This window comes from Apium graveolens, chromosome 6 (assembly GCF_009905375.1).
Source record: "Apium graveolens cultivar Ventura chromosome 6, ASM990537v1, whole genome shotgun sequence".
Classification (NCBI taxonomy): Eukaryota; Viridiplantae; Streptophyta; class Magnoliopsida; order Apiales; family Apiaceae; genus Apium; species Apium graveolens.
The window spans coordinates 290,021,655-290,084,337 of record NC_133652.1 but is presented as its reverse complement, the minus strand read 5'-3'; the positions used below and the strand labels follow the sequence as shown (position 1 = coordinate 290,084,337).

General features: G+C 35.4%; 3 protein-coding genes across 3 annotated transcripts; all 3 read left to right on the top strand.

Moving 5' to 3' along the window:
• The first annotated feature begins 5,621 nt into the window (after positions 1 to 5,621).
• LOC141668171 (peptide methionine sulfoxide reductase B5-like) lies at positions 5,622 to 7,138 on the top strand. Its single transcript, XM_074474897.1, has 3 exons — positions 5,622 to 5,938; positions 6,631 to 6,787; positions 6,891 to 7,138. The coding sequence occupies exons 1-3, from the start codon at positions 5,661 to 5,663 to the stop codon at positions 7,038 to 7,040; spliced, it is 585 nt and encodes a 194-aa protein (XP_074330998.1). The 5' UTR covers positions 5,622 to 5,660; the 3' UTR covers positions 7,041 to 7,138.
• Positions 7,139 to 9,505: 2,367 nt separating this feature from the next.
• On the top strand, positions 9,506 to 9,997 carry LOC141666200 (F-box protein At3g07870-like). The gene has a single exon (XM_074472192.1). The coding sequence runs from the start codon at positions 9,506 to 9,508 to the stop codon at positions 9,995 to 9,997; it is 492 nt and encodes a 163-aa protein (XP_074328293.1).
• A 15,557-nt stretch (positions 9,998 to 25,554) lies between these two features.
• LOC141666199 (F-box protein At3g07870-like) lies at positions 25,555 to 26,819 on the top strand. Its single transcript, XM_074472191.1, has one exon. It carries the CDS (start codon positions 25,555 to 25,557, stop codon positions 26,599 to 26,601), a length of 1,047 nt encoding a protein of 348 aa, XP_074328292.1. The 3' UTR covers positions 26,602 to 26,819.
• Positions 26,820 to 62,683: the final 35,864 nt, after the last annotated feature.

The following is a 62,683-nucleotide window of genomic DNA, read 5'->3' as shown; positions in this document are numbered from 1 at the left end:
TAAAAACAGATTGTTCTCTTTAATCCTACTATTTTCTTTAGCAAGAGATTTAAGAGACATACGCAAATGATACAATTCAGTAGACATGTCATTAAAAGCATCATTGCACTCTTCTTTAGTAAGCTGTGTTAAATCAGTAGTGATTACCTGGTTGCTTGATGAACTAACTTCATTTTCCTCAGAATCAGCCATGAGAGCCAAGTTGACATATTCCACATCTTCATCCTCTTCTTCTCCATCAGCTGCCCAGTCTTTTTCTTGAGCAATGAAATCCCTCTCCTTTTGCTTGAGCAGATCAAAATATTTCTTTTTGTAATCTACTTGGTCAAATTTCTTCTTTTCAGAAGTTGGCTTTCTGCACTCACTTGCAAAGTGTCCACTTATACCACAATTGAAACACTTGAACTTGGATTTGTCCACCATGTTCTTATGAGGTTTAGTGGCTCTAGTGTTTTTCCTAAATTTCATCTTTGCAAATCTCCTGGACAGAAATGCAAGATGCTCATCAATACCATCAGAGTCATCTTGGCTGGAGTTGTCTTCATTCTCAGCAACTTGCTCCTTACCCTTGCTTGATTCTGATTTGCTTATGCCATCTTTGGAGTTTGATGTAGATCTCACAGTTTCTTGTCTGCATTCTTTCTCATTTTCAGCTACCAAGGCAACTGAACCTCCTTTCTTTCTTCCCTTCTCCAATATCTCATCCTGTTCCAGCTCTAGTTCATAAGTCTTCAAGATTCCATATAATCTTTCAAGAGTGAAGTCCTTATAATCTTGAGAGTTTCTCAAGGAGACAGTCATGGGTTTCCATTCCTTTGGCAAGGATCTTAAAAATTTAAGATTTGAATCCTTCACCTGGTACACTCTACCATACAGCTTCAGTCCATTCAACAGCTTTTGGAATCTATTGAATGTGTCATTTAAAAATTCATTTTCTTCAAAATGAAAATACTCATACTGTTGAATGAGAAGCTGCATTTTGTTTTCTTTTACTTGTTCTGTACCTTCACACAGTAGCTGAACTGTGTCCCAAACCTCTTTGGCAGTTATGCAATTTATCACATTATCAAACATATCCTTGTCAAGACCATTAAACAAAATGTTCATAGCCTTCTTATCCTTGTGGACTTCTTCTGTGTCTTCCATTGTCCATTCTGCTCTAGGTTTTGGAATGGATTGACCAACAGCAATTGTAGACGTAGCAACTGTGGCTACTTTGTGGGGAATGTGAGGACCATTCTCAATGCAGTTTACATAACCTTCATCTTGGGAGAGTAGATGAAGGTGCATTTTCACCTTCCAATGGTGATAACTATCTTTGTCAAAAACTGGGATTTTTACTCTAATATCCTTCTTACTCATCTTTGTTAGTTTCCAAGATCTTTAAACTCTTTGTGTGTCAAGAGCTCGCTCTGATACCAATTGTTATTCCTAGTGGACTAACAATGAGATTTACAGAAGGGGGGTTGAATGTAAATCTCAAAACTTTTTCAAGTTTTGAGCAGTTTTAAAGGCTTTGTGTTCAAGATAAACAAGTGTGTGAATTGCTTTAAGCTAATACGGACAGATATATATTCAAGCACTAATGTAAAGAACACAACAGACCTTAAAAACTTTTCTGGTGGATTGTTGTTCCACCAGAGATGGTATTTCAGAAAATCTGTGATTCAAGATGTTGATCGCAGCTGCATCCTAGTACAAACTAGATAATTTTTCTCTCAAGATTTTTCTAAACAGCACTGGAAAAATTCTTATCTAATTACTAGCTGCTACTTGGTTTATATATATCACCAAGTGTACAAGTGAAGACAAAGATAAAAATACAATAATAAAATAAGTTCTCCACTTGTTTCTTCTCCATATCACTCAAGTACTTTGTTGACTATTGCCTCTTTGTACTAGAGTAGAACGGCTGCTTTTTCTGATGTTCCTGAAATTAGGCTTCCACATTTCAGTTATCTCTATCAACCCATGTGCCTCTGTCTGCTGTCACAGCTACCACTTATCAACTGCTATTTAACAGAACATCCGTTGAAGCCTTCATTCGTTGATGGCTTTATCCGTTGATGTGTTAGCAGTTGAAGCTCTATCCGTTGAAGCTTTAGAGACATCCGTTGAAGCTTTGTTTCTCATCCGTTGAAGGTCTTTAAGACATCCGTTGATACCACTTCATTTATACAAAATTACAAGGCATGAAATATTTACAATTGGCCTTCCTATTTGCATATCTTCTAGTAGTCAACATGACTTATATTTTCTCTCAACTTCTAAGAATTATATCTTAAATACAGAGACTGAAATGTGCTACAACACTAGACTTATTTCTAAGTAAAGCTGCACCATCAACGGATAGCCAAAGTGGTCTTATCCGTTGAGGCTGCAAACACTAAACTTCTACTTAAGTGTTTTGTTAAACATATCATCAAACTAATGCACATATATTCCTAACACTTCTCTCTTCATAACTTGCGCCTAGGGTGCATAAGGAAGCTCAGAAAATTAATCTAAGGGACCACTTATTCACACAAAGGACCATAAGCTTCCAACTTGCGACTCTACTAATTAGAAGGGAAATTTTGCCTTAGGAACTCCAAGTTGCGACTAGAATCCTTTTTGTAATCTTTACTTACAACCTCTAGTAAGTCTAGGGATTTCCTGCTTTAAAAAATAGCATGAGTTGTGCCACCTAGTATACTTGGTATGCCACTTGTGACTACTGCTCCCTTGGGGAATGAATTACCTTAGAAACCACCCCAAGTTGCGATCAAGGAAGACTAAAATAGCTTACTTGCGACCTAGGTACTCTAGTAGCATTCTTTTACTTAGAATAAATCCTAAGTTGCGACCCCTTGTCCCCTCGTGGAGTTTACTTGCGTTTGCAAGACCCTAGAAAGGTGCCTTGTCACAACTTGGTTCCTTAGAATTATTTTAGAGTTAGAAATAAACCTAAGTTGTGACCAAGGATCTATCCACGCACATTTGGAGATAGTTTCTGTCCTAGTTTCTTCCTAGATGCTCCTGCTAGATCAAGACCAATTCCTTTACTTAGATATTGAGCTGTACTTCAAGGTTATTACTTCTGATAAGAAATAGAGTGGCCATGTTGACAACTACTACAAGGTTGTGATCACTCTGACTTAGTTTCTGTAGAGTATTAGTCCTTAAGTTGTTTTGTCTTCAAGTTTTCTCTTAGAGTCTTCGTATAAACCATATAACTTGCATATCCACATACAAATCCTCACTTAACAATCTTCCTATTGATAGTATTTAGTTTTCTTTCACGAATCACTGATGCCTAGTGCAATGGTCTGGTTCACAAACGACTAGTTCCGCTCTCAGGCCTTTGTATTGTAATCTTCTCAAATAATTGTCAAGTCTTCTACAAGAGACAATCAACTTCACATAGAATTCTTGAGATCTTCACACTAATCCTAATAACTGTTTCAAATGACTTCAACATAATTGAAGGAACATATAATTATAATATTATATAAATAATTTGAATAACCTTAATTCATATTTCATAAATTGATCATTAAATCAATAACAAATGGCATATAAAAAATATTTTATTCTTGTCTTAGAAATAATTAAAAGTAGAATTTTAGTCGATACTTCTTCCTCATATCATTTCATCGTTACGTCATAAAATTTTGCTCAATGTATCAATTAAAACCGAAAAAACATACTTGTTTCTGAGAAGAAAGCGTACAGTCTTGATTGTAACTTTATTTCATAAACCAAGCCCTGTGTTCACTCTTATGTTCATAAGAAACATATCAAGTATACCACATTATCAACTTCGATTAATCTTGATGTTGTCGAAAATAAGTCACTCAAAAATGTTCGTTTTTTTATAGTGTCAGTAATTATAAAAGTTCATTTCCCTACAAGGTTAGCAAATGTCCCAAACCCAACTACATGTAACAACTCCTTTTGCGGCCTCCGAAACTTCCAATCTCACATATTCACATTACCACAAAAGCACTCCAACTCAATTCTACCCTCGGCATCCCACACATCCTCGATAAAAATGATATCGATTATCCCAAATTATATTAGCTTTATGAGGACCCGGCAACATAGCAATAAAATCATCAAAAAAATTTTATCCCACATAATTTCAAATTGAAATTTAAAATTCAATATCCTCACGTTACGGGCTTTCAAATTTTATATTTATAAACTGTTTGTAAAAATACAACAATTAATCCTAATTTTCTACTAATTTAATCATATTTCATTAGTATATTGAGTATAAGCACTTATTAAAACCACAAGAATCGATTTCAACAAAGACCTAACACTAAATGAGTACACACAAATATACGTAGAAATTAATAGAGGCAAGGTGATTTTTACCCCGAAAATATCAAGAAATCGGGGTGAGGGAGGTTCCGTTCGCCAATTTGAAGCTCGAATCGGTATTCACCCTCTCATATGTTTCTCCACCTCTGGGCTTGGATATGTCGATTTCGGGATCGAAGAAAAAACTATGGCCTCGTTTGTTTCGATGTAACCCGACTACGTAACTTATAGTTCCTTGAATTCGAAATGAGTTACAGTGTTTTGTTTGATGTATTTTAAATTGGATAAGGAAACTTCAAGTTCCATAATTTTTGTAGTTACCACAATATAGGAGAAATTAATTACCAAGCTCAACCATGATCACCACAAGTTACGTAGCTATTAAATATAAAAACATTAATTACTTACCAAAATTAACTACGTAACCTTTAGTTACATATTGATAAACCAAACAAGTATATTTTAATTATTTTAGAACTTAGTTACCGGAAAATTCAAGTTACTATGTAACTATAAAAGTTAACTAAACAAACGAGCGCCATGTATTACGGTATCAGGTGTACCGCATCAGAGAAGACTACATTATTATGCTGCAACAATACAGTTAAATCTGTTTTAATGCCGGGTGTTAAATCTTTCATCCAACAACTATTAAACAGTTTGCTGCGAAATTATTCTTCGCCAGTATGGAATACTAATATTACTAGTATAAATCTCCTGCGATGCATAGGTTCCCATTAATATTTTAAAATTTTATTTATCTAGTTATATTATATTTTTAAAATATTTATATAAATATATAATGATTATAAATTTATAATAAAAATAATAGAATAACATGTGGTCGTAATTTAGTAGAATAAATAGATTATTTCTAATAGTTTAACAATTTAGTAGTTTAGTAGATATATAACATTATTATTTATATCTTTTAATAATAGGATACGTTATATTCGTAATTTAGTAGAATAAGTATATTATATTTAGTAGTAGTTTAATGATTTAGTAGTTTATTAGATATATAACAATATTTATATATTTTTGTAATAATCAAAATTAGAAAATTATCATTAAACCATACCGTTGAACCAAATTATCACAATTCCGGCTATTATAGTATATATTATAGATGCCAACGAAATGAAGATTAAGATAACACAAACTTTATGATCCGAGTGATGGAGTCACTCGTGACGTGCTACCCATCTCATTCACAAAAAATAACGAACCAATCCTATCTTGTTGGCACCAAACGAACCAAGAAAATAATCATAAATTTATTACCATCGAACGGGACTCTTTTATTACAATAATAAAATACACTTTTAAACTACACATACAAAAAGCACCACATGGGCTCTCAACTTCTAAATATCTCACCTTTCTCACTTTCAAGAACCCTAATTACCAAATCTTCTCCCACCCCTCTTTTTCTTTCTACCAATTCATCCAAAACCCATTTCAAATTTTCAAATTTATCATCTGGGTTTTCGGGTCGGGTCAAAAGAAGAAGCTTTAGAAGTGGGATTGTAGCCATGGCTGGACCCGGGTCGGTTCAGAAATCAGAAGATGAGTGGCGTGCTGTTCTCTCTCCTGAACAGTTTCGGATTCTTAGACAGAAAGGCACTGAGTATGTTTCGTTATTTATTTTTTATTTTTTTAATTGATTAATTTCTTGGTTATATTTTTGTTGTGTAATGTTTATTGTGTAGACAAGGACTGTGTTTATATTGATGGAATTGGGTTTGTTTTTATGTTGGATTTTAGAATTTAATTGAAGTTTCGGGTAGTTCGATATGGATAGGATTAAATTGCTCGAGAATTTGACAAGATGTTTGGATGTCATGTAGTTTACTATTTAAGTTAGAAGTTGGATAAAGGGATAGTGCGGGAGTGTAATAAGTAAAAATATGGTAAATGATAAATGGAGGCTTGTTTTAAGTTATAATTAGATGCGATTTCTTTTGTTGATTGTAAGGACCATTTACATTTGATTGAGAGTACAGCTAGGGAGCATGTTTTGGATTTGGAATTAATGTTACGTGGTTATTAAGACAGGATAAGCTTTGCTTTTAGGGTCTTCTCTTCGAGTATAACAATTTTAGTTACATTTTGTTCTTTTACAAGCCAGTTTCTTGTGATATATTCTGAGACGAAAATTGGGATGTTAATATTGTTGGCAGCGGGCTATGGTTAGGGAAAATGTTGCCTAAAAGCGTAATTCCGGACCAGTATGGTTGGAGTAATGAATACAGCTACTCCTTTATTATGTTATGGATCTTATCACTTGAAAGCCGCTGACACGTTTATGCTAATGTACAGGTATCCTGGCACTGGGGAATATGACAAGTTCTTTAACGAGGGAGTCTACACATGTGCTGGTTGTGAAACCGCTCTCTACAAGTCAACAACTAAGTTTAACTCTGGGTGTGGTTGGCCAGCTTTCTTTGAGGGTCTTCCTGGAGCTATAAACCGTCATGTTAGTTTTCCGCTCTTTTTTCTCGCAACTCGTTTTTTAGCTCATTTCACTGAGTACTTATAGGCATAAGACTAATTTATGATTGTCTCTTTTTTGTTCTCAGACGGACGCAGATGGAAGGAGGATTGAAATAACTTGTGCTGCATGTGGTGGGCATCTAGGTCATGTGTTTAAAGGTGAAGGGTTCGGAACACCAACGGATGAGCGTCATTGTGTCAATAGTGTTTCACTGAAGTTCACTCCCGAAAAATAATCGATATATATAAAGTCTGTATGTTTTTTCTTTTCTTGTTCCTGAAATTGAATGATTATGGTGAGATTTAAATAAAGACCAAACCTGGGCTTCTGTTAGGCCTGCGTACTGCTCTGTTCCAGTGTAACATTGTTGTTTATTATTCTACTTTGCATCTTAATCATCTGACCTAAAATAGCTCACCACCTCCGCACAACTACAAATATGTATTAATGATAAGATTTAAGTGGTTTATACAATTATGTGAACGGGGTGATTCCTGCAGGTACTCTGTATGATCTAGTGATTTTGCTATTTTTTATTTAGTGCGTCTTTCATATGCATTTGCAGCATTTCATGGTTATGTAAACAGATCTAGCCTATTAGAAAAAAAAAGATATGAACCTCAATATAATTCTGAGAGATAAAAACACTAGTACAGCTTCTAGTAAATCAAGGCATTAAGGATATAGATACTGTTTATTCAATGAGAGGTCCCTGATTAACCCAGAAAGATGAAGTACACAATTTTTGTCTTCCCTTTCACCCTTTCAAACTGTATTACCAACGCCATGATGGTACAGTCCTAACTCCTACATAGATTTCTACAATACAAAGGCTGCAATGATTTTGCTATGTCACATGATGCAGGTTGCCTAGTAAATAGAACTCTGGACATTATACAATGTCTAAGCTCCGCGGTGCTTGGAGTTCAATTTCGTGGAACTGTTGATTAACAATTGCTCCAGGGTTGTAATGTAGCATACTGCACTAGATAGAGAAAAAAATTTACTGCAATATTATTTTTTGGACATGAATTACTGCAATATTTGATACAGAGGTTTTGATAGAAAACCCCTAGTCAAGATTTGGAGGTATGAATTTATCAGTACTGTTAACTATGTTTACGACCATTAACTTTTAGGTGTTTACTTTCACACTTTACATACGGGGGACATGCCTTCCTCTCGCTCTGGCTGGGGATGAGTGTTTCTTACTGGTTCTACAACTGGAGCTGAAGTTACTATGATTTTCCATGGTTACTTGCGTTCCTTCAAGAACCTTCTAATCTGTCATGTACCTATTCAGTTCTAAATATAAGCTTTGTATGTTTTCAAGTTGCACAAATTAATGTCTGCTATCTCTTTCATTCAAGACCATTTGTCATCAATTTTTGGTTTGCTTTGCTCCTATATTAACTGAGATCGATAACTTCATGGTGGCGCATTGCACACTCTTTTCAATTTTTTTGTTATACTACCATTTTACTTATCTGTGCTAGGACTAGCACATAACTTTCTTAACTTCACATTTATGAATATGATCTTATAATTTCACACTGCCATGCTCTAGTAGAATCAATAGAGCGACAGTTTCATACTAAAACTAAATATGTTGACAGAATAATTTCCACTGTTTGAGATGTTCGCAATATTTCATTTTTATAGCTCAATCTCTTGGAATACTAAAACTTAATATGGTGACATAATAATTTCCACTGTTTGAGATGTTCACAATATTTCATTTTTATAGCTCAATCTCTTTTTTTTAATACTAAATGTATCATTTTCCTTTAATTTGATAATTAAAGCTTCTAATATCCAAGCACTTGTACACATTCATAATCATAGTTTTCATAAAAATACTAAATAACTTTTTAAGATTTCTTGAAGGAAAGTGTCCGTAAATAAGAGTTCTTTGCTGTATTTTTTCTTCGTTGTGGCAAATATTGCTAAAATCTGAACATCCATTTGTGGCTTCGATGCATTGATATCTTTAGGTTTTTGTCGATGTAAATTTCCGTCTGTTTTTTCTTGGTTTCATTGGGTTCAGTTGTTTTATCTAGTTGAATTGTTATGGTTAATCTGTTGCTGTTGAGCCTCTAGTATGCTTTCTCTATAGGCCACACTTTCATGTCCTTTTGCTATGATGAAGGATATATTACTTGTTTATTCAGCCGGCCTACTAGAGAATATAGACATATGCCACATCTGTGTTTGCTCGTTTCTGCGTCTTCCTTTTAAGTGACAAATATAATGCACTCACATACCATGCATTTCTCAGCCAGATTATATTGTTTTCTTCGCCTTGAAGATCTATATAACTATCCTCGAATACTCTAATGCGGAGATGATGCGATCATGTCTACAGAAGACAATTGATTAGAGTAGTTTAGATAGACCTGGATCACAAAATACAACTAGGATGACTAAAAAGTATTCCTATAATCGAAAATACATGAGAACATTTTCCGAACTTCCAAAAGAAATAACCTTGGAAGTTTTTTCCAGGCTTCCGATACCATCACTCTTGATATGCAAACTCGTATGTAAACGATGGAATACTGCAATTGCGGAACCAGTGCTAGCAACCATGCAGTAAGCTAATGCAGCTGATCAAAGTCTTTGCTTGGTGCTACATTCTGAATTTCCCAAATTCGTTCTGTACAATGTCTTTGTCAATGACTTGGGTAGCCCCTACAAGGAATGGAAGATATTATCTCATTTGATCTATCAGCTGAAGAATTTCAAGAATTAGCAAGACTAGATTTTGAGAGCCTCAGGAAGCACACATGCCATCTAGTGACTTTAAATGGCATACTTTCTGCTGTTATTAGCTATGATGATGGAACACATGAAATTTGGAAGATGAAAGATTATAATGTTAAAGAGTCTTGGAGTAGAGAATTTGTTATCGGAAAGTATATTCCGAAAATTTTCCTTACATTCGGTCGGTTCTGTAGTTACCCAGGAAGAGGGAGGATTGATGGATACAGAAAACATAAGTTTCAAGTCATATGCATATTGAGTAATGCAGAGGTATTGTTGCTATATGAGAACCAAGCTTTGGTTTCCTACAATGTCGAGACTGGAAAATTCAAAGATTTAATAATCAAGGGGCAGAGGTTCGAGTATCTTTCTACTCTTCACACAGGAAGCATACTATCTGTTAGTGCAGCTTTCAACATGCATGGCTAAAGGTCCTGTTGTGCAGAATGTGCCTTCTCAGCTCTTAACGTTACACAGTCTGAGGTAAAGGGTTTAAGTCTCGGCAAAGATATGTACGCGAGTTTATTAACTTCGCTTCTTGATTTTAACAGTTCTAATAATAATAGGTCTCCCACTTTTGGGTAAGTGGTCAAATGTCGGGTAACGAGAAGCAATTTCTTGTCTGCAAAAGTTGATTGTACTTAGATTTCTTAAACACCTGGGGGAACTGCAATAAAAACATCTACAAGCTCTCAACTGACAGGAGAGACAACATCATTTTACATTTTTGCAAACCTTGCCTATTTGGAAGCATCAGCTTATGTGCTGAGCTATCATATTAATCACGCGGCTACAGGAGCTTAAACTTCTATTCTTATAGATTAATTAATTAAAGGTCTGAGCTTCTATCCAAATTTCTGGATTAAATATTTTAGTAATATTGTTTCTCTATATCTAGTGCACTATGCTACATTGTAACCCTGGAGCAATTGTCAATCAATGGTTGCACGCAATTGAATGCATTTCCTCAGTACTGCAGAGCTTAACCATTGCATTATGTCTAGAGGTCTATTTACTTAGGCAACCTGCATCGTGTGACTGTCACACTGTGACATGACCAAATTATTGCAGCATTTTTATTGTAGAACTCCATCATGTTTAGGCTTGTACCATCATGGTGTTGGTAATTCAATTTGAAAGGGAAGACATCTCATACTTCCGAATTCTGAGTTAATCAGCCGGCTGAATTATAATCCTACGCTTAAAGTATGACATGTTGTACCCATTAACCCTTAAAAAAGTTGTATATTTTTTCCCCTTAATTATAAGCTCTGTACAGTTGAACCCTTTTTCTAGAATTTTTCCGCGGTTAACATGTCATTGCAAATTGCTAGAAATTGTCACCGGTGTGAGAAATACCATCTATGCCTTAGAAAAAAGGTCCAAAGAAATGGAAACTTCCATGTGATGGAAAAAATGTCCACCCTTATACATCTGATTTTTACTACACAACCAGATTTGAAAGATGTGAATCAGTGCTTGGTGGAAGTTTTCGGAGCATGACAGACTTGTTTGCAAACACATATCTGAGGTTGATTTACTATTGTGTTATACATGGAGAACAAAACTATGAACATAAATGACACGGGAATATGATATTCAGTGGCAATAAGTTTTGTGTGTAATCATTTATGTAGCAAGTGTTGTATTCAATACGATTTTCACAGCATTTTTCTGGGAACATTTTACAGGGAAATATTTTTCTTTGGGGCCTGTTGCTGTGAAAATATTTTATGGTTTTCTCGTTCTTTCTGCAATTATGAATCTTTTTGTATTTGCTACTTAAGAACATATTTAAAATGTAAACATAGCTCTTAAACTCTTTTTCCTTATAATAATAACCTAAATGATTGATTTTGTGCGTGTTTAATGGTGGGAATTTTGAATTGTTTCTCGATTACATACCATTTGTCAGGATTTGGAGGTATGAAAGTAGCCGTACTGTTAAATATGTTTACTGCCAATCGGCTATTATCCGTGTCTACCTTCACAATTTACAGATAGGGGACAAGCCTTCCTCACCCCTGGCCCGGGATTTGTATTTCTTACAGGTCTACAACTTGAGGTGAAGTTACTATTTTTATGGTTCCTTGTCGTTGCTTTCAGAACCTGCAATCTGTCATTAACTCATTCACTACTATTCAGCTCTAAATATAAGCTTTTGTATGTTTTCTAGTGCACATATTATTGTGAATACAATCTGCGATTAATACATATAATCAAACAAATGTGTGCGTGAGTAAACGAAATCAAACGGAGGAAGAAAAGATATAAACAGAAGAGAGATCCTCGAGTCCAGTTGAAACTGTCTCCTTAAAGCTATTTCGCCTCTCACCGTATGTGCGAGTCGATAGCCTCCCAGGATAAAATGAGGTAGCGGCGGCGTTACGGATAACGAGCACCTTCAGCGAGCTTGAACGGGTACGAAACTATCACCGAGAGAGAGAGAGTTTTGTGTTTAAAGGCGAATATGTTTTTGGTGTGTCTAACTCTAACGTCTTAGAGGTGTTTATATAGGTGTAGATAGACTTGTGCGCTACTCTATCCATAATTAAATATCATTAATTATGGAATCGGTGTAATACTTGCAAGCTACTCTATTCCATAAATAATCTGAAACAGAATCAGATTAAATATATCAAGACATACACCATATCAATTAATCTGAAACAAAATCAAATTAATTTATGCCATAATATTTGAGCCAAATTCTAATGGAAAATAATAATTTCCATTATTAAGAGAATATCATCATATCTCACACATTTTTTAGTCATAATGCTCAAAATATGACTTACCAATATGGGACTTATACCCATATTTTCCAACAATGCTCCACATGGGTGAGATTGGTGATCTTAGTAGCACACACCAGACAGACAGACAGACACAGAGTTTGACTTGGTGATAGTTTCTTCGATCAGATATAGCATACGATAGGTAGAGAATGCTCCTTGAACCTTCGCTCGAGTAAGCATACCGACTTTACTGGTAGACAGTAGACGTGCTTTTCCTTGAACTGTTCGACCGTTTGTGTAAACGATGATATACTTATCACTATATCGTTTCTGACTCGTTCAACTCTCATGAGTATGTCCATTTTGGCCATGGAACTTCGTCCTGGTTCTGCAGAAGTTTCTAAAGAATTGTGCCTCGCAATTCTCCTTTGAAGCGGCCCCACTTCTCTCCCACATAGGTGATCTTTATCTTATAGAGTAACTCGCGTTTACTCAACTGAATTCCATGCGTTCACTCCTGAGCTCCATGTATTCATCAAAGATCATTAAAAGCTCAAAGCTTAACCTCATACCTTACGGGTCTCACTGTTTCCTCATCATAGGAACAGGCCAGGGGTTACCCCCACAGTGATTTGGTCATCATGATTTAGTTGTCCCATTGAACCAAGTTCTTGGGATCTCCAGTCAGCAATGGTTGGGTGTCCACCATGATGCCGTTAAGCAATAGGCTTAAGGCCCATCCCTCTCGATGATTTCTCAACCACTTCTCTTGATAACCCTTTGGTTAGTGGATCCGCGATATTATCTTTTGACGGTATATAGTCAATAGTGATAATTTCGGTTCAGATCAATTGTCTAATGGAACTGTGTCGTCGTCGTATATGACGAGACTTTCCATTATACATCGTGCTCTGCGCTCTGCCAATAGCGTATTGACTATCACAATGAATCCCTATTGCAGTTACAGGCTTTGGCCATCTTGGAATATCCTCCAGAAACTGACGTAGATATTCAGCCTCTTCGGCGCATTTATCTAGTGCCACAAACTCAGCTTCCATCGTGGAATGAGTTATCACCGTTTGTTTTGAGGATTTCCATGATATTGCCGCTCCAGCTAATGTAAACACATAGCCACTCGTAGACTTAAGTGCTTTCTTTCTAGATATCCAATTTGCGTCAGTATATCCTTCTAATACTGCTGGGTATCTGCCATAGTGCAGTCCATAGTCTCGAGTTCCCCTCAAGTACCTTAGTACCCTTATGATTGCTTTCCAGTGATCAGCTCCCGGATTACTCGTAAACCTACTCAACTTGCTAATTGAGTATGCAATGTCTGGTCTTGTACAACTCATGAGGTACATCAGACTACCAATTATCCTCGAGTATTCCAATTGGGAAACAGCTACACCTTTGTTCTTGGATAGGTGCAAAGTCATATCCACAGGTGTCCTAGCTTTCTCAAAGTCATCCTTAAGAAACTTCTCAAGGATCTTGTCAACATAATGTGGTTGACTTAATGCGAGACCCTCTGATGTTCTAGAAATTTGAATTCCCAGAATTACATTTGCTAGTCCCATGTCTTTCATGTCGAATCTTGATTTCAACATGTCCTTGGTAGATTTGATCACTTTATCATTGCTTCCGGCAATAAGTAGATCATCTACATATAGCGTCATCATGACATAGCCATTGTCATTCTCCTTGACATAGCTGTTCTCGTTATCCTTGTAATAGGCACAGCTATCACATTCATTGATTTTGAAGCCATTGGCCAGCACGACCTCATCAAATTTTTCATGCCATTTCATAGGCGCTTGTTTCAAACCATACAATGATTTCACCAATCTACAAACTTTCCTTTCTTGTCCTGGGACAACAAACCCTTCGGGTTGTTCCATATAGATTTCCTTATCTATGTCCCCATTTAGAAAGGCTGTTTTCACATCCATTTGATGTACAGTTAGATTACGCATTGCAGCAATAGCAAACATCATCCTTATGGACGTTATTCTCGTTACAGGAGAATATGTATCAAAATAATCAAGGCCTTTTTGTTGCTTGTATCCTTTAATCACAAGTCTGGCCTTATACTTGTCAATAGTGCCATCAGTTTTCAACTTCTTCTTGAAAACCCACTTGCTACCTAATGGTTTGCAACCAGTTGGCAAGTCCACTAATTCCCAAGTATGATTTTTCATAATTGAATCAACTTCATTCTTGATGGCCTCTTTCCACATAGGCCCATCAGGTGAGGTAACCGCCTCCTTATAAGTTTTTGGGTCACCTTCTTCGAGCAAATAGGTCATAAAATCAGACTCATAGGATTTCTCCGTTCGTTGTCTTTTGCTCCTTCTCACTACCCCACATTTTCGTCTTCACTTTCGTCACTCTCATTATCGTCATCTACAGACTCATGAGATCGTTTAGACGTCGTAGGTTGTTGGTTTCCTGGATTATAGGGAAAATCGTCTCAAAGAATGAGGCATTCCTTGATTCCATAATGGTATTCTTTTGAATATCAGGAATCTTGGATTCATGAACAAGAAACCGATATGCAGTGCTGTGTGGAGGATATCCGATGAAGATACAATTCACAGTCTTAGGACCTATTTTCACCTTCTTCGGTGTAGGGATCAGTACCTTTGCAAGGCACCCCCACACTTTCAGGTGTTGGTAACTTAGTTTCTTTTTCTTCCACATTTCATAAGGACTTACATCCTTATTCTTGCGCTTCGTAATATTTAAAATATTATTTGTGCTTAGGATGGCTTCTCCCCACATCGATTGTGGAAGCCCAGAGCTTAACAACATCGCATTCATCATTTCTTTCAGAGTGCGATTCTTCCTTTCAGCCACACCATTTGACTGAGGGGAGTATGGTGCAGTGACCTCATGGATTATACCATGTTGTGAACAGAATTCTCCAAATGGTTCAACATATTCACCTCCACGATCACTTCGTATCGCTTTGATTTTCTCAGTATGTTGTGTCTCAACTTCTTCCTTATAGATTTTAAATTTATCTATAGCTTCGTCTTGGCTTTTCAACAAATATACATAGCAGTATTTTGTACAATCATCAATGAATGTAATAAAATACTTGTTTCCTCCTCTTGTTGGAGCGAATTTTAAATCACATATGTCGCTATGTATTAGGTCTAGCACTTTGGTGTTCCTTTCCACACGTTTAAATGATGATCTCGTTAATTTTGCCTCAACACAAGTCTCACACTTATGTTTAGAATCGATAGTAACTTTAGGTATGTATTCTTTTGCACTTAAACGTCGTAAAGTGTCATAATTTACATGTCCTAATCTAGCATGCCATAAATTAGGAGACTCAAGCAAGTAAGCAGAAGAATTCTTCATTTCATTATCGTCCTTAACGGACATTACATTGAGCTTAAAAACCCCATCGGTTAAATAACCCTTGCCTACAAACATACCACTCTTAGACAAAATTACTTTATCTGACTCTATTATAATGCGAAAGCCATGCTTACTCAACAGAGAACCAGACACAAGGTTCTTGCGAATATCAGGCACATAAAGTACATTCTTCAAAGTCAGATTCTTCCCAGAGGTCATCTTCAGGATCACCGTGCCTTCACCCTCAATGGTAGAAGTTGCTGAATTCCCCATGTAGAGCTTCTCACCAGCATCAGAAGCTTTGAGGCTAGAGAAAATCGCCTTGTCTGAGCAAACATGCCTAGTAGCACCAGTATCAATCCACCATTCACGTGAATTAGAACCGACCAGGTTCACTTCAGAGACCGTAGCACAGAGGTCTATATCACCCATATCCTTGGAGATATTCTCTACCATGTTTGCTTCTTTCTTCTTGTTGGGCTTCTTGGGCTTCTTGCAGTCAGAAGACCTATGACCAACTTTATCACAGTTGTAGCACTTCCCCTGAAATTTCGACTTCGAAATCCCTCCTTTGGGTGCCAGCTTTGCCCCTTTACTAGAATTAGTCTTCTTGGGCTTGGAGCTTTGAGCATGCTCCACCATGTTTGCCTTCTCAGTGACAACATTAACTTTCTTCTCGGACCCTCTGTTGTCTTCTTCAATATGAAGTCTAACAATAAGATCCTCCATAGACATCTCCTTTCGCTTGTGCTTAAGGTAGTTCTTGAAATCTTTCCATCCAGGTGGAAGCTTTTCAATAACAGCAGCAACTTGGAAAGACTCACTTATGACCATTCCCTCAGCATGAATGTCATGAATGATCACCTGCAGTTCCTGCACCTGACTAACCACAGTCTTAGAGTCTGCCATCTTATAATCAAGAAAGCGGCCAACAATCCACTTCTTTGCCCCAGCGTCCTCGGTTTTATACTTATGGTCAAGTGACTCCCATAAGACCTTAGCTGTTGGCTTAGCGCTGTATACGTTATACAACGAGTCATACAAACAATTTAACACATAGTTCCGACAGATGTAGTCGGAGTGCTTCCAAGCATCAGCAGCATACACAATCTGCATGTTACTCTCAGCAGTGAGCAACGGTAGTTCTTCCTTAAGGAAGCGATCCATATGCAACGTGGTCAGATAAAAGTGCATCTTTTGTTGCCAACGTTTGAAGTTCGTTCCGTTGAATTTCTCAGGTTTTTCAGCATGTGCAGCAGGCACATTTTGCATAACAGGTACAGCAGGCACCACAGGTGGAACAGATGGTACGTGCGTCTGTACTACATGTGTATGCACACCAGTAGGCACCGCAGGTATGATCGGAGGAGTGAATCTTGACGATATCTGTCCAAGAGGAACACTAAACTGTCCAATGACAGTGTGTCCCACAGGCACATGTCCCGAAGGCACATGTCCAACAGGCGTTTGACCCCCATCAGATCGTACGAACCGTGCATTAGGGTTAATCGGCTGCTGGTGAACCCCATCAGATCCAGTGATCTGTGCGTTGGGATCAACCGTCATGTTCATCGGATCATTTACAGTTTGGTTCTCCATCGATCTGTTACTCAATCAAAATAAGTAGATACAGATGTATCAGTCACAGATGTATAAAATAAATAGTTTTAAGATTGTGTATACAATCTGCGATTAATACATATAATCAAACAAATGTGTGCGTGAGTAAACGAAATCAAACGGAGGAAGAAAAGATATAAACAGAAAAGAGATCCTCGAGTCCAGTTGAAACTGTCTCCTTAAAGCTATTTCGCCTCTCACCGTATGTGCGAGTCGATAGCCTCCCAGGATAAAACGAGGTAGCGGCGGCGTTACGGATAACGAGCACCTTCAGCGAGCTTGAACGGGTACGAAACTATCACCGAGAGAGAGAGAGTTTTGTGTTTAAAGGTGAATATGTTTTTGGTGTGTCTAACCCTAATGCCTTAGAGGTGTTTATATAGGTGTAGATAGACTTGTGCGCTACTCTTTTCCATAATTAAATATCATTAATTATGGAATCGGTGTAATACTTGCAAGCTACTCTATTCCATAAATAATCTGAAACAGAATCAGATTAAATATATCAAGACATACACCATATCAATTAATCTGAAACAAAATCAAATTAATTTATGTCATAATATTTGAGCCAAATAATAATTTCCATTATTAAGAGAATATCATCATATCTCACACATTTTTTAGTTATAATGCTCAAAATATGACTTACCAATATGGGACTTATACCCATATTTTCCAACAATTATATCTGCTACATCCTTCATTTAAGTTAGTTCAAATGTCATCAGTTTTTGGTTTTCTTTGATCCTTTATGAAGTGAGATTGAGAAGTTCATGGTGATGCAGTGCACATTCTGTGCAACTTTTTGTTATACAGTTTGACTTATTTGTCCAGTCTTTGCAGACTGGCACATAACCTTCATAGCTTCATATTTATTATTTAGTAAGCTTCTTTGGTATTCTACAGAGAACCAGAAAGTTATTCTGGAACTGATTTATAATTTTTTTTTATTTTACCCTCCCCATACTCTACTTCCAACTTGTGAGTACGACGTAATTATACTTTAAGAAGTTGTTGCCCTTAACATGGTTCTCCGCATACAATGCTGGTGCCCCGTTATCATTTGAAGCACCTGTGTCCTTACATACATTGCAGAATTATCTTACTGAGTGGAGGAAAATGTACTCTGATCATAACATTCATTTTTCTTTAAATTTGGCATGTGCAATCTTGTTTACAGGTAGTTCTGCATATAGTTTATTCTGTTCTACATTTTTCCTATGAAACTAGATAGTCATTTTTCATCGTTCAAAGTTGAAGATACGTAACCATAAATTTAGAACTGAGTAATAAGTTCAAAAGAATAGACGTTGCTATTATGTTTGTGAGATAATTTTTTCCCAGGAACTTAAAAGTAACATTTGAGATGGACAAATAACACACCAAATTAGTGTAACAACAGAAAACATAATTTTTCTTAATCCCTACTGCTTGACTCTTTAGTCAAGTTATGAGGTATATGGCGATTACTTTGTTGGTCTCGATGCTCTCGTAACATTAGCAGGAAATCTCCGTTGCAGCTTGTACAGGTTTAACAGCTTGTACATTAGCAGGAAGAAGTCTCGAGTTTTGACCCTTTTTGTTTTTTCTTGGTGTCATTTGGTTCGATTGTGGTTTCTGGTTGGATTGTTATGGTTGTGCACCTGTAATAGTATTTATATAATATAGAGATACGTAGGCAACTTGAGGGGATCCCCAAATCCGACACACAACATTCTAGAGTCTCTCTTAGCATAAACTCTAAACCCAAGTCTAAGACGGAAGGACAGATTACTTGTTTATTTAGCCGGCCTACTACAGAACATAGACATATGCCACATCTGTTTTTGCTCGTTCCTTTGGCGTCCATTCGTCCTGCTAAGTGACAAATGTATATGGACTCACAATACAATTCATTTCTAGCCAGTCTGTATTGTTTTCTTCACCTTGAAGATCTATATTTACCTCCTCGAATACTCTTATATGGAGATCATGGGATCATGTCTACAGAAGACAACTGATCACAGAAGTTTAGATATACCTGGATCACAAATTTCAACTGTGATGACTAAAAAGTCTTCTTATAATCGAAAAAACAAGAGAAAATTATCCGAACTTCCAAAAGAATTAACCTTGGAAATTTTTTCCAGTCTTCCCATACCATCACTCTTGATATCAAACTCGTATGTAAACGATGGAATACTGTGTTAGCAATCTTGTACGATAAAGACATTGTTATATATATATATATATATTGAATATATAACTACTTCACAAAAACATTGTTAATTCTTAAATCACATAAGCATATGAGAATTAACAATTAAATTAGGAGAAGGGTTTGAGAAAACAAACAGAGATTGGATTTAATCTCGAGTCCAGAAAACTGTCTCCTTAAAGCAGTTTCGCCCCGCACCATCCGTGTTTAGCGACCTGCTTCCCAGGATAAAACGAGATACTAGTATAATCGATAGATCGAATATACTCTCAGCGAACTTGAACTGAGCCCGAGAACTATCACCGGAATATTGGAAAAATTTAATACTAAAGAGACCGAGAATAAAAGAGATGACTCTTATTTCCTCGACTTAATAAAACTGGTGCCCTAAGACTCTATTTATAAAGAGAGGCTTGAAAGGACTTGTTTTTTCTTTTCGATGTGGTACATGGTATTTATAAGAAAAACTAAGGAATAAGTTTGTGCTACTCTCGATGTGGTACAAAACCACTTTTCATATTAAAAGGTAAAACTTTGGAACATCAGTTCTCATTCACCTTTTACTCATTTTGAGCGTGTTAATATGCGTTGGAATCCCCTCGAAGAGAAGAATATGTTCCAATAAATACACACCACTAACACATAATGTGTCTCACTCTATAGAGTCTCAAAATGATTCACAACTTAGTCTAAAATACTAAGTTTGTCCAACAATCCCCCACAAATGAGATTGATGGTCCAGTAGCACGCACCACATAGACACCACATAGACAGACAGACGCGGAGCTTGACTTGGTGATAGTTCCGGCGGTCGGATATAGCATACGATAGGTAGAGAATGCTCCTTGAACCTTCGCTCGAATAAGTATATCGACTTTACTGGTAGACAGTATGACGCGATGTCCTTGAACTGTTCGACCGTTTGTGTAAACGATGACATACTCATCACTATATCTTTCCTGACTCATTCAGTTCTCATGATTATGTCCATTTTGGCCCTGGAACATCGTCCTGGTTCTGCAAGAGTTTCTAAAGAATTGTGCCTCGCAATTCTCCTTTGAAGCGGCCATATTTCTCTCTTACATAGGTGATCTTTATCTTATAGAGTAACCCGCGTTTACTTAACCGAATATTATGTATTCAAACTTGAAATCCCTGTATTCGTCAAAGATCATTAAAAGCATAAAGCTTAACCTCGTACCTTACGGGTCTCACTGTTTCATCATCATAGAAATAGGCCAGGGGTTACCCCCACAGTGATTTGGTCATCATGATTTAGTTGTCCCATTGAACCAAGTTCTTGGGATCTCCAGTCAGCAAGGTTGGGTGTCCACCATGACGCCGTTAAGCAATAGGCAAGGCCCATTCCTCTCGATGATTTGACAACTATCTCTCAGTCTAACTAGATTCCCTTGGCTTAAACAGATTCGCTCAGTTTAACCATCTGGTTAGTGGATCCAAACATTATCATTTAACTTTACATAGTCAATCATGATAATTCTCGTTGAGAATAGTTGTTTAATGGTATTATGTCCTCATCATAGATGTGAGACATACCATTTCATACACAATAATGCGATCTCCCAATTTGCATATTGATTACACGATATATGCATATTGAAGACACATTTTCCTTGTCATTTAGGAATATCCTTACAAAGTGGCTACTCGGCCTTTTAACTGCATTTATTTTATGCACCAGACTCGTATTCCATCATGAATCGAGCTAAGTTTAGGATTTCCATGACACGACTGCTAAGTGTGAAATGTATTCTCGAATGACTTTTAAGTTCTTAAAGTCAAATATCTAATTTACATACTATATTCACATAGTACAATTAGATATCTTTCGTATTGAAGTCCAAGCTCACGAGCACATATCATACACCTTAAATCTCATTGCAATCACTTCCAAGTGACCAATTTCCATTGTACTCGTGCATCTACCCAGTTTACCAACTGTGTAGCCTATGTCTAATTTTGTACAATTTTAAAAAAGTACAACAGACTTGCAATCCTTCTTGAGAGATCCTTGTTCATCTACGCTTGGATATATATAAATCCATTCCAGCTATGACAACTTTAGCTTCGTTGACCTCTTCAAAATTCACATCACCAACATGTGACATGTATCATCTAAACCTTTTAAAGTCACGAAGATTGTAATCTTCAAATCAAAACTTTTCAATCTCATCAAGATTTTCAGAGATGATCCTCTTGTCATTACTTCTCGTAATGATCAGATCACTCACATGCAATCAATTATGACTTGCATATCATGTGTAAATAACACATGCACACTTGTCAATTCTCTGATTTTGAATCAGTTTGACATCTCATATTGACATATTTCATATTTATGAAATAACTTTACTAGTTATTACTTAAGGCTTCACTTGTTATTGATATTACCAGCTTTTAGCGTCCCAAAAAACCAGCAATTTCAGTTTGCATCATTACCGAGTTTAAGCGTCCTTAAACTGGCAATCCTTATTCACATAGCAACCAATATTGAGCGTCCTCAAAATGGCAACCATGTCATTTATTTGAAGCCATTGCTTATCATAGCAATATCAAATTTAATATGCCATTATTTCGTGTCAATGTTGTTTCACTCAACATGATCACCGAAAATACAGATTTTCTACTCTTGCTTTATCTAGAGCAACCCTCGGGTTCATGTAAATAGATATTTCTCCAAATATCTATTTAGAAAGACCATCTCAATGTTCATTGATGCACTTTTAAATTTCACAATACGATAATTTTAGTATCATCTTAATGAACCTTATTCTCAAAACTCGAGAATATTTCATAAATTATATAAGGTCATCACTTTCGACTGTAATATTTTTTGTATCAGTCTGACCTTATACTTCCTTCAGACCCAGATATATTTTCCCAATTTAAAAATTCATCTGGGTCCTAATGCTTCTATCTCGTAAGAAGATCTATATATTTTTTTTAAACAAGATTCTGTCAAACAGAACCACTCTCTCTATTTCTTAACATCCTTTCCCCCACAAAGGACATAGAGAGAACATGCACAATCCATTTTCTAGTACACGTGCTAGAAAATCTTGATTTATTGACTCTCAGTAATAGTCAAATTTTCTCTTGATATATTCACTTATCAAGAAATTATACGTGAAGCGCATTGCTTCTATTAAATTTACGAGTTCACCTTCAAGCAAATTATCAAGACATTCGGGACTAGCAATTATCCAAGTCTTTTGCTCTCTGCAGGTTCATCCTCACATTCATCCAATAACTCGTAAGTTCATTTAGATGACTTTTAATTACAGATCTACTAGGATCTACTAGCTTATCGCATAAGCATTCCTAAACTCTGTAATAGTATTCTTACGAATCTCAAAAATTAGATTCATATATCGGATATTATTAGACTCAACCATTGTCTCTGTATCCATCCAAAATATCTCAATTGATTTTGGATCTCATGCTACCAACAGAGGTATTGGTATCAAGTTTCGAGATACCCCCACATTTCAATTATTTTCAAGAATGTTTCATTACATTCCACTATTCATAGAAAATTCAATAATTTTCTATTTTAGATACCCCCACAATTTTAATATTTTACAGAATGTCAGAAAATATTCCAAAACTAATAGGAAATTTAATTATTTCCTTCTGTGGTATCATGTTTAAGGAACGATTAGCCCTTTGTAACTAATATCCTCAAATTCAGTGATAGTCTGAGCTGATCACAATCGTTTTGCATCTCTCTCAGAGCGCAACTCAAGCCTGCATCTACTCCATTTATATAATGCGAGTAAGGTGCAACGACCTCATGAATATTCACGTTGCAAACAGAATTTGCCCGGTGATTATTCATCATCAAATTTATTCACAACCATCTTAATTATCTGTATTAAGTTGGATTTACCCTTGAGTTTATAGAGCACACATCTCTCTATTTAGCTTCAATATTGACTCGACTACGAGTACGAGTGACAAATGTTTTACTATCAAACTAGACAGTAAACACGTATCGTGTCACTACCTCTCATCTGAGCAGGTTTTACGTTATTCATTAAAACCTATAAGATTTTAATATCATGTTAAAAGAACTTCCCGTAGTTCTTATCATTAAAAATTCAATTACCGAATTTCTCGAAAATATTTACATGGTTCACACGAACCTACATTTATGGCTCACCTACTGGTACAACCAGAAAAGGCCCAAGGAAGAACATAAATCTTCAATAAACCCACATTCAGTGATCCTTGATCAACTGATGCGTTAGGGTTAACAACTTTTCGGATTCTCTCCGAAGTTCAGCATAAATACTGATATCAATATTCGCCGTATTAAGTATCACATGGATCACTATAATAGGCTCGTGTGTCACTGCCACAGCAGACCGACACCAACACGTGAAATTACTATTTAACTGGAGGAAAAATCCAACCAGAAAAATATAATTTATGTGCCGACCCATAACCTGTACTCCAGGCCCATTAGGTTTTTTAATGTGGAGAATCCTGAGCAATTGTAAATCTGGTTCACTTCAGCTGCCCACCTCGTCACATTATTTAACAACAAACATGTTACTGCATTCTATCCAGTATTACAAGTTTGTGATATAACTCCATTATTAAAGATTAAACAATAATAATTGATGCCTTATCATCACTCAACAATGATTAAAAAATTAATCACCAAATAATCAAGTTCCATCATGAAGGGTCACATTTATGTAGCCATATCATTTAATTGCATAGCAATATCATGTTATGAACTTTCAAACATGCATGTAAACTATAGCATATATGATTCTTGTATCAGTGTACTAATAATTCCAAAATCAATTCAGAATTAAGAAATCAATCACCATGTTAACAAAACATAATAAGCTATCCATTAATAGCAAAAACATGGACGAATTATAAATTTGGGTTTAATCTACCAATTTATAATGATCAACCCGAAAGAGATGTCACCAAATATGTCCACTTGAATATAAGTTGATCATAAATCAATAACCATTAAAGCATCAATAGCCTTATAAGAAACCAATTATCCAACAACTTTGTGCTTACTTTTGCCTCGTACCTGTTATGCTTAAACAAAGCACCACTTAAAACAAATTTATATTAATTTCAAGCACATGGCAACAAGTGATCAAAGAAATTAACGCACTAAATTTAATTTAATTAATGAGGCAAATAATGGCCACTCATATACCCATAAATAAATCCAATTTAAACAATCAAATTGACTTTTGCGTCTACTCACACGAAAGTATGAAAATTGAAGGAAACTGCTTTAAGATTGTTAGCAATCTTGTACGATAAAGACATTGTTATATATATATATATATATATTGAATATATAACTACTTCACAAAAACATTGTTAATTCTTAAATCACATAAGCATATGAGAATTAACAATTAAATTAGGAGAAGGGTTTGAGAAAACAAACAGAGATTGGATTTAATCTCGAGTCCAGAAAACTGTCTCCTTAAAGCAGTTTCGCCCCGCACCATCCGTGTTTAGCGACCTGCTTCCCAGGATAAAACGAGATACTAGTATAATCGATAGATCGAATATACTCTCAGCGAACTTGAACTGAGCCCGAGAACTATCACCGAAATATTGGAAAAATTTAATACTAAAGAGACCGAGAATAAAAGAGATGACTCTTATTTCCTCGACTTAATAAAACTGGTGCCCTAAGACTCTATTTATAAAGAGAGGCTTGAAAGGACTTGTTTTTTCTTTTCGATGTGGTACATGGTATTTATAAGAAAAACTAAGGAATAAGTTTGTGCTACTCTCGATGTGGTACAAAACCACTTTTCATATTAAAAGGTAAAACTTTGGAACATCAGTTCTCATTCACCTTTTACTCATTTTGAGCATGTTAATATGCGTTGGAATCCCCTCGAAGAGAAGAATATGTTCCAATAAATACACACCACTAACACATAATGTGTCTCACTCTATAGAGTCTCAAAATGATTCACAACTTAGTCTAAAATACTAAGTTTGTCCAACATACTGCAATTGCGGAACCAGGGCTAGCAACCATGCAGTTAGCCAATGCAGCTGATCAAAGTCTTTGCTTGGTTTTACATTCTGAATTTCCCAAATTTGTTCTCTACAATGTTTTAGTTAATGATTTGGGTAGCCGCTACAAGGAATGGAAGAGGCTGATATTACCATTTCAGGAAACATTATCTCGTTTCGAGATTGTAGGTTCTTGTAATGGACTGCTATGTGTATCAGACTATGAGTTGGATGATCCTGTTCTAATATACAATCCTCTAACCTGGGACTACAAGCTACTTCCCGACAAAGGCGGGGAACATTTGAAGGGAAAGGTGTACAGATGTGTTTTTGGATTCGGTTTTGATCCGAAGACTATGGTTTACAAGGTAATAAAGATTGTACATTATGCAGGTAGCTCTTCTAAAGTCCCGGATTTGAATAGGAAACCAGATGTTTATGTTGTTACGTTAGGCTCAGAGGAATGGACGTACAAAGGCCAAACACATTACCAACTTACTGGATCATCATCCGAGGCTTTTGTGAATGGAAAGTTTCATTGGCTTACACATTGTAATTTTCTTGAAGTAGGAAAATGTCAAGATATTATCTCATTTGATCTATCTACTGAGAAATTTCAAGAATTAGCGCGACCGGATTTTGAGGGCCTCATGAAACATACATGCCCTCTAGTGACTTTAAAAGGCGTACTTTCTGCTGTTATTAGCTATGATGATGAAACGCATGAAATTTGGAAGATGAGAGATTATAATGTTAAAGAGTCTTGGAGTAGAGAATTTGTTATTGGAAAGTATATTCCGAAAATTTTCCTTACATTTGGTCAGTTCAATAGTTACCCAGGCAGAGGGAGGATTGATGGATACAGAAAACACAAGTTTCAAGTTATATGCATATTGAGTAATGGAGAGATATTGCTGCTATATGAGAACCAGGCTTTGGTTTCATATACTGTCGAGACTGGAAAATTCACAGATTTAAAAATCAAAGGGCAGAGATTCGAGTATCTTTCAACTCTTCACACAGGAAGCATAATATCTGTTAATGCCGCTTTCAACATGCATGGCTAAAGGTCTTGTGTGCAGAATGTGCCTTTGGAGTTCTTATCTTTGCATAATATGAGGTTAATGGTTTAAGTCTCATTAAAGATTATGCCTTCTGAGTTCTTATCTTTGCACAATCCGAGGTAAATGGTTTAAGTGTCAACGAAGATATGTGTGTGAACAAAAACAGACAAAAGGAAATGTTCTACTGCATCTTGTTTCTGTTATTTATTTGAGATCCATCCCTTACAAACTTTATTAATTTTCATCTGTTTTACTGGGGATCCTAGGGATGTCCCATATTTTTGGTTGTCGTTTGAATTTTGGCCATCTAGAAAAAAGAATGTACCTTTAGCAATAGGAGCTAAACAGATTTTACATGATCAACATGAATAATACTGGAATCATAAAATCTGCAATAACACTCACGTTTAAAAGTTCAAAAACATGATCAATCAAAGACATCAATCAGTTTCAGTAATGATACTACATGATAAAAGTCAAGAGTTACCAACTTCCATGATTTCCTGTAACATGATACTAATGTTACCTTTGATGGGATATATGTAATAGTTAAGGAACGGAATGAAATTTGAACTATATTATCGGTAAATATTTCTATTTTCAGTTAATTATATCATTTCATTTTAATAAACTAAAGTAGAGATCCCCATTTTGAGACTGATACCATTTTCTCTGATTCTCATTTTTCTTGCGAATTCATCATTCAAAATTTGCACCCAAAACACTTCCCTCTTCCATTTTTTTTCTCAGCTTTCGAAAATAATTTCATGATCAAGGTGCCTGGAACTGAATGTATTAATGCAGATAGCACACATATAGAAAACGTTTATCACCCAAATCACTGACTACCAACACTTCTAGATTGATTAGGCTGCATAAGCACAAAATCGCAAGCTTTGCGTACATTTCAGACATGAAAGCGATATTGCGCACTTTGGCACTGAAATTTCCTTGTGCTAAATCCTTCAAATTTTGAATTTGTAATGCTGAAATCATTTGAGAATAATTAGCACAATTTGAAATACTAATTTGGTTCATTAAAGACAAACCCCTCGGGCTATTATATACTGTAAACTAGCCCACATATAGAGACTTAATAAACACTGCATCTCTATAAAACACATGCAAAATAATAACACTGCACTTCAACTGAAACAAACTTCACACACACTTACCTTCTTCTCCTTGATCAGATACAACTAGGCAAAGGTATAGAAATGTTGAAGCTGATCAACATCTCGTTAGTTCTCGTGGTCGTCTTGTCATTTTCGGGCTTGGATACAGCATCAGGTCGTCCGAATCCATATTTCCCCACCATACCAAATTTCCCATTTGTAACAAGCCTACCACCTTCAATTTCACAAGTTCCTGCTCTGCCCACTATTCCTACACCCCTGTTTCCAGGCTCTTTAAGCCCCATCAACTCCCCTCTTCCTGGTTTACCGAGTTTGAACTCGCCTGTCACTGGTTTTCCCAGCTTCTTTGGTCCTTCCCAAGCACCTCCTACCCATGATTAATAGTGTCAGTTCCAGGTCTCTAATTCGCTTGTGGAGTCGAGGATTTGTGTTCTGGAGCATAATGCTGGTTGTTGAGTGCCACATCTAAGTACTACTTCTACTAGTTTATTACTATCAGTTACTTGGCTCTTAGTAGTAGCTTTATTTATCAGTTGGTTGTTTTAATGTGTCTTATGTACTATGTGTTGATGTGTCGTGTACTTTAATATTTCATTTCGCTTAACATCAGAGTCAGACAAAATGAGTTTGTGTTCAGCGTTTTCCTGTACTGCATAAATTCAGCTGTGTTGGGAAATCTATGTTTCTACTCAGATGTTGGGAAAGTGATAAGAGTAAAAATGCCATGGTCATGTCTCCATATACATTAACATAGATTAAAAAAACTAAGGGTCGATGCCTTAACATAGGCTAAAAAGACTAAGAGCCAAAAGTCTTGCCAGGCTAAAGAGTTAAATTATATGGAATAGTAACTTTTTGGAAGCTATGAAATAGTTAAAAGCTAGCTGGTTATAAGAACGGACTCATCCTATGTGTTGGAATGGCTTTGGCATCCTGTAATTATTTCCAACTCCTACACCGTCAAACCCGACGCATAGATAGAAGTTGGTTATCAGTGATGGATCTAGCATAAGTTGGTTAACAATAACGGACCTACCCTTATGTCGGATGATTTTGGCACCCCCAATTCGTCGCAACCCACTTAGAGCATCTCCAATGATGTTAGTTAAAATGATTGGCTAAAATAACTTAAAATATTCAATGATTGGCTAAAATAACTTAAAATAATCTATATATAAAATTTGTTGAATCTGTGATGCAATTTTTCTTGGTGGAGTTGGCTATAATGAATAGTTATATTTCAAAAATAGCATGTTATTATTATTTAAAATTATATTATAAAGAGAAAGTATTATTTTTATATGATAAGTAATGATGTGTAATTTCAGTATAGATTATAAGGAGTTCAACATGATGACATATCATTTCACTACAGGGCACGAGTTCAACAAATATAGCAAACATAAAAAATTCGACTAAAATTATAGATAAGGGTTTTGAAGTGATGAATTTTTTTTGGTATGCCAGTTATATTTTGAGCTAAAGATTTCTCATTTGAAGATGCCCTTGTACACTGTCTGTCCTCTATATTTTAACCTTTTCTCTTGTTAGTTTCCTTGATTTGACCCCACAGTTCACAACTTCTGAAATATTTTTACTTCTAAATTTTTACCTTTCTCTTGTATACACTGTTATTATATTTTGTTATGAACAGAAACTTGACCTTGTGTTAAATGTTCATTGGCTATTGAGACTGTTGCGCTATATTTTCAGTCCCCTTAATGTTAAAAAAGTTGAAACTATTAGAAACCGGACACGTATTCATAATAAGGTATTCACAATGGCCCAAAAAATTAATTTGTCTAGTGTTTTAGTTCAGAAAGACCGGCATCGATAAACATGATATACTCATTCTCCAGCTGATATCAACATCTGTTGTTACACTTTTCGTGTGATTTGTGTGTTTTCATCTCTAGAGGTTATTCTGTACAGTAGACAGAGATGATAATTTGTACCGAACCGATGGATACCGATCCATACCAATCCGATCGGGTTTTACCGAACCTGAATATTTCGGATTTGGATTCCGGTTCAGCTTTGATTTTTAAACCCAAATCATTTTCGGGTCGTGTTTGGGTTTAAGGCATACCGTTTCGAACCCGACCCGAAAACCCGAAAATCATTCTGTTTTAATCCGAACCCGAACCCGAACCCGATCCGAAACTCGTGTTAATGTATAAATAATATTTTACATTTTATAAGTAGTAATATAATATATAACATAATATATTACTAATATTAGTACTAAAAGTTTATACTTTTTACAAATTATTGCATTAAAGTCGTTTAAATATGTTTTTAGCATAATGTTCAATACAAGTATACTAAAAGTCAAGATTGTTGTATTATTTCACCAACAATTTTATTCATAGAGACATGATCCATTGTCTTCTCTGAACACTCTAATTCAACCCCAAAAATTTCAGTATCGTCATATTTATGAGCACTTTGCTCAAATCGTATCCTAGTAATTTTTCACTAGAGTTTGTGCAAATTAAGGTGCAATTTGATGGTGATCTACAAACCCGAACCCGAACCGAACCCGATGGGTTCGGGTTTAGTGGTTCGGGTTCGGGTTTAGTGGTTCAGGTTTTCCGGGTTCGAGTTTGACAAAAATAATCGGGTTCGGGTTTGGTTTTGTGCTAAACCCGTTTCGACCGAACCGATTGCCATCCCTAACAGTATATATGATTATTATCGACTCGAAAGAGGTTATCCACTCTCCGAACACGAACTCAAATCTTTATTCGAGGTGATGAATTATGTATGATTTAAGAGCCCTACCCGATCTCCGCACTCGAACTTAAATTTTGGTCATTGTTGGAGATGATACATTGTGTATGATTAATTGTACATTGCAATGTACAATCATCTTGTTGCTAAAGTGGCCAAAACTGTTAGCAAAAATGTACAATAATTTTCTTTTAAGGTTCACAGAAAAATAGTTTTTCAAATAATTAATAAAATTATTTATACAAAATTTATTTTGCAGAAAAATAAATATCGAAAGAATTTACCAAAATTTTCTAATTGAGTCACGGAGCTCGCTTTTTTTAAGATGTTCCGTGGCTCTGTCAAAAAAATGTGCACGACATTTTTGCTTATTACGTCATCCCCGTAATAAAACATCTCCGAAAATTAGGTTCTACATGACAGATTTTTGCACCAAAAAATACGGTTCACTTTATACCCTGCTCCTTCGTTATTCACGAATAAATTTTCAAAACTAAAAATACGGGAGGATGTGCTTACTGATAAAACTTTTTTTTCAAAGAGTTATATGTTCTTTATAAATAATATTATAAAGAAGGTGTATAAACTATTTTTTAACTGGAGGTGTATTTCAAAATGGTTTGCACTGGGTTTGACAAAGTGAATAAAGCGGACCGGATATATATCAACATCAAAAGATGCAGCTTACTTATACATGCAAGGGGAGCGTGTGAAATTAATAGAAAAGCATGAGACATATATTTTTCAAGAAATAAAAACTGATGTTATAATAAAAGACTGTCAGTTATGTTTTGATAATTAAATATTGATATCAAATCATAACTCAAAATCTTTTCAAATCATTCAAAGAACTAACAAGAACTGCCACGGACCAGCTCATCACATATGCATACATTACACATAATGATCATACGGCCACCACGGGCAATACAATGTACCATCTAATTGTTATCACGCATGCTCCTTGAATACTCTCTCCATTTCACCTAAACCTAATTCCTTACAATTCGATTATGCGCAGAGGTTAAAGTACACACAATAGGGGAATCAATAAATTTTAAATATGGTATCATAAATTATATTTCTGTGTAGTACAGGCACGGATGAAAAAGATGCACTATGAATTCTTCAGAAGAGGAATTCTTGTCGATGTCATTTTAGCACTTGATTTTGTTAGAAAATTAGGATTTCAGAGTTTAATCTAATTATGTTCTTGATGTTAATCCTAAAATCTAATAATTGTAAAATTGTTTAATGATATTTGAACTTAAATTTTCATGTATGGTTTTAAGATTTTTCTTAGTGAAATCCATATGAAATAAGAGTTGAAAGTAGCTTGGAAAAGCTTGGAATTTTTGAGAATGTTTTGTCCCACATTGAAATAAATAAAGGGGTTGTGTGATTTATATGGTATCACACACATGAGTAGTATACAACTACTAAGGTGTGTGATGGTCCATTGTGTTGTTGTGTGCTTCACGCGCACACGCGCGCGCCGCAGCCCCGCCCCGCCAGGCACCGCGTCTGGTCGGGTCGGGTCGATGAGCGAATGTCTCGGCGTCTCGCGTACACGAGGCGACCTAGGCGAGGATTTTATTTATTTGAGAATTAATTTTAATTAAAATTTTATTTATCACTGGATTATTATTATTATTACAATTATTGGGCTGAGTTCGATACTGAATTGGGCTAAGTCACTTTGTTAGTGGACTTAGTCTAATTCATTGAACTTGGACATGAATATATAATCTGATCTATAACTGATATATTGAATTAAAATTTAAATCTGATAATAATGTGTGTGTTAAGTGAAAAAACTGTCACAAATAATTTAAATTCAAAATCTGATCAGTTTTGATTTTATTTATTAATGGAGCAGTTTAATTCAAACATTAAGTGTGTGGAACAATTTCATTTTAAAGTGAATGTATTTTTTACACCACACAACATTCTCTTCTCTTCTCCCTCTCTGCATTTCTCTCCCAAAAACACAAGTTCGAAGTGCTGTTAGTTAGTTTCCCGGCGACTGAGGTGCTAATCGAGGTGGAGGTTTTGTTGCTGTTGTTAACATAAACTCCGAGCTGTTTTATCCTGGTGGAGATATTGCACGCATCCCAAACGCAGAAGTTAGGGGGCAATATTCTCTTCAAGAGCAGCCAGGGCTTCGAGCAAGGCCTGGTGACTCAGCTGTGATCTTCTTTTCTTTGCGTTCTATATCTGTGCACTACCATTATTTTCAGTCACTGTTGAAATCTATGGTTTCGGGTACATCTTCATTTTTCTCTTCGTTATTTCAGTTACTGATTTTGTTTACATGCATGCTTTGTTTTATTGACTGTGGTCTTGGCCTGGACTTACTGAATTCTTTATACACTTGCCTCTATGTTGCTATATTTGTTAGTGAGATTTACAACATTCTTGAAGAAAATATTAGGTATTTAGAATTTTTCATAATGGTTAACGAAAGTGAGGTTATCGTTGGTGGTGGTAGCGCTTCGGGTGCAACTGCTGGGGCCATTGATTGGACCACCTATAGTTTCCCACAAGTTGTTGAACTAACCGGTTTACCGGAGAAATTCAACGGTGGCATTGGCTTTTCTCGCTGGCAGAAAAGGATGAAGTTATGGCTGACTATAAAGGGTCTATGGCCGGTTGTGGAATATGAGAAACCAGTAGTGGATCAAGAGAAGGCTAACACAGTTAATGCTTTTGCGAAGTGGGCTGAGAAGGATGGAGTGGCTAGGGTAGCCATTCTGGCAGCACTAACAAACACTTTGTTTGATGTCTATTCTTCTGATGCCTACTCTGCAAAACTCTTATGGGAGAAGATGGAACAGACATATAATACTGACTCACAAGGTCTAGAAAAGTATTCTATGGCAAGGTTCCTCGAGTTCAAGCTGGTGGACAATAAGTCCATGACTGAGCAGGTGCATGAGTTCGAGATGATAGTGCATGTTTTAAAGGAGTCTGAAATGGACCTCCCGAAGAAGTTCAAGGTGATGAGTGTGATTGAAAAGCTCCCGAATTCTTGGGAAGAGTTCCCTCTCTCCCTGAAAAGACAGAAAGGAGAAATCACCTGGACCAACCTTATGCTAGACACAAGTCCAAACAGGGACATGTGATGCCAACTGAACACGGTACCTCGAAGGTAAACATAGCAAATTTAGGACAGAAGAGGAAGGATTTTGATAAGAAAGCTAATAGTAATAAACCTAAGAGTGACAAGGACAAGGAAAAGAAATCCAAGGAAAACAAGCCATGCTGGTCTTGTGGGCAGGTTGGGCACTAGAGTAAGGACTACCCTACGAAGAAAACCGAGGTAGCGCAAGCGAATGCTGTGCTTGGAACCGCAAGTGGGCCTGTAGTGAACATGGTCATTGGTGAGGCTACGGCTTCTGAAACCGACGTTGACCGGTATGTATCCTACAACCCTGTAATATTTTCTACCTATCTGTCAAATGAATGGTTGATAGATACTGGAGCTAATGTACATATTTGTGCTGATATTAGTTTATTTGTATCTTATCAACAGAGTCATAGCCTGACTGTGAAGATGGGGAATGCTAGCTCAAGTACATGGAGTTGGAAACGTGGATCTGAAGTACCCTTCAGGACGTATTCTATCTTTGACGAGAGTGCATCATGTTCCCGACATGCGTAGAAATATAATAAGTGGAAGCTGTTTAGTTTCTAGGGGATTTGAAATTTCGTTCAAATGTAATAAAGTAGTTCTTATTCACACTGGTACATTCTTTGGCAATGGTTACTTGTCAAATGGTTTATTTGTTATTAATGCAGATCCCATTTTGGGAAATTTGAATAATAATGTTATTCCTTCTGTTAACTGTATTGAATCCTCGAATATATGGCATGCTAGACTAGGTCATTTAAATTTTGGTGCTCTTAAGAACATGATGAACTTAGAGTTGGTTCCAAAATATACCATAGAAAAGAATTCTAAATGTTAAGTATGTGTGTCTACTAAACAAATAAGGAAACCTTTTCATAACATTGTTGGGGATTCAGACTTGTTAGATTTAGTACACAATGATATTTATGAATTTGGTGGTGTGTTGACCAATGACCAGTTTAGATACTTCATTACTTTTATAGATGATAGTAGTAGATATTGTTATGTTTATTTACTTAGACATAAGGATGAAGCACTTAGTAAATTCATTATATATAAAACTGAAGTAGAAAAACAAACTAGTAAGGTACTTAAAAGGTTGAGATCTGATAGAGGTGGTGAGTATACGAGTAATGCTTTTAATGAATTTTGTGTAAAGAATGCGGTATAGTTCATGAAGTTACTCCACCATACACACCTGAGTCTAATGGGGTTGCTGAGTGAAAGAACAGAACTTTTAAAGATATGATTAATAGTATGCTTATTAACTCTAGGTTGCCTAAATACATGTGGGGAGGGGCTCTAAATATGGCTTGCCATATTTCGAATAGAGTCCCTCAGAAACACATGGATAAGACACCCTTGGAGTTATGGAAAGGTAGGATGACTAGTCTTAAGTATCTTCGTGTGTGGGGGTGCCTTGCTAAGGTGCTTATTCCTGAACACAAGAGAAAGAAACTAGGTCCAAAGACTGTTGACTGTATCTTTCTGGGCTATCTTGAAACCACTACAGCTATGAGATTTTTAGTGTTAAAATATGACATAGATGGTATAGTGGCAAACGATAGTTGAATTTTGAGATGTGACATTCTTTGAGGATGTCTACCCTATGAAGACTGGAATACCTGAAATGACTTCTGAGGAAGATCCTACTCACACATCAAGTTCTATTCCTAATCATGTGGAAAAGATGACAAATGTGGGGGCGGAACCTAGTAGTAGCTCTATTCCTAAGGAACTAGAGAAACCAAGGAGAAGTAAGCGTGCAAAGGTAGTCAAGGATTTTGAAGGTGATTTCATCACTTACAATATCGAGAACGAACCTTTAACTTTCCGACAAGCTATGGATTCTTCTGAGTCAAGGCACTGGAAGGGCGCTGTGAAGAGTGAAATTGACTCTATTATTTCTAATGGAACATGGGAGTTGGTTGATCTCCCTTCTAGGTGTTCTACTATTGGGTGCAAATGGGTCTTTAAAAGGAAGTTGAACTGTGACGGCTCAATTGACACGTACAAAGCTAGACTGGTAGCTAAGGGTTTTAAGCAAAATGAAGGAATTGATTACTTTGATACATACTCTCCGGTTGCAAGAATGGTAACAATCCGAATGCTTATAGCATTGGCTTCAGTCCATGATCTTATCATCCATCAGATGAATGTAAAGACGGCTTTTCTTCATGGCGAACTTGAAGAAGAGATTTATATGGATCAGCCTGAGGGATTTGTTGCATCTGACAATGAAAGGAAAGTATGTAAGTTGATCAAGTCCATCTATGGCTTGAAACAAGCTCCCAGAGATTGGCATAAAAAGTTTGATAAAACTGTATTGCCCTTCAGTTATAAGATTAATGAAAGTGATAAGTGTGTCTATACTAAAGTTAAAGGTAATGAGTGTGTTATTTTGTGCCTATATGTGGATGACATTTTACTGTTTGGAACCAATATTGAGATTATTAACGAGACTAAAGAACTCTTGAAAAGGCATTTTGAAATGAAGGATATGGGTGAGGCAAGTGTGATTCTTGGAATCAAACTGATTCAGTCCACTGAAGGAAAAACCTTGACTCAATCTCATTATATAGAGAAATCTATACTTGAGAAATATGGTTATTCACAATGTAGAATTGCTAGTACACCCTATGATTCGAAAGTTGCCCTTGTCAAGAATACTTCAGGAGTGCCTGTGTCTCAGTTAAGGTATTCTCAGATTATTGGGAGCTTGCAGTATCTTGCTAACTATACTAGACCAGATATTTCATATTCTGTGTCTAAGTTGGCTAGATATACAAGTTGTCCAGACAGAACTCATTGGGATGCTCTTGATAGAGTACTTAGATATCTAAAAGGCATAATGTACCTTAGTTTACACTATAGGAGATTCCCTGGTGTGCTTGAAGGGTACAATGATGCAAGTTGGATAGCTAAGAAGTCTGGTTCCAATGGAGTGACTGGATACGTGTTCACCTTGGCTGGTGGAGCAATATCTTAGAAGTCAAGCAGACAGACTATAGTTACTCGGTCTACTTTTGAGGCTGAGTTGTGTGCACTTAATGTCACAGGGACGGAGGCTGAATGGTTACACGGACTTATGTCTGCGATACCTTTAGTAAGCAGACCGCTTCCTGCTATTGCTATTCACTGTGATAGTCGAACAACTATCGACAAGATTAGCAGTAAAAAGCATAATGCTAAAACTAAGAGACACATCCAAGTTAGACTCAAGTCTATAAGGGGTTTAGTGACTGATAGGATCATAGCTATAGAGTTTATAGGAACTCAGAATAATATAGCTGATCCTCTTACTAAAGGACTGGAACCTGCAGTGGTCCTGAAGTCAAGGTTGGGGATGGGACTGTCAACCCATCATAATTCATCAACAGTGGGAACCCAATACACATGAGAGGAGATCCCTCGAAGTGTATTCAATGGGTAATAACAAGATGTAAGGATGAATTGGTAGTACCTTTGCTACATAAATGATACCATAGTATCCGAGTCTATCCCCTATAAACCTAGAAGGTATTGACACTGCTAGAAAAGCAAGAGTGTTAAAACTCTAAATGGGGTCAAGTCATTTGACGAGATAGAGGCAGTATATCTCTGGAGATGCCCAGCTAAGCGAATATAATTGTGTGGTCGCAATTAGAGAATAGGGTTAATCCTTGAAGCATTCGACGAACAGGATCGATACATGACCGTTAATGTCTAAAAGCAGTAGATTGGCACCATAGCCTTTGACTTGTCGTCTATGAAATATGGTTATACTAAACGAATTAAGATTCAAGGTGAAACATTCCATCTGAATCCGATAGCTATTGAAGTAGAAAAATTAGGAGGGTTCAAACCCGGAAGGGTACCGACTCTGAAAAACAAGTCATGATGGAAAATTAATCGCATTTCTGTATGGATTTGTGGGGGATTGTTAGAAAATTAGGATTTTAGAGCTTAATTTAATTATGTTCTCGATGTTAATCCTTAAATCTAATGATTGGAAATTGTTCAATGATATTTGAACTTAAATTTTCATGTATGGTTTTAAGAATTTTCTTAATGAAATCCATATGAAATGAGAGTTTAAAGTAGCTTGGAAAAGTTTTAAATTTTTGAGAATGTTTTGTCCCACATTGAAATAAATAAAGGGGGTTGTGTGCTTTATATGGTATCACACACATGAGTAGTATACAACTACTAAGGTGTGTGATGGTCCATTGTGTTGTTGTGTGCTTCACGCGCGCGCCGCCGCCCCGCACCGGGTCGGGTCGGGTCGGGTCGGGTCGAAGGGCGATTTGGGCGAATGTCTTGGCGTCTCGCGTACACGAAGTGACCTGGGCGAGGATTTTATTTATTTGAGAATTAATTTTAATTCAAATTTTATTTATCAGTGACTGGATTATTATTATTATTACAATTGTTGGGCTGGGTTCGATACTGAATTGGGCTAAGTCACTTTGTTAGTGGGCTTAGTCTAATTCATTGAACCTGGACATGAATATATAATCTGATCTATAACTGATATATTGAATTAAAATTTAAATCTGATAATAATGTGGGTGTTAAGTGAAAAAACTGTTACAAATAATTTAAATTCAAAATCTGATCAGTTTTGATTTTATTTTTTGATGGAGCAGTTTAATTCATACATGAAGTGTGTGGAACAGTTTCATTTTTCCTCTCCTATAAATAAAGGCTAAAGTGAATGTATTTTTTACACCATACAACATTCTCTTCTCTTCTCCCTCTCTGCATTTCTCTCCCAAAAACACAAGTTCGAAGTGCTGTTAGTTAGTTTCCCGGCGACTGAGGTGCTAGTCGAGGTGGAGGTTTTGTTGCTGCTGTTAATATAAACTCCGAGCTGTTTTATCCTGGTGGAGATATTGCACGCATCCCAAACACAGCAGGTAGGGGGCAATATTCTCTTCAAGAGCAGTTAGGGCTTCGAGCAAGGCCTAGTGACTCGGCTGTGATCTTCTTTTCTTGGCGTTCTGTATTTGTGCACTATTATTATTTTTAGTCACTGTTGAAAGCTATGGTTTCGGGTACATCTTCATTTTTCTCTTCGTTATTTCAGTTACTGATTTTGTTTACATGCATGGTTTGTTTTGTTGACTGTGGTCTTGGCCTGGACTTGTTGAATTCTTTATACACTTGCCTCTATATTGCTATATTTGTTAGTGAGATTTACAACAGATTTACCCCCAGTCTTCACCTAATGGCTGCTAATTCTACTGTATATAAGTGAAAATGTCAATCTAGGGGCAAGCAGGTGCGCTATACTAACAGCTCTTTGTCCAATTAAATTTCTCTTTCCTGTTTGACAAGGGTCAGAACTCGATCCAATAATTTTGTTAGACCTCGAATGCGCTCTGACTTTCGAGGAAGATCTGTTTAAGAGCTTGTCCTTCTTGCATTGTAGGTATCTAAAGAGTCATCGGAGTAATAGACTGCACGATATGGAAGCGCTACCTCTAGATACTTTACTAGTTACTAGCTACTTTTATGAACTACATTATTAGACGAGCATCTTCTAAAACATTTTTCACAAGAAAACGTCCATCGGGATGGCCCTAGCTATAGACCTAAGACCCTCACACTTGAAGGCCCCAAAATTTTCGAATATCATATACATTAAAATATAACATGTAACCTAAATGGCCTCCTAAATCTAAGACCAGCCTCCTAAAATCGTTTGAATAGTCCTTAAATTTTAGAGTAATTGGCACTTTATAACCCACTTTTATTTTCATTTTTGCGATTTGGGTCTACATTATTTTCTCTGTAAACATGATTGACTGTACTCAACTCTAGTTAGCTGTACTAGTCAAACTCATGATTGACTGTTAAAATAGCAAACCAAATAAAGTTATTTTGATATGAAATTTTGGTTATATCACTAATATATATATCTATTGAAATCCTTAGTGTTGGATTATTGAAAAATAACTCAACCATTATTTGTGTGCGACTTGTAAGTTGTAACTTTAGGTTGCAAGAGCACTCCAAAAACTCACTATTAAATAATAATATCTTAAATCTCGTGCGATACATAAAATCCGTTAATATATAGATAAATTTTAAATTTTATTTATTCACTCATATACTAATTTTAATATATTTATGTAAATATATAATAATTATAAATTTCTAATAAAAATTATAAAAGAATTAGAAAAGAGCCGTGATCGTAGTTTAGTACTATATCGTAGTTTAGCGTGATAAGGAGATCAATTAAATATTAATTGGTCTTCTTATATGGATATACTATTTTAATTTTATTAACTTTTTATATATACTCCTATAAAAAATTGTATAAGGATTAATCGGATTCTAAAATTTAAATTGAAATCGCTTGAAATTTGAAAGTTTTCCATATTTAAAATCTCTAACTCCACTAATTTACCTTTTAATAATTTTATTACCCTGTGTTTCGTGGAGATGAAAACCTGAGGTACATAATAAACTACGTGTTAGTTATTTATTTGATGAACCAATTAAAACCATACATCAATTAAAACCAAAATTTGATGCAACCCATTTAGTTTTCGATCCAACCAGACAACCCACTTGCGGAAAGATCTTTACTAGGTTTCTCATATTAAATTTATCTACACAGCAGTTGAATCTTGAAATATCATATATGCGAGTCAATTTTCAATTGCATGAACAAGTGTTTATTGATAGTGCTATAAAAATCATGTTTGTTGGATCTCCTGTTCTGACTCAACTTGTTATCAATGGTGATATGGATGAAATTAGAGATGTATTAGATAAAAGTGATCCTTCTTGGAAGGCTCTGATAAAAGTGAAGCTGCGGTGGCATTAGGGGATTCTCTGATCGCTGATCTCTTGTTGGCTCATCGAGCAAATGTGAAAAAATCAGAGCCATCCTCATGGGGTCCGATTCATTTCGCAGCTGGTGGAGGACACCTGGAGATTTCAAAGCTTCTTTTACTCAAGAATGCTAATATTAATGCACTTACTAAGGACACTTTGATGCTGTGCGGGTGTTAATTCAAAAGGGAATTGACATTAATGCAAAAGATGTGGATGGTTACACTGCATTGCACTGTGCTGTTGTGTCCGGACAAGTTGAAGTTATTGAATTTCTGGCAAAGAAAGGCACTGAGGTTGAATCAAAAACTAAGAAAGGTGTTACTGCAATTCAAATTGCGGAGTCTCTGAATTATTCAGGTATTACCAGGATTTTGGTTTATGGAGGTACGACAAAAGATGGTTCAATAGTGAAAAAGTATGGTTTACCTCACTGGTGTCATTTGGAAAGGGAAAAGGAGGTAAAGAAATCATGGACACTGGAACGATCAAGAAGAGAAATGTAATGCACCCAAGGACTGTTCGGAATAGCTATGATCGGACAAGAACAATGAATGCTATATAGCCAAGGCAGCGCAGTAAAAATGAGGTTTGAGCTTAGCTTCTTTGATAAATTGCGAACTTGGTACTTGTTGCATTAATTCTTTTACATTGCTAGAACATGCGGAACACATAGTTGGACTCATAAAACACAATGTATGTTTATTTCTGTTTCATATTTTTTTTGTAAAGATATTCATAGTCCTTTAAGTTTGAAAGCATTCCTATTCTTTTTCTTCCAATGGCAAGTTATTTTTCTGTAAAGATCTGCTGTGTCTCTTCTGTGTTCGAGCACACCGATATCTAGAGGCTGAGGCTCACACTAAATGGGCATGTACTATAGATAAAGAGACAGATGATACGAGTCTATGAGATACTTAATCAGATTCTCCATTCTACTCAAGAATGCTAATATTAATGCACTTACTAAAGATGGTGACAGCGCTCTACACATAGCTTGTCGATTCGATGGAGAGCGATTCAAGAGTGGTGTACTTGGAGATGACGGCTGCTGAGATTTTGAAATTGTCTCATGATTTAATGGAGATGGTTTTGATTGATCACTTATCGGGGAATTTTTTGTGTCTGAACCGCCTTCTACTTATTTGTTAGGTTGTTATCGTAGTGCTTATGATGAGGGGAAGAAGGTTTTATCTATGAAAGATAAGAATTTGAGGGATGATATGGTTGCCGTTATTAAGCAAGCTAAGAATTTGGCGGTATCTATTGTAGGATTCATTTAGGGAACCCTGATATGTTCCCGAATTGGGATAATACTAATGGTTCAAATAGTTGAATTGAGGTTGCTGGAAAGTGACCGGAATCCGGCTAAATATTTTTTTAAACTGGAAATGCAAATTTATGACGGTTCTTCATCACATATTCCGTCATAAATTGGCCCTAATTCCTAAAACACAATATTTTTTCTGTCAAAATTTACTAACTTACGACGTATAGTTGCGTCGTAAACTTATGATTAATTTCATTAAAAGTGGGTCCCTCAAAAGAACATACGACATTATTTTTCGTCGTATGTTGATAACTTACGACGGAATATACTCCGTCGTAAGTTAATTTATTATTTTATTGAGAGCATGGGCCCCTAATTGTTAACTTGCGACGAAATTATATTTTGTGACGAAAAACTGAACTTACTACTCGACGAAAAAATTCCATCGTAATTGGCTCAATTATGACGATTTCAATACAAAAAAACTGTCGTAAACGGTTTGATTTGTTGTAGTGCGCACACACACATCTCTCATACTAAATCTCACCTAATTATATTTATCCAAATGGTGAATTAATTTAAAACAATTCCGGTGAATTCAATCGATTCCAGTGTTCCAGAAATCGCTAGGCGTGCCAGAGCGGTGAAGGTACCTTTGAGGGATTAATTGGCAATTCGGAGATTAATCGAACCGATTAATCGAACCGATTAATCGGAACATTAATCATAAAAATATAAATATTATTTTTAATTTTTATATTTATATAATGATCAATATGTCATATATTTGTTTGAGAAAAGAAATTAGAACGGTATTAAACAATATCTACACATTTGACATGCGTTATGTACTAATTATTGAGTTTACAATATTAACTATATTTTAATTCACACTTTTAAATTAATTATAATATGTTATTTTTATATTTTAAGTTAAAAAATAAATGTATTAGATTACTTGTTACTTCTTACCAATACTTTATATTAGAAATTAACATGATATTGTGTGAAATTATGAAATTAATGAATTAAATTTATAAAAATGTAAAAAAAAATATTTTTTTAATTATTTTCCGCCTAGACCGCCTAGGACCGATTTTTGACCGCCTAATCCCAATTTTGACCCGATTTTTTGAAAAAACGCCTAAATCGCCGCCTAGGTCCGAGTCGGGCATTTTACCATCGCCTAATACCTAGGCGCCGCCTAGACCGATTTTTAGAACACTGTTCGATTCACACCAATTCCGGCGAGTTCACCATTTCATAACAATTTCGGCGAGTTCAACTCCATCACATCCAACGAGAGTTTATGCCATTACTTCCGGCAAATTCATTTCCGAAAACTTATAAGTAAAATAAGACTTGTATTAATTAGTTCATGTATATGAACCAATTTAAGATTACTTCTTATTTTTTTCATATTTGTTTATCATTTGGGTGAGTTAATCTTATAATATTTGATTATCAATATGTTACTCAAGGATATAAATTGTTGTATTTTAAAATCTAGATAACATATTAATGTAATTTTAATATTAATAAATAAAAATTACTATTGTGTCCGTTATTATTTTATGAAATTACATTATGGAAAAACTAGTAAAAAATTCCAAAAAATTTTTGTGAGCAACAAAATGCATTCTGCTGCTGTTTTTTAGAAATATGGAGCTAACTAAATTCTACTAAATCTGGTCGAATTTAGCATACTTATTTTGGCCAAATTTGGTCGAATTTAGCAGAGTAATTTCGACCGAATTTGGTCAAATTTAGTATTTGTGGGAGGGATTTCTGAATTTTTACGAACTGTACTAAATTTGGGGGTGAGTTTTTGCAACCAACTTCCGTAGAATTTAGTTGGTCGAATTTATTCGCTCAAATTTCTTTTCGATTAGCCTTTGTTCGACCAAAAACTGGCTGGTCGAAAATAGTTATTTTAGACCAATATCGGTCAAATTTATCTAAATTCGACCAAAAATATTTGGTCGAATTCAGTCGATTTTTTTGTAGTGTTTCTAGCGAGTCACCCATTAAGTCGGGAATAAACTGAAATTCCTCCCTGTCTTGTTAAATTATGCCAATGCTCTTAGTTGTGGCTCACGCCACACATCTACTGAACCGCTTAATGCATCTTTCTTAGCTTCAGGCGTAAACTTTAAACACTGCAAGAAAATCGACTAAATTTGACCAAAATTTTCTGGTCGAATTTAGCTTGTTTCGACCGGAAAGGGTCGAATTTGGCTATTTTCGATTGAAAATATGTTGATCGAACGAAGGCTAGTCAAATCGACCACCCTAAATTCGACCTACTAAATTCGACCGAATAAATTCGACCAACTAAATTCGACCAATATCCGTCGTAAGTACTTACCCAAAAGTATTTGGCAAAATTTCAATTTTTTTTCAAAAACATTAAAAAATCACGCAAAAAACACTAAATTCGACTCATTTTCATAGTTTTTGCATGAACATCTTATATGACCGTTGTCTTCCGGATCAAGATGTTTAATAGAAAATTTAATGAAACTATCCACACCATTTTTGTAATCTTCCGTTAAATATTTAACCCCACTATATCGATGACAACCAATCCAACTACGATCGGATGCCATCCACAAAATGACCAATAAAAATAAATTACCAATGTAATTATGAACAACTAATATTATCTAAAAAATTATTAAAATAATTCATTCATTCAAATACCATATTGGATAACAAAAAAAATAATAAATAATAATTGACATTATTCTTGGAACAAAATTGCACTTACTTGATGATTTGAGATGCTCAAATGAAAGAAAAATTAATAATAGATGAGGAAAAAATAGTGAAATGGAGAAGAAGGGGACAAAAACTCCTAATGGAATGTAGAAGGGAGTAGGGTTTTCGAAAGGAGTACGGGTAAAATCAACCAAAAATGGTCAAATTTAACAAGATACTACATTCGACGGTCTTTGGTCAAATTTAGATATATTCAACCGAATAAAGTCGAAATTAACTCCATTCAACCGTTCTTGGTTGAATTTATATAAATTCAACTAGAGTAAGTTGTAAATAGCAAAAAATATTTGAATTTTTTTGGGTGGCAAATTTCCCGCCCATAAAAAATTTAAAATTAAAGGGCGACAATTTTCTCGCTTATCCCACTTTTTTAATTCGACAAAGATTACTCGAATTTAATGCGCGATAATTTATTTTTGGTGGGATTGTTCCCGCATTTTTTTCTCTCGTGCAAATTCGACCGACACAAGTATTTGGTCGAATATACCCGTAAATTTGATCGGATAAATTCGACCGCCGCTAAATTCCACCGGCAGTGGTTTAAATTTAGCCGCATCTACTAAATTTAACCGATATTGATGGAATTTAGCCGCGATCGAATTTCTTTGGTTGAAATAACCCTTACTTTCTTGTAGTGAAAATTTTGCACGTCGCTCCAGAATATTGTGCGTGGTTGACAGTATTAGCCTTCCTAATTACCCGCACACTGACATCAAATCTTTGAAGATATACTATTTAGTAATTTGGGTGACGTTGAAACTCGTGTGTAGAGCCATTACTCGATTCCATGACAACAATGCCTCCAACATTTAAAATCCTATCAATTAACATTTTCGAGCCCTCCAACCTCGACAACAAAACAATGTCGAAAGACTCATCTTGGAACTTGCTCTTTCCATCCAAATTAGATTCAAAAACCAATGTTAGGTCACACACACTGTAGAGGGGGTGAATACAGTGTATAATACAATCAAATCGAACTTTAAAATCTTAAGTAACAGAAAACAAACTTTATTAAAACAATAAACTCTGTTACAGTATGGAACTGTTACCTCTCAGTGATGAACAAATATCACGAGAGCTGCTAGGGTTACAATTAATAATCTTCTCGAATATTATAACACTTATAGTGTAAACCCTATGTCTGTGTTTATATATTACACAGTTACAAGATAATCGCTAATTGATATGGAATATAATTCTGCTTCCTAAAATATATCAATCAGATATCTTTTCTTCCAAGTATTCCATTCTTCACGGAACTCCTTCTTCATGCATATCTCTTCTTATGTTTATCTTGATCTTCTTTCCTTTAATCAGCTACTGTCCTTATCTGATCGTCCTTCAGCACTTAAGTTCTGATATCTAACTTCTGATGATTATCTCCTGATAATATAAGTACTGATATCCTTAAGTCCTGACTTTCAGTATAAGTACTGATCAACGGTTAAGTACTGATTTGTCATGTTAAGTAAGATCTGAAATCTAAACATAAATTATATTAGCCATGACATTATCAAATATATCTAACAATCTCCCCCAACTTGTAAATTAGCATAATATACAAGTTTAACAGATATTTGATGATGTCAAAAACATTAAGTACAAATGCATGAGAATTAGACTAGATAACTACAACTTACAGTCCTTAAAGCTTTACCAATATTCACCTTCTGATAACAACTTCAGTCTGTACAAATATCAGAATTTAAGCAATTGTAGATCTTCAACTTGGCTTCATCATCTGATCTCTCTGATGTCAGGAGTTGTTCTGTGATAATTCTTCAACAAACATCTCTCAGCATATCTAAGTTCATCAATCATTCTCCTTTTGACATCTTTAAGCTCTGCAGTATCTTCACCAATTTGAAAGATTGCAGCTCTGAGATCATTGATCTTTGCTTTTCTTATATCCTGATCCAGTCTGATCAAATAAGCTTTATCAGACTCAAGATTGAATTCAACAGCCCTCTACCCCAGAAAGGTAGTTATAATCTTAGCAGTGCTGGGCTTCATTTCAACTATATCACCATTGTGATCTCTGTACTTTGGAACGTATGTGCTGTCAGACTTAATAGAATAAAGCCTTTTCTGTTTCTGAATCTGTTCTTTCAAATAGTTTGCAGCAGTTCCTGTTATTCTGTCATCCACTTGAAGTAAGAATAATACATGCTCCAATTCTTCAAAATACTTTAATGGAATGGCATTTTGTCTTATATAATAAACCCTACCATCTGTCATGAAATACAACAAGATGTATTCTTTCAAGTAGGTATGGTAAACCATCTATACAGATTCCAGTTGATTCAATCTCTCAGGAGTTGCTCCAATACCTGGTTCACTCAAGAAAGTTGGATTATTGGTAGTGTTATGTATTCTTCTTTCATCAGCACTTCCCAATCCAGTTTTATCTCTTGCTTCCTTTCCAGTAACTACTCTTGCTTCAAAACCACTTGCAGTAGTCTTCAAAGGTTGAGTCTGTTTTGCTTTAGTGAATCCTGGTAAGAGTGTCTTTGGTCTATCTTCTGATATCAAGTTAACTTGAGCTATGTCAGAGGTTACTTGCTTCTTCTGAATATCAGAACTTACAATTTCTTGACTCTGAACAACTTGAGCCATGTTAGAGGTTGTTTTAAGAACTTTTCTTGAAGTCAGAGCAAGATTATCCTTTTCATCAGTAATTTCTTCATCCTCAGGAGGCACATAAACCTTGATAGGTTCACCAACCTTTTCTTTACCCTTGGATCTTGGATCTATCTGCGGTTGTGATCTAGCCACTGTTGCTTCAGTATGTGTCCTTTCTTTGATCACAATACCTTTGAGTTTTGGAAGTGGCTTTTTACCAGAAGCTTCAGATTTAGATGTGACTTTCTCTGATTTAAGCCTGGCTTCTTCTTCCATTAAACTTTCCAAGTCCATTCCTGGATTTTCCTGAAGAAATAACTGTCTTGACATTTCCTCATCAAGATCTAAAAGTTCATCAGAACTTATCCTTTTACCAGCAGCAGAACTTATTTTTTTCCCAGTATCAAAACTTCTCCTGTGACTTGTGATTTCAGCTTTTCTTGATGTGAATCTTCTACCTTGACTATGACCTCTACCCATTCCAGGGTTTCCTTGATCATCTTTTTCATCATCCTTCCCTGTCAGTGTCTTGTCAGTCTTGCATTTGGACTTAATTACTTTCTCCCCCTTTTTGGCATCAGCAGGTAGTAAAAGAGAAATAAGCAATTCCACTGAGGATTGGATTTCAGTCAGTTGTGATTGCTGAGAAGCTTGATTTTTCAGAATATCATCAATCTGAGTTTGTTGACGATCTTGAGTCTTTCCAATATAAGCAATCCTGTCAAAGGTAGGTTGGAAGAACTTTTTCTTATCAATTTTCCAAACTTGTTCCTGTTTGATAAATTCTTCCTGAATCTTGTGTAGCTCTGCATGAGTAGTTGAGTGAAAACCTTGTAGATGTTTAGTACTCAATGCAGTGACTCTAAGCTGGGTTTTAAAATCATCAGAATTTAATATTTCATCAGCTTTAGTCAAATGCTCAGCAAGATGCTTTTCAGTTGGAACACATGAAACTGAGTTCCATTCCTTAGTCCACTCCTGTCCTGCAGGAGTTTCACTCCAAGGTACTGGTGCTTCTCTGGTAACAAACTTCTTAACCAGTTCAGACTTTAGAATAGTCTGTTGAGAAGCATATCCTGAAGGACCTGCTGCATCAGCATCTGCAGTTGGAGCAGCATCACCAGTATCTCCAGCATTTGCAGCATCAGAACTTACAGAATCAGTATCCTCTGATAAAATAACAGTGTGAGTAGCAATGGAGGCTTCAACATCCTCTAATTGCTGATCTGGTTCTAAGTTCTGATCAACAGCCATATCCTGATGCTCACCTAAAGTCTGATCATTAGCTTCTTGATGCAGAGAAGGTGTTGTAGATAACTCTGGAGTTTGAACAGCATTAGGAACATGTGTTGTTAAAGGATTAGTTGCTGTTGGAGCTTCTAAGAGAATTACTTCAGGCACAACCAAGTTGTGAACATCAATATCAGCACTTGTGCCTGGATGAACAGGAGACACAAAAGGTGTGTTAGCCTTTTCAGAAACAGCTTCCGTAGATGGAGTTGATGGAGAAGAAGTGACTGGAACAAATTCCTTGTCTTGTGAGATCAGAGATTCCTGATCCCCTTCCTTAGCTGCTTCCTCTTCATCATCTGAAACAGGCCTTTTTGTCCTCTGTTTCTTGTATCTCTTTGTAGGTATGGATTCCGTGGGAGTTTCAGGAATAGTCATTCTTCTAAGTCTCTTGAGAAGCCTAGATCCCCCAATTTTAGAGTCCTTCTGAGAAGTCTCTTTCTCAGCTTCACTTACAACAGGTTCTGAAGAAGGAACCTGTTCCTCAGTATCAGATTCATCTCTCAAAGCAATCTTCCTTCTCTTTTGAGGTGTTTGAGGAACAGTCTTTGTCCTCTTAGGTTTGGAAGATGAAGGCTTCACAGTAGGTGCTGAGGATGAGGGTTGAACTGTCTGTGAAGTGGAGAGATAGGATTTGATATATTGCCTGAGGGATGGTTGAGTAGAATGAATGGTAGGTGCTGATGGTTGTTGTGGTGTTTGGGAGGTAGTTGTTGGTTGGACATCAGAATAAACAGATCTATAAGTATCAGGATCAGCATTTACTAAGATCTGTTTTACAGACTGAGGAATCTGTAAAGGTCTAACCACTGATTTCTTAGTGTCAGCATTTATCAGGTCATTAAAGTAACGTTTTGCAACCTTAAAAGGTGGAGTTGAGGAACTGACTAATTGAGGTTCATCAGTACAAAATGTGTATATAAGTTGACAGAATCTAGCAAAATAAACAACATTCCTATCCTCTGTCATCCTATCCCCAATAAAACCAATTAAAGCAGTTGCAAAATCAAAATGTGTTTGGTTTATAATTGCATACCCGATGTGCTGACTCATTATGGGGATGGCATCAAAATTTGAACACTTGTTCCCAAAAGTTTTAGTGATGCAGTCGAAGAAGAAACTCGATTCTCTTCTGATATGAGCCCTTTTCAACTGCCCAAGCTTTGCCAAATTTTGTTCATACCCCAAACTGGACATTAACTCCTGAAGAGCTGATTCCTCTAGAATTGAAAAGGTACAGTCTTCTGGGAGATGTAGAGCCTTGCGTATTGTACCAGGAGTGACTGCGTATGAAGAATCACCCACTTCGAAAACAATACTGGGAGTGCCATGCGTACCACCATTATCAAAGTGCCCAGTCCACCAAAATGTCAGAACTTGTTGGCTCAAAAAGACTGAAGGCTGGGTCAATGCATACCCAATCTCACTGTGTGCAAGAAGATCTTGCACAAAATGCAATTCAGATGGAGCTTCAGCATGATCAAGAATTGCAGCATAGTTATTTGGAACAAACTTAGCTCCATCAATGATTAAATCCTTAGGTGCCATGTGAAAAATCGAGATTTAAGAGTGCCTGGTAGGTGTTTGGTAAAATGTCTGAAAAAAAATGTGAGAAGGAGTAGGAGAGTAAAAGCAAGTAGAGAAAGAAATATGAAAGAAAATAAAAGATTAAAAAATCTTCTCCCTTTCTTACTTATACCCAAAGAAAAAATGTTACCGTTGGACACCTGTCAGACATGCAGTAATAACGGACAGTTACTGGGCTCGAGAAAACAGTAATTATTACTTACCCACTTGCCTGTTTTCAAGGGAAAACCGTTCCACTTACCCAGATATTCCATTAATCATGGTGAAACAGTTTTAATTCAAAATTGAAACCGTTCCCACTGTTTAATTATTTTTCACTGCATCATTAATATTCTGAAAATAAATCACGTGAAAATGACCAAGATAAATTAAATGAGTAAGTGCTGATAAAGAAAAATCAGAACCTAAATTAAAACAGAATTTATATGGTCATCAGAATATGAATAAATCAGGATTTACCAATGCATTACAAAATAATTTAGAGACAAAATCTTGAAACAAAAACAAATTTCATTAATATATCAAGAGAATACATTCATGAAATTGAAATTACATCAGTACTTATATAAGATTTTCCTAAGCTACTAAATCTAACATCAACAGCCTTTGTCCTAGCTCAAGAAGCAGGGTAAGGCTGATGATGAAGAAAAACTAGAAGAAGAGGAGATTAAATCATTTCTTCTTCCTACTCTCGACAAACAGAATGGCGAGTCGGATGATTCGCTCTTGCTGGCGGAGAGCTTCCAGCCTTTCCTCCTCCAATCGCTCCAGATGGCGATGGTATTCCATATAGAAGAACAGGAGGTGGGTCAGTACCTCCTGTGGGACAGAGTCCCATATCTCCTCAGGAATGGCCGTGACGTGCCATTCCTGCTGCCAGTCGGCACAACTTAGCTCCATATTGAAGTTTTGATAGTTCAAAAACATGTTGTATCTGACCATTGTGTTTTTGAATGAAAAAGTATGAAGGTAAGTTTGTGAGAAAGAATTTGATGGGAAGGCTGATGTGAAGTGACTGCTTATATAGGCAAGAGAATGCCAGGAGACGTAAGAGTATTTAATGCTGATGGGTAGAATTAATTCTACCTCGTCTCCCCAGACTTGGAAAAAGAATAACATTCATTGGAAGGAGAAAACATGGTTGAATGCGCACAAGAAATAAGTAAAAGTGGACTGTTCAAGTACGAATACCATTAACCCTAACCATAGTGACTATTAATCTTCCACTTCAGCATATTCTAGTTTGAACCGAGACTGTTATCAAATTTTATCCACAGATAAGTCAAGTAAAGAATTAGTCTGTAATATCAGAACTTAGACTTATATCAGAACTTAACAGTCATCAGAACATAACTACTTAACTCGAAAAAGGAATGCCTATCTTAGTAAATCCTCATACAAGTTCTGAGTTATACTCTTCAGAACTTAATCATCAGAATATGCAACCAGAACTTGTCCTCAGAGTCAGTGCAAAATGACACATTGACTGTTTATCTAAAACAATATAGACCACCACAATAATTTTCATCATTCAGATGGAGTGATTAGTGTGTGCATTAAGCTAAATTTCAGACAAGGAGTAAAGTCTGATTCACTTCAGTACATCTTAGAAATAAGGTATAATTAAAATTTTACTAAAGAGCTGTCATTATCCTGAAACCTACTGATGAATGAGTTCATGCTTGAGCCCACCTCAACTGTTTTGTGCTAATTTTATGCATCTTTTTAAATTCTATCTTACAGTGGCTTCTCAGTGTAAGTGAGTTACGACTGCTTATCAGAATTTATGCTCTTATCAGAGTATTTCTCCAGTAATCATAGAGTGTGAAAAGTCACTAAGAAAATATTTTGCTTTTCTAATACATATTTACTTAATACCAGTAATGCACTTGGGTCGTCCCTTCCACATTTTTACTCTAGATCTCAAAGGAGTACCTGATTTTATTCTTTGATCTTTTTGCTTTTTCTTTTGATAATTGAGGTATATCAGCACTTAGTACATACAGCAGATTTACAAGTATCAGAACTTAACAGATGAGTAGCATTATTTTAATTTGTGACTTAGTAATAAGATAAACAAAGTAAACTCAACTAAGCTCAATTATCAGAATTTGCTTGTGTCAAAAAAATTTCCACAGAAATAATTACTTCTTACATGGGATCATTTGTTTATTGAAGACTACTAGGTCAGTATCTAGCACAGTTATCCTCATAGGATTGAATAGTTACTTAAACAGACATATCACTTATCAGAGTTTAGAAACATATATCACACAACAATCAGTACTTGAATGCATATTTCAATTAATCACATAAAACACAAAGAGATTACATTCTGTAAATACTGATCATAAAGTCTAATGAAACAGAACAAAACTAGACAGATTTAGAAAAAGAACCTGAAACCATTCCAAGTTCATTTACCAATCTTGTAAAAGTGGCTTCACACAATAGTTTTGTGAAGATATCTGCTAGTTGTTGATCTGTTGGAACAAAGTGCAATTCCACTGTACCGTCATCCATATGTTCCCTTATGAAGTGGTACCTAATGCTGATGTGCTTTGTTATAGAGTGTTGAACTGGATTACCTGTCATAGCAATAGCACTTTGATTATCACAGTAAATAGGGATTTTGAAATATGTTAACCCATAATCCAGTAACTGATTCTTCATCCAAAGAATCTGTGCACAACAGCTTCCTGCAGCAATATACTCTGCTTCTGCAGTTGATGTGGAAATTGACTTTTGTTTCTTGCTGAACCAAGAAACCAATATGCCTCCAAGAAATTGGCAGCTTCCACTTGTGCTTTTCTTGTCAATTTTGCAACCTGCAAAATCTGCATCTGAGTAACCTATTAGTTTAAAATCTGATTCTCTAGGATACCACAATCCCAGATCAGCTGTTCCTTTAAGATACTTAAAAATTCTTTTCACAGTTGTTAAGTGAGGTTCTCTTGGATCTGCTTGAAATCTTGCACAAAGACAGGTAGCATACATGATATCAGGTCTACTAGCAGTTAGATAGAGTAGAGAGCTAATCATACCTCTGTAATCAGTAATATCTACTGATTTACCAGTATCCTTATCCAGTTTTGTTGCAGTGGCCATGAGAGTGGATGCACTTGAACAATCTTGCATTCCGAATTTCTTTAGCAAGTTTTTGGTGTACTTAGTTTGACAAATAAAAGTGCCTTCTTCATTTTGCTTGACTTGAATGCCCAGAAAATAGCTAAGTTCCCCCATCATACTCATCTGATATCTTGACTGCATCAGTTTGGCAAACTTCTTGCAAAGTCTGTCATTTGTAGACCCAAAAATGATATCATCAACATAAATCTGGACGAGAAGTAAGTCCTTTCCATGGTTGAGGTAGAACAGTGTTTTGTCTATTGTTCCTCTGTTGAATCCACTTTCCAGAAGAACCTGAGCTAAAGTCTCATACCATGCTCTAGGAGCTTGCTTAAGTCCATAAAGTGCTTTATCAAGCCTGTAGATATAATCTGGATGTTTGGAATCTACGAAGCCTGGAGGTTGTTCAACATATACTTCCTCCTCCAATTCTCCATTGAGAAAAGCACTTTTCACATCCATTTGAAAGACAGTAAACTTTTTGTGAGCAGCATAAGCCAAAAACATCCTTATGGCTTCTAACCTAGCAACTGGTGCAAATGTTTCATCATAGTTAATTTCCTCCTGTTGAGAATATCCTTTTACAACCAGCCTTGCCTTATTCCTTGTAATTATGCCATCACTGTCAGTTTTGTTTCTGAATACCCACTTTGTACCAACAACAGATCTATTCTTTGGTCTTGGCACTAGGGTCCAGACTTTGTTTCTTTCAAATTCATTTAACTCTTCCTGCATTGCTTGCACCCAATCAGCATCTTGAAGAGCTTCTTCCACTTTCTTTGGCTCAGTCTGAGAAAGAAAAGAATTGTAAAGACATTCATTTGAAGTACCTGTTCTAGTTCTGACACGTGCTTCAGGATTTCCAATTATCAAATCAGGTGTATGTGACTTTGTCCACTTCCTTGCAGATGGAAGGTTTTCTCTAGAACTGGATGCTCCCCCATGATCCATGCTGTCTTCATTTTCATTATCAGATGCTCCCCCTGAAACTATGCTCTCTGAGTTGGATTCTTCAGAATTTATATTTTCAGCACTATCAGAACTTGGCTTATCAGAACTTGACGAATGAGAACTTGAAGAGCCAGATGTATGTTCTGATATTTCATGAGATGTGGTAGGATCTTGAGTATGCTCCCCCTGCATTGGTGTATCTTCCTTTGACGTAGTCACTACAGTTTCAATAACATCAGAGTTTAATCCATCAGACTTTACAGTATCAGGACTTAGACTGTCAGGATTTTCAGTATCAGAATTTGAGTCTTCATTTTCAAATCTCAGCTGATCATGATCAATGAAATCTTCAAGACCAGTAATCTTCTTGTCATCAAAAGAGACATTGATAGATTCCATGACCACTTTTGTTCTCAAATTATAGACTCTGAACGCTTTTGTGGATAGTGGATATCCAACAAAGATTCCTTCATCAGCTTTTAGATCAAACTTGGATAGCTGTTCAGGATGAGTCTTGAGAACAAAACACTTGCATCCAAATACATGAAAGTACTTCAGATTTGGCTTCTTTTTCTTCACCATCTCATATGGTATTTTTTCATGCTTGTTAATGAGTGTTGCATTTTGAGTAAAACAAGCAGTCTGCACAGTTTCAGCCCATAAATAGGTTGGAAGCTTTGCTTCTTCAAGCATTGTACGTGCAGCTTCAATGAGAGTTCTATTCTTCCTTTCAACAACTCCATTTTGCTGTGGAGTTCCAGGAGCTAGAAAATTCCTGCTTTATTCCATGGTTTTTGCAGAACTCTTCCATCATCAAATTCTTGAACTCAGTGCCATTATCACTCCTTAAGATTTTCACAGAATCTTTGACCAATTTATCCTGATGTTTGACATGATCAATCAAGATAGACGCAGTTTCACTTTTTGTGTGCAAGAAATACACCCATGTGTATCTGGTGAACTCATCCACTATGACCAACGCATATTTCTTCTTTGCAATAGACATGACATTCACTGGACCAAATAGATCAACATGTAGTAGATGATAAGGCTCAATAATTGATGATTCAGTTTTGCTCTTAAATAAAGATTTTCTTTGTTTGGCTTTCTGACAAGAATCACAAAGACCATTAGGAGCAAATACTGACTTTGGCAGTCCTCTCACAAGATCTTTCTTGACCAGTTCATTTATATTGTTGAAATTTAAATGAGAGAGTTTCTTGTGCCAATTCCAGCTTTCTTCAATTGATGCTCTACTTATCAGACAAATTGCAGAACCATCAGTACTTGTTGAAAGCTTAGCTTCATAAATGTTACCACACCTGTATCCTTTCAGAACAACTTTGCCTTTAGATTTACTCACAATTTCACAGTGTTCTTCAAAGAAATCAACATGATAACCTCTGTCACAGATTTGACTTATACTTAGCAGATTGTGTTTAAGTCCTGAGACCAGAGGTACTTCTTTAATTATGACATTTCCAAGATTGATATTGCCATATCCCAATGTTTTTCCAATGTTGCCATCTCCATAGGAAACACTTGGGCCAGCTTTCTCCACAAAGTCTGATAGCAGGGCCTTATTTCCAGTCATATGTCCTGAACATCCACTGTCCAGAACTAGAATATTTTTCCTGTTGCCCTGCAATCACAAAGACCACTAATTATTAGTTTTAAGGACCCAGACTTGCTTGGATCCTTTGATCTTATTAAGTTTGTTAACATTTGCAGCGGATTTAGCATCAGAGTTTATGTTAACATTTTTCTTGTCAGAACTTACATTATCAGACTTTGAATCAGAATTTACACTAGAAGGAACAATGGAAACTTTCTTCAAAGAAGGTTTTATTTGATAATAATCATAGTACAAACTGTGATATTCCTTACAAGTATAAATGGAATGCCATAAACTACCACAATGGAAACAAGGATTTTGTGGTTTGTATCTAACAGACTGACGCTTAACTCCTGATTTTGAAGGTAAGGAGTTAATATTCTTATTCTTCCTGCAAAAAGAAGCCAGATGATTAGAACTTCCACAGTTATGACATGTTTTCCTAGGAGCATCAGGAACAGGTTTATAATCATTACTTTTATTCACACCTTCCTTTCCATTCCTATTTTTCCTAGGTGATTTTACCTTGTTTGCATTCTTAACATCTTTCAGCTTATGCTTAAGCTGCTTCTTTGTCATTAAGCCTATGTTTACTTCAGCTGTCTTTTTCTATTTTAGTTTGTCAGAAGTTAATTTCTCTTTAACTTCTGATTTCTCATTTTCAGACTTTACAGTTACAAACTTAACAGGTTTTAACTTTGGCTTTTGCTTAACAACAGACTTAATTTCTTCAGTTCCTTTATCATTCTTATCCTCTCCATAATCTAAGCCCTCTTTCCAGTTTCCACTACTTAGCAAATTTTGAGTTGTTTTGCCAGAATTAGTCCAAGTCCTGATAATCTCTCTTTCCTTTTCTAACTCAGTTTTTAGAGATTCATTCATTTTTAGCACTTCATCCATAACATAGAAAGCATCATCTCTATCCTTCTGAGTTTGATGAAACATGACTAACTCTTTTTCTAAGAAATCATTTCTTTTCTTAAAAGCAAGATTTTCAGAAGTTAATCTTTCACATGTTAAAGTTTGATCTCTATAACTAACAAAAATGGTTTTAAGATATCTTTTCAACTCATTAATATCATCAGTATGAAAAGCATAAGTAGTCTGAGGTACCTTTGTTTCAGCAGCTTCAGAACTGCTCTCAGCACTTTCTTTATCAGCATTTGCCATCAATGCATAGTTCTCCTCACTTTCAGAGTCTGAGGTGTCTGTCCAGATTTTCTGCTTTGTGACAAGAGCCTTGCCTTTGTCACCCTTTACCTTCTTGCAATCAGGAGATATGTGGCCTTTCTCACCACAGTTATAGCATTTAACATCGGTATAATCTCCTCTGTCAGACTTTCCTCTTCTGCCTTCAGATCTTCTGAAATTCTTCTTATCAGAACTTATGCCTTTCCTGGAAAACTTCTTTCCCTTCCTGAACTTCCTGTATGCAATCTTTGTGATTCCTTTCACCATAAGAGCACACAACTTCATCATCTCCTCATCAGCATCAGTCTCAGGCAAGCTTTCAGAATCTGAGTCATCATCACTTTCAGAACTTGATGACTCAATATCCGACTTTATGAAAAGAGCTTTACCCTTGTCTTTCCTTGAGGAAGCTGCTTTGGGGGATCCTTCTTCAGCCTTAAGAGCAACTGTCCTTGACTTTCCTCCTTTCCTCTTGCTTCTTTGTTCCATCTTAAGTTCATGAGTCTTGAGCATTCCATAGATTTCATCAAGAGTTATTTCATCAAGATTGTAGTTGTCTCTTATTGTTGTTTCCTTCAAATCCCAGCATTCAGGAAGAGCTAACAGAAATTTAAGGTTTGAATCTTCAAGATCATACTCTTTATCAACCAATGACAAATCATTCAAAAGTTTGACAAATCTATCATATAGATCATTCAATGACTCATTAGTCTTTGAGTCAAAGTGTTCATACTCTTGAGTGAGTATTGTCTTCCTGTTCTTCTTAATTGTGTCATTTCCCTGACATCTTGTTTCCAGAGCATCCCATATCTCCTTAGCAGTCTTGCAGTTGATTACCCTATTTGACATTACATTATCAATGGCACTATGCAGTAAGTGTCGTACCTTAGCATCCTTAGCAATTGATGCTATATCTTCAGCAGTATAATCACTCTTTTCCTTTGGTACAGTCTTTGCTGCTTCACCTGCAACTGCAACAGCAAGCTTGGTTGGTTTGTGAGGCCCTTCCTTGATTCTATCAAGGTATTCTGGATCTGTTGCTTCCAGGAACATGGTCATCCTCACCTTCCATATGGGATATTCAGATGGTCTCAATATGGGAACTCTGATGGTCTGATACCGACTCTGAATTTGTATCTTTGGAGGTTCTTCAGTTTTGGTAGGCTTAGTTGAAGTTTCTGTGTCAGACATGATTGTGTTGGGATCTTTAACTGTATGTGTGTTAACAGATAAGCTCTGATACCACTTGTTAGGTCACACACACTGTAGAGGGGGTGAATACAATGTATAATACAATCAAATCGAACTTTAAAATCTTAAGTAACAGAAAACAAACTTTATTAAAACAATAAACTTTGTTACAGTATGGAACTGTTACCTCTCAGTGATGAACAAATATCACGAGAGCTGCTAGGGTTACAATTAATAATCTTCTCGAATATTATAACACTTATAGTGTAAACCCTATGTCTGTGTTTATATACTACACAGTTACAAGATAATCGCTAATCGATATGGAATATAATTCTGCTTCCTAAAATATATCAATCAGATATCTTTTCTTCCAAGTATTCCATTCTTCACGGAACTCCTTCTTCATGCATATCTCTTCTTATGTTTATCTTGATCTTCTTTCCTTTAATCAGCTACTGTCCTTATCTGATCGTCCTTCAGCACTTAAGTTCTGATATCTAACTTCTGATGATTATCTCCTGATAATATAAGTACTGATATCCTTAAGTCCTGACTTTCAGTATAAGTACTGATCAACGGTTAAGTACTGATTTGTCCTGTTAAGTAAGATCTGAAATCTAAACATAAATTATATTAGCCATGACATTATCAAATATATCTAACAACCAACTCAACATCATTACTATATAAAAACCTCAAATTCTTTACCGGATGATCAACGCCTCTGTCTAAATAAAACCTTTATCTTCCATCTTAACAAGACCCTCATAAGCCAAATCTTGAAAAATCTTGGGAAAAAATTTGAACTCTGTAATATAAACCACATTCTCAGTTGACAATCTCCCCGAAATATTACCAATCAAAGGCAATGTGACAACAAAAATAGCCAACAACAATGACCTCTATACAACCCGTAAAAGCATAGAATTAGGCAAATTAACAATCACAAAACCATCATAATTCCCGCCAATATCATCACCACCACTCCAATCTTTCTTATTCATATTGCTCTTACCTCGAACCCCTCGAGTCAAATCCTTGATCAAGTTTTCAAATTTCCACAACTTTCATTTCAAGATTTTCACGGAAAACACAACTTAATATCCAATTAGTCTAATTTAACAATGACACACAAGATCAATTTTTTCACTGATTAAGATAATCTTGAACCAAAGGGTAAAAAGAATAAGTAACTTAATGAGAGCAAAACCTTGCAGCTGTGCAATTACCACCCACAAGAGCAACACAAGAGTTTCTAATTTCACTCTAAATGTCCATTAACTTTCAAATCCTAATAAATTCCATCAACACTTTTTGTATCATCACTCTTCTCTTTTCTCCCAATCTAATCCATGACATTAAATATTAGTGGTTACCCATATAATTTATTCATGTAATTTAGAACACATAATTTATTAATAGGGTTATAAATTAAATCAATGACTAAGGTTAACAATCGAATCGTTCGAAACAGGTTTAGCAAAAATCAAACCCTAAAGTCCCGATCTCATTAACTGGTATATTTAAATTATTGTTATTAAAATGTAAGAGATATATCCGATAAATGTGTAGGAGTACCAAACTAAACCAAATCGAACCAAACATAATTAGTATATATTCCTATTAGAGCTGGGGTCTGGGAGGCCCCTGCTCCGAATAGTAGGAGACTGTTTCTGTTAAGACCTCGGTTTAGTGCAAGAAAAAAATTTAGATATCTTGATAATTTTTATAGATTATATAACTATGTTTTTAATTGTATAATTTTTTCTAGTCATAATAATTTTTTATCTTTTGTTTGCAGTTATAAATTTAATTATTTTAAAATATTGTAAGATTTCATTAGTTAAATATTTTATTTAATTATAATTGGAAGAAGAGATCAAGGCGAAGATGATTGAAAAATATGATCGATTCTTGGTGGAGTTAGCCATCTTGTTCTTGACGTGGCATTCTTTTATAAACAGTAAGAATATATAATATTATCACTAAGAATAGATAATTGCACTGAAGGTGCATGTACTCTCACTTCACTTAAGTTTGATTGTTGGGTTTGTTGTAAGAAAAAGACTAACTCAAAATTTGAATGGAGACATTATCTTTTGGTGGAATTAATATTATCGGTAAGAATATATAATTGCACTGAAGGTGCATGTACTCTCACTTCACTTAAGGTTCATTGTTGGGTTTGTTACAAGAGAAAGACGAACTCAAAATTATGATAGAGACATTATCTTTTGTATTCTCTCATGTAAGTCTCATGTGAAGTATGCTATGAGCTCAGGTTGCGTACATATATACATTTATCTCGTCTTCCACTGAGTCGGGGTTCTTTACGAAAACAGCCTCCCTATTAAAATGCTCACAGAAGTGGCTGTGATGCCCACGAAAAGAGGGCCGACTCGTTAAAAAACCTGTTATCTTTAACAATCAGGGCATAATCTCGTTCTCTATCACTTCTTTGGCGTGGCACTTGTAATTTTTTTAAAAATAATAATTAACTTTGAAATAATTAATGTATAAACTCTTAATTTTTTTTCAAATTATTTAAAAATAATTAGAAAAAAAGATAAAATTTTTTATGACTTAAAATATTTTAAATATTTTTACAACGTAGTTATATATTATTCAAATAGACTAGTTGCACAATCAGAAAATTTTTATGCAAATATTTAATTTTATTTCCTCTTAGTTATTGATTTGGAGTAGGATTATAATTATTCTTAAATACAGACACAAGGACCCCTTAATGAGTAAAATATCGACACAAGTACCCCTTAATGAGTGTTTATAAAATATAGTCATATAATGAAATAAAAATTGAATTTGTCATCAAACACTCTGTGAACTCGTGCAGAAGCTTAAGTTTTGAAACCCGAAAGTGTTCCAAAAAAATATTTTTAGCTTATCACAAGTATATTTAAATCATAAAAAAGAGTTGAACAAAAAGAATTAGGATATTTAATGTGTCTATAAGATTTAGTGTGTTTAATGTGCCTATAGTCAAATAAGAATGAGAATTCATCTATACTATATTATAATAGACGAAACATTAAAAAGTTCGGTAGTCGGTCGGTCGGTACTTGCTGAAATTACTTAATTACCCTTACTTAATTATTCTAATTCTAATTATTGGGTTGTTCACTTCTAATTCTAATTAATAATGAAGTCAACTTCCTCTATTATTTTATCAATTTGAATTCTATTTTATATCGAACTCTATATCACTATAATTTATATTTAAATTGAACTTGTTCTACCAATTTAAATTTTAATTCATATTGAGTTCTATATCATTCTAATTTGTTATTTCGGGCTAAATTAAATTTAAAAAAAGTAAATATAATTCTTAAAATTTGGTTGATATATAATGGGACTCGGGATAAGATAAAATAATATTATTATCAATCCTCCTAAAAAATTATACCAATGAACTTAGATAAATAAAATAATATATTTTATTTATTCGGAATAAAAAATAAATTATACAATTGATTCAAACTAATACAAAACTAAAATAAAAATACAAAATTTGACTAACAAAAAAAATAAATATACTAATTATTCAGTCTAAAACAAAATTATCTTATTGATCCAGAATTTAAAAAAATAAAATTAAACTAAAAATATTAGTTTGATTTGGTGGGTGTATTGGGCATCCGGCTAAAATAAAATAATGTAAATCACTGATCCGAGATAAGTCAAATTAATATTAGACTAAGTATAGTTTGTATCTTATTCATGTGAAATAAAGAATCAAATTTTATTTAAAACATAATTTTTTTAAATACACTTAGAATAAATAATAAAACTATATCGTTCAATGAGTAATATTGCCTTTTTTCAAATATCTTTTATAGAGTTATAGTTAATCGATTAAGTAATCACCAATGCTAAAATAATAGTTTTTTAAGATACCAACATAATAGATATATTATATTTTTACCCTCAAAAAATAATAATTTTATTATAATAATATTTTCCCTCTACCAATGTTCTCACTTTAAATAAGTTTAAATGTTCTAAAAAGTTATGAACATATAAGTTTACTTATATAATTATCATGAAATCATATTAATAAAATTTTAAATGAGTAAAATTAAGAATTGAATTCAACTATTTTTTAAAAATTATGTAATATTAAAAAAAATATGTGCAGCCCGTGCATCGCACGGGTTTTAAGCTAGTAAATCTAATACATGCATTCACATTAAGATTTTTCCATTATTTCGCAATGCATATATATTAAGAGTTGATAAGTACCGGAAAATATGAGATATACAATTACATAATTATTAAAGAAATTTATCTACAATTATTACATGTCCAAATAGATACCTGCAAATTATATACAAATTTATACAAATTTATATCAAATGACTTAACTTGCGAAAATTTTAGAATGAGATCAATTTTTGGATATTGTTCATTCCCTTTTGAATCATAATCAATTAAGTCATTGCTAGTGCATGCATTTTGAAAAATGATAATGATGTAAAAAATTGGTTAAGCGATCACTTATCAAATTGGATCTGAGAAAATCATAATAATCAATTTATAGGTATAAAGTAATCAACAAAATTAAGTAAAACATAGCAAATCGAGGTAAAATCCGTATTTTACAA

Coding starts and splice junctions, on each gene's coding strand:
- LOC141668171 (XM_074474897.1), top strand. CDS start 5,661: ATGGGCTCTCAACTTCTAAATATCTCACCTTTCTCACTTTCAAGAACC. Junction 5,939..6,630: donor CTTAGACAGAAAGGCACTGA/GTATGTTTCGTT, acceptor GCTAATGTACAG/GTATCCTGGCACTGGGGAAT. Junction 6,788..6,890: donor CTGGAGCTATAAACCGTCAT/GTTAGTTTTCCG, acceptor TTTTGTTCTCAG/ACGGACGCAGATGGAAGGAG.
- LOC141666200 (XM_074472192.1), top strand. CDS start 9,506: ATGGAAGATATTATCTCATTTGATCTATCAGCTGAAGAATTTCAAGAA.
- LOC141666199 (XM_074472191.1), top strand. CDS start 25,555: ATGCAGTTAGCCAATGCAGCTGATCAAAGTCTTTGCTTGGTTTTACAT.